Here is a 72,089-nt window from a genome sequence, read left to right as displayed (position 1 = left end):
TTTCTTTTTGTAAGCTTTTTGGTACCTTTCCATTAATTTTCGAAAGTAAAGTAGGTTACATGCTTATGTATGAGAGTTAGGTGGCCTCAACCTGCCAGAGGGAAACCAGATCTATTGGCCACCTAACCATAAAATATTACATCCAAAAGAAAAAAATGATAAGTCTAACAAGCCACTCTACATAAACTTGAGAGTCTTTGTACTCCCTATTTTCTAAAAAAATATAAACCTAATTGTTATTAAGCTTGAAAATTTGGGACTCTATCATGAAAAATTAAAAGCAAGGTTGTGATGTCACTACTCATCATTAGCTGAGTCCATTGGAGCAGGATCCTTCACAGTGGAATTTGGCAACTCCGTGTGGGGTATGCAAGGGAAATGCTACTCAATTCAGCTAAGCTGAACACTTTGCTGTTGTAATTGAAACTAATTTTTTTGCAATTCTTTAGTGTAATCCAAGTGACCGTGAGGAAACTGCATGTCAGGAGGAAACAACTCTAGAGATTTCGCCAAAATTCTCTTCATAATCCAGAATAGATGGAATGCCTACTTGTATTGAGATGATCTACCATGAGTATGGCCTGGGTCTGGGATCATAGTTTTCCACTAATCCATATTAAGTTCAAAATCCTCCTCGGTCTGTCAAATTGTGACATCTATAATAAGTTTATCGACCGAGTTGGAGTTGTTAGTATGGTATGCTAGAGCCATTTCCTGAATTATACAAGAAACTAGACCCACCCTAGCAACCCCACTAGAAGAGCTGGGTTGGATATTTGGTGATGAAGAGGCCTTCCTCTGCTTTCCTCGGCCTTGTCCTCCATGACCATTCTTTCCCTTACGGGTTTCCTAGACCATGATTTTCCTCCTGCCTGATAAAGGCTTCTCTATGTCCAACTCTAGGTACCAACTAGAACAAGGTCGCATCTTGGGTGCCTGACACTGACAAGGGTCACACCAATGCTGCAGACCTATTAAATCAAATTCAAATGAAAGAAACGAAGTAAGTAACCCACTCAAAAATTTACTTTCAGTTGACTGCCAACACAGGATAATGGTGCCACCTTTATCACTCATCTCCCTTTTCCCATTGCGAGGCCTGAATGGACTAGCCATACCATCCAAATTTGGGACCTATGAATTGTCTAGGCATGTCCCATAGTTGATCAAATCTATCAGCTGAGTAGTGTACAAATAATTAAATAGAAAATTGAGCCAACAACTACACTGAGCCTGCAACCCACGAAACTCCTTCTTATGAGACCCCATACAGAGAACCCAGACCACAGAAATCAAACCCTTTTGTGCAGAAGCTAGCCTATGGTGACAGACATTAAGCCATGACTAGCTTCGAAACCAGGATTGAACCCTATCCAAACATGAGTGCCCAACCCGATAGACTTTGTCCAAAAGGACTGGGCTGACCCTGAAATGGTTCACCAAGGCTCTTCTACCTTCACCCCTATTAGAACAAAGGTCATAACTGTTGTTACATACAACCCAAGCTCGACTTTGATATCACCTAAATTCTACATACCCTAGAACCAAACCAAAGTATCCACATACCTAAACCCTTTCTGGCTCATTCATAACCAAGCAAGGGGGACCTCCACTACAAAACCCTTTACCAACCAGAAATTGCAAGAACCCATGTGAGACAACCCAATTCCATACATGAAAAACATCGAGACATACAGAACGATGGAATCCACCACAACCAGAAGCCCAACAAGGCCATGCCTCTGACAATTCCAATTCCCATCCCCCCAAAACATAGACCCATGCATCTCATAGGTCAAAGGTCGAATAGACTGCTCCATACAAATATAAGGTGCTAAATTAAGACCAGAAACATACCAGTGAGTGCCACCAAGACCTAGAGAAGACAACGACCACCAGTTGTCTAGAACCACTTTCTCAAATCAAGTCCATAGGAACATAAGGTCACAGACTAACTTACCCAACAATCCAGAGGGAATTCACACTTTTCCAACTATCCTTATACCGATTCCATGCTCAAGTTGTATCATTAAACTCCACATGTGAACCACCACCTCTCCAAGTGTTGCATGCATGCAGAGGGTGGTCGGAACAATCTACTGGATTTTCATTAAACATTGGGCCAGGATAAGCCCAATGGGGCCAGCTCACACCCTGATCGATGACAATCAATGTATTTTAATTTAAACAATTAATGATATATTTCTATAATTTTATGAACTTTCCTAACTTGTCTATCCAAGTATTTCAATCAATTCCTTATCTTAAGACCTTCAATTGAGAACATTCAAGAAGTAAAATCTTACAAAATAACAATTTAGTTGTCATATTGGCTTGTAGGAAGTGCCTTTTAGTGCACAATGAATGTATGCTAAATTACAATAATTTTAAAATATGTCAAGATGTAAACAATGGATAAAGTTTTATTCAATTTTATTTCTCTTGAGGTTTTCTAAAAAAGCTTAATAGTCATAGCATGATATTTGTTGCACTCTTTTCATTATTTATATCAAATTGACACATGGTATTAACAACATAAAAATATTTCAATGTTATTCATAACCTAGATAGTTGAATTTCCATTTTAAGTAAAATAATACTATATCAACTTGGTTGTTAGATGCTGAAATGGATTTTCTAGAACCCATTATGATGTATATCCAAAATATTTTTTCCATGCTCAACATGAGTACTATACATGACATTTAAAAAAAAAAAATCGAAATTTTTAATTAAATCTAAATCTAAATCACTATTAATTCTAAATTTGTTGGGTGTGGAGCCTGATTATCTTCTGTATTCAAAGGTTTCAGCTAGATGTATACCCCAAGAAGACTGTACACCCCTCCATGTGGGGGGGTAAATCCCCCCGGCTGGGGGTTTCGGGGGCTAGTGGTCCCCCGGCGGGGGTTCGGGGGCAACGGCCCCGAAGCTAAAAATAGATGTAAAATTGCCTTGTAAAAGTCTAGTAATTTCTAGTCAATCTGGGCCGTTCATTAGGTGGATGATCTGATGGTAGAAGTTATGTTTAATTTAGGGTTTTTTTCCCTAGAAGGAAACCATTCACTATATATGACAGAATTGTATTGTGTCTACGGATATCTGTATTCTGAGTGAGGAAGAGAGAGGAGATTGAGAGCGAAGAGGGTGTTATAGAAGATCTACTGTAGGTTGTATCTCTTCAGTTTTCTGGATAATATAATAAAAGAAGGAATGGTTGTTTCTCCGTGGACGTAGCCCAAACTAGGTGAACCACGTATATATGTGTCTCTCTTGTTTTATGCGTTTTTGTGTTTATATTTCTGTGATATTTTATGTGTTCCATTGCTCCGTAATATATAATTTTCTGACAAATGGTATCAGAGCCGAAGGTCTATTTGGCTGATAAACTCACAGGAGAGAAGGGTTCCTGGTTTGAGTGGGAGCAATGGCAGAAGATGGTAGGTTTAGGATCGAAAAATTCAATGGCCAAAACTACTAGCTGTGGAAGATGCAGATGGAAGATTATCTGTATCAGAGAGATCTGTACCTACCATTAAGCAGAAAGACAAAGAAGCCAACGAGTATGACAGACACAGAATGGGATATTCTAGACAGAAAGGCACTTGGAACAATACGGCTGTGCCTAGCGGCGTCGGTAGCATTTAATATTTCAAAGGAAACGACAACACAGGGTTTAATGTCGGCATTAGCCAAACTATATGAAAAACCCTCAGCGTCAAATAAGGTATTTCTTATGAAGTGTTTATTTAATATGAAGATGTCAGAAGGTGGATCTGTTGTAGACCATTTAAATGATTTTAATACAGTTACAAGTCAGTTAAGTTCTGTAGGGGTAAATTTTGATGATGAAGTTAGGGCTCTGTTATTTCTCTGCTCATTGCTAGAAATTTGGAATGGTTTAGTTATGGCCGTTAGTAGCTCTGTCTCTGGATCTAGTACTTTAACGTTTGATGATGTTGTTAGTGCAATCCTTAGCGAGGAAATGCGACAGAAAAGCTCCGGTGAGACATCAGGTAATGCTTTGACTGCAGAGACTAGGGGAAGAAAAATGGAAAGAGGAAAGAGCCTAGGATATTGTAGTAAGTCAAGAAAAGGAAGATCCAAGTCTAGATCGGGGATAGTGTGTTGGAAATGCTGGAAGGAAGGACACCTGAAGAAAGACTGCAAGTCTCAGAAGGGAAAAGAAGGAGACACGCAGCAAGAAGCTAATCATGAAGCGAATGTAACAGGTGATGTGTTGCAAGATGCTTTGATTCTTTCATTAGAAAATATTATTGATGCCTGGGTGGTAGATTCAGGGGCCTCATTCCATGCCACACCTGATAAGAAACATTTTCATGATTATGTTCAAGGAGATTTTGGACAAGTTCGATTGGGTGATGATAAACCCTGTAAAATCGTTGGAATGGGTACAGTTTTCATAAAACAACAAAATGGAAATCAGTGGCTATTGAGGAATGTAAGGCATGTTCCAGATCTAAAGAAAAATCTGATTTCAACAGGGCAGTTGGGAGGTGAAGGTTGTGTAAGTACTTTCACAGATAAAACCTGGAAGGTCACTAAAGGATCCCTGGTAATAGCGAAAGGAGAAAATGTTGGTACAATGTATTTATGCAATGGTATTTCTATTTCTCTTAATGCTTTAACCTCTACAGGAGAAGATACAACATTATGGGATCATAGGCTCGGGCACATGAGTGAGAAGGGGATGCAGATTCTTCACTCAAGAAATTTGTTTCCAGGTTTGAAGCATGTTGATTTAAAATTCTGTGAGAATTGTGTTTATGGAAAACATAATAGAGTCAGGTTCCTTAGAGTTGGGAAAGAAAAGAAGAGCGAAAAATTAGAGCTTGTGCATACAGATGTATGGGGACCTGCTCAGGTGTCATCTCTTGGTGGCTCTCGTTATTATGTTACTTTTATTGATGATGCAACCAGAAAAACCTGGATTTATTGTATTCAAAATAAATCTGATGTATTTGATACTTTCAAGAAATGGAAAGCTTTTGGTTGAAAATGAGACAGGGAAAAGGTTGAAGTGTCTCAGATCAGACAATGGAGGTGAATATTGCAGCAAAGAGTTTGATAGGTATTGTTCAATGAATGGAATTTGTAGAGAGAAGACAATTCCAAGAACACCACAAGAAAATGGTGTGTCAGAAAGGATGAACAGGACAATCATGGAGCGTGCAAGGTGCATGAGATTGCATGCAGGATTGCCTTTATAATTTTGGGCAGATGCTGTAGATACTGCTATTTATCTAATAAACAGAGGGCCTTCAAGTTCCTTGGGTGGTGGTATTCCAGAGGAGGCATGGATAGGTAAAAAGGCAAACTACTCATTTTTAAAGACTTTTGGTTGTGAAGCTTTTGTCCACATTAACAAAGAAAATAGAAAAAAGCTTGAGGCCAAATCAAAGAAATGTACCTTTATTGGATATGGTGTTAATGATTTTGGTTATCACTTATATGATTATGAAAATCACAAAATCATTAGGAGCAGAGATGTAATATTCAATGAAATGGTCTTGTATAAGAATCAGTTGTAGGAAAAGAAACAAGAAAAAGAAAACAGAGAATACACAGTGCTTGACGATATCACAGGAAAAGTGATGGTGCCTGAAAATCATAATGATCAATAGCCAGAGCAACAACCACAACAACAACAAGCACTTCAAACACCTGAAAGTGGTGTTAGAAGATATACCAGGATAAGTAGACCCCCTGAACAATACTCTCCTTCATTATATTATGTATTGTTGACTGATTCTGGTGAACCAAAACGTTATGAAGAAGTAGTGCAGGTAGAAACCAAGAAAAAGTGGGAGCAAGCCATGAAAGAAGAGATGGACTCCTTAGCACATAACCAGACTTGGGACTTAGTCAGGTTGCCTGCAGGTAAAACAACATTGCAGAATAAATGGGTTTACAGGCTGAAAGAAGAAGATGGAGGAAAACAGAGGTACAAAGCTAGACTTGTAGTGAAGGGGTTTTCATAGAAGAAAGGTATTGATTTTGATGAAATATTTTCTCCTGTTGTTAAAATGACTTCAATCAGAGCTATTTTAAGTCTAGTAGCAGTTGAAGATTTTCATCTTGAGCAGTCAGATGTAAAGACAACCTTTCTCCATGGGGATTTGGAGGAAGAGATATATATGCAGCAGCCATAAGGATATGAGGTAAAAGGGAAGGAGAAACTAGTGTGCAGGTTGAAGAAGAGCTTGTATGGCTTAAAACAGGTTCCAAGGCAGTGGTATCTAAAATTTGACAGGTTTATGTCTGAACAAGGTTATACTAGATGTCACTCTGATCATTGTGTTTATCTCAAAAGGAAAAATGATGGTAGCTATATTATATTGTTATTGTATGTAGATGATATGCTTGTTGTAGGTTCTAACATGCAGGAAATAAATGTGCTCAAAAGGAAATTGGCAAACTCATTTGCAATGAAGGATTTGGGTGTTGCAAAACAAATCCTTGGTATGAGAATAACTAGAGATAGGAAGAATCGAAAATTAACATTGTCTCAAAGTGAGTACATAGAAAAGGTGTTGAAAAGGTTTAATATGCAGAATGCAAAATGAGTTAGTATACCTTTGGCTAGCCATTTCAAATTAAGTAAGGAGGCGTGTCCCAAGACTTAGGAAGAAATGGTTCATATGTCTAAAGTTCCATATGCATCAGCAGTTGGAAGCTTAATGTATGCAATGGTCTGCACAAGCCATGATATTGCACATGCAGTGGGAGTTGTAAGCAGGTACATGAACAATCCAAGAAAAGAACATTGGATAGCGGTGAAGTGGATTCTCAGCTATTTGAGAGGTACCACAAATCAAGAATTATGCTTTGGTGGTTCAAACATTGCTCTACAGGGATATGTTGATGCAGATATGGTAGGTGATAGAGATAACAGGAGGAGCACAACAGGGTGTATGTTTACTGTAGGTGGAACAATTGTTAGTTGGGTTTCAAAAATCCAAAGTGATGTTGCACTTTCAACAATAGAAGCAGAGTATGATGCTGCTACAGAGGCTAGTAAAGAAATGATTTGGTTACAAAGTTTTCTGGATGAATTGGGCAAGAAGCAGGAGTTGGGCAGGTTATACATTGACAGCCAGAGTGCCATACATATTGCAAAGAACTCCGCATTTCATTCCAAGACTAAACATATATAGCTGAAGTACCATTTCATATGGTTAGCATTGGAAGATGGACAGTTGAAGCTGGAAAAGATACACACTAGCCAAAATCCTGCAGATATGTTAACAAAAGTTGTAACTAGGGAGAAACTGATAATCTGCCCAGTTTCAATTGGTCTTCAAGTATGATGAAGAAGATGAGAAACAACCAAGTCCAAAGTGGAGTCATTGTATAGCAAATGAAGCAGCGATGGAGTTGCTATAATCAGTCTCCAAGTGGGAGATTGTTGGGTGTGGAGCCTGATTATCTTCTGTATTCAAAGGTTTCAGCCGGATGTATACCCCAGGAAGACTGTACACCCCTCCACGCGGGGGGGACTTTTCCGCCCCGCGAGGGTCCGGGGGCCAGCGGTCCCCCGACAGGGGTTCGGGGGCAATGCCCCTGAAGCTAAAATTAGATGTAAAATTGCCTTGTAAAAGTCTAGTAATTTCTAGTCAGTCTGGGCTGTTCATTAGGCGGATGATCTGACGGTAGAAGTTATGTTTAATTTAGGGTTTTTTGGCCCTAGAAGGAAACCCCTCACTATATATGAGGGAATTGTATTGTGTCTATGGATATCTGTATTCTGAGTGAGGAAGAGAGAGGAGATTGAGAGTGAAGAGGGTGTTACAGCGGATCTATTGTAGGTTGTATCTCTTCAGTTTGCTGGATAATATAATAAAAGAAGGATTGGCTATCTCTCCGTGGACGTAGCCCAAACTAGGTGAACCACATATATCTGTGTCTCTCTTGTTTTATGTGTTTTTGTGTTTATATTTCTGCGATATTTTATGTGTTCCATTACTCTGTAATATATAATTTTCTAACAAAATTTTAATTAAATTTTAGATGTATGGGGTTCAAATAAGGATTTTATCCCAAAAAATAAAACCTCATTGAAATTTGGAAAACTTTAGAAATGTAAGTACCTCAAGAAAACTAAAGCGTATATAACATATATGTATGCCATTATGAATCCATCCTAGACCAGAGGGAAATATTTCTCTATTCAAAATTACAAAATTACAAGAGTATTCAATTGTCACATTTATAAATTACAAAATTCATATGTTGATATCTTATACTAGATTAGCTTACCCTTGACTACTATAAACTCGGCTTCAGGGCTTTCCATTTACATCATCTACTCACTTTTCCAATGGGTCATAGGAATGCATGTCTCCATAATACGTTCATGGATTGATTCTATCATTGTACATCTTCTTGGTTCACCTTTTTTTGTTTTGATTCCTATGAGATTGATCTGAGATGCTATGACTAGATGACTATATTGGAAAGATATATATTCAGGCACAAAATCTCTAAAAATTATGTGATCAACTTGTTTTTTAACCTTTTAAAAAACAATGGCCCATCACAACCATGTCACCAATTTGGTATGTGAATTGTCCATCTTCATACGGTCGCACCAACCTGCTTTTCACCTGCGTGCATCACATCAAACAGTAGGCCACTTTCTCTTCATTTCTTGAGGGGGAAATGAAGAAAAAACATTACCTACAACCAAAATACAAAATATGTATTAGTTAAATACATTCAAGATTTCAATTTATAGATGAAACTATTAATGATAGATGGGCCACATACCTTCCCTTACAAGATCAAAGACTTGATCATGATCAAGTGAAACAATGGCCTCTTCATTGTGCATCTCTTGCCACATCAGAATTGGATGAGGTCCCTTTGGATTAAGAGGGACATATTTCCATCCTTTCATGTACCCATGTTTTTCACAGTGATCAAGTCTACATCCATCAACACCAATGCAAAACTCACAAAAACATGTGAGTTTTCTTGTCTCGATGGCAAATATTTCCCCCATGTATTTTCTCCGCATTGAGTGTAATTCCCTTGTTCCTTATATAGTATTACAATACCAAGGAATGGATCTATTCACATTACCAATTTCAACATTCTAGAAGAACCTACGCACAAACCTAATAGATTTGTGACCTTCATGTCCTAAATGGGATCTGCACTAGTTGACCACCTCTAGTGATGATTTGAGTCGATCTGCATCATGACTCATTTCATACCTACTAAGTGATCACTTCACATAAGCACATGCACCATCATGCTCACCTTTTCCATGTCCCATTTCAAAATAGGTCCAAGTATGCTAAATTTTTTTCTTCTTGTGTAGTTGGCTCAACCAATAAAAACTTTGTGCTGAACAGAACTACCTTGCACAACCATATGACCATATCCAATTATTTCTAAATTATATTTCATTTTTTTTTAATGATTCATAAATCAAGTAAAAGCAATGTTTGACAAAAAATGTGTCATGCTCATGATCATCGTTGATGTAAAAGCGACACTCCTTAATAAAATTTGGTGACTCTCAAGTGTTATCCCTACCACCAACATTCAACTATGCTTTTTTGTACAGAACATGTAAGAATATGGACACTTGGTCTGAGTGATAGTACTCACTGTTGTAAATTTGATAACTTTCTTGATTTGTTGTATTCACAATGCTATTTTTATTACAACATTACCCGAATACATATGGTTTTGTTTTGTAATTAACTATTATGTTTAATTTCTTGAGTTCAAAGGTGAAATTAATATAAAGGTTATTGAAAAAATGGAATTTAAATGTGCAAGGAATATAAATACTATTAGCACATTTATATTAGTAAATATAGTTGTTATATGTGGGTCAACGTTATTTTCATGTACTGATTAGCGTATAAAAAGTGGAAAAGTCTACTGATGGATGTATATCAACCAAATTTACTATTGTGATTGTGCTAATAGACCATAATTGATTATGGTTCATGTTGGCTAAGTATGGTTAAAAATGGTTGTTGAGGGTTGACAATGGTTGAACATGGTAGTTGATGGTTGTGCATGGTTGAAGAGAGTTGATGAGGTTGACTGAGGTTGAAGAGAGATGATTTAGGTTAACCATGGTCGATGAGGTTGATCAAGGTTGAAGAGAGTTGATTAGGGTTGACCGTGGTTGATTGAGGTTGACTAGGGTCAACTATCAATGTAAAAACATATTTATGTTATATTAATATAACAATTTTACATTAATGTTGATGATTGTTACATTGTTACATTCAAGTTACATTTATGTTGGAAATGGTTCATGTTACATTGATGTTATAATAATGGTTGAAAAGGGTTGATGATGTTTACCATGGTTGATCGAGGTAGACCTTGGATGAATGGGGTTGACCTTGGTTGAATTTGGTTGGTTATGGTTGGTTAGGGTTGACCATGATTTACCATGATTTACTTTAATTGACCATGGTAAACCATGGTTCACCATGATTACCATGGTTGACCAAGGATGTAGATGATAGATTATGGTGGACCAAGCATGACCACCGATGACCATGTTGGACATGTTTAAATTGGTGAGCATGTTTAACCATGGTGACCATGGATACCATGGTTGAGCTTGTTTAACAAAGGTTGGTTATGGTTAACTCTGGATGAACATGAAGAAATTGTTGGACAATTGGCACTGCCTAGATGACTAGCGACAATGGGTGTGTTGGCATTGATGACAACAGTCAAGCTAGGATATGTGTTGGAATGTTGGCATGGTCTAATGGCTAGTGGAAACAAGTGTGTTGGCATTGATGTCAACCAGATGAGCATTGAATCTAGTGGCAACAAATGATGGTATTAATGTGCTTGATGTGTCAAGCTCAGGGGGAGTCCCATGGTTATTGTTGTCTCTTGTAGAGAATCATCATAGTAGTAGGCTTATTGGAGAAGCCATAATATGATGACTATGGATGGATGTCCCAAGCATTAGAGGATATTCTGCCTTAGGAATTTAGCTCAGATGATCCTATAGGTGGCATAGTTGGATAGTGCTTAGAAAGATATTTTCAACTGTATGTGAAAGTCTGCAAATGGCCTCTTGGACCAAGATTTATTCCCAGTGAAAGTTGAGGTGCCCCAAAGTTAGATGGCAGAGTTAAATGTGGCATTAAGTCAAAGTGGTGACAAGGTTTGGCATTCAACCAAAGTTTATAGAGTTGCTAGTGGAGTCGCTAAAGGAGAGATATACAGACATGGTTTGACAAAGGAGCAATGGAGAGGCTTACCATCGGCTGCAGGCAGAGCCCACTTGATAGCCTGGCCTGATGGAGGAAGATGATTATATAGCCCTAGCGCAACCTTAATTTGCACACAGTGAATACGCTAGGAGATAGGAATTGGGACACGGTAGCGGTCACCAATGATAAAGGCACCATAAGGTCCTCATAGTGATAGCAAATCCCGCAAAGGTTTACCCAGAGAATTTTAAAGGGTGCATAAAGTGAAACGCCAAGAGATAGGCATCATGCCATGTGACAACATTCTAACGGGCCTTGATATGGAAGCCCTGTCAAGCCCTGAGGAGTCAAAAGGTGGATTCTCGCATAGTTGATAGTGCATATCAACAACATAGAGCTACTTCTCAAGCACTCCTCCTAAAACCATAATCCACTCAGGAGTGGTGTCGAAGCCGATTCTTGAATTTGGTGGTTTTATATTTAACAAATGATATTGGTGCAAAACCAAAGGCCTTGGTGAGACACATGGAAACACTTGATTGGCTCTAAGGAGATAATGGTGGAAGATTACGTCAGGATGACCTAGCTATACAAGGGACATGAGGAAGATAAATTCAGTGTTTTTGGGTGGCCTAATGGGAAAAATCCATGTGACATGTGTCACCACTCATAAGGCGCCACATGGGGATTGATGACATAAGCATGAAATAATCCTGGAAGGGATACCTCAGAAGGTTTATGAAGGCACACAGGTGGAGTCGCAAGGAAAAAAGTGTTGGGTGAACGTGGTAGCTGACTCAACCTAGGTGCATCTTAATTGGTGCGCGGGTGCAACAGTGGTCGAGTCAAAACACATCATCCCGTAAGGGAGGTCCCACAGGTATTGAGCCAAAAATTTTGATACGAACATGCAAAGGGAACGCATCAAGAAATAACCGTTGAGACACACTAGTCAGAGAAATCATCTTGGCGGGGCCTATGATTGGCCAATGAAAGAATGAGCAGACCCCACAGGACAGTGAGGCTGTTGGGTCCCTATAATACTAGTGATTACCCCATTACTATTGTATTTATACCCCTTATTTATATTGTTGTGCCCCTATTACCCACATATTGTTATTTCTGTGCCCCATAGAATCCCTCTATTATTATTTTTGTGGCTTTATATTATTATTGTTAGGTCGGCTGGATTATATTGTGACTCCTTAGACTCCTATATATAGAAAGGAGGTTTTGTCATTTGTATCATCCAAGAATTGTTCATTTATGTAATGTAAAGGAGGTTGCCCCCTCAAAGAGGCTGAATTCTAAGGCGTTGATCTTTCTTTTCTATCTTTTCTTGAGCTGGTTCATAACATTTGGTATCAGAGCTTTGGATTCTAGGGTTTCGCTGCTCCAAACAGGTCATAGTGGCATTTTCGCTATAACTTTTTTTCTGTGACGTTTCAGAAGTCGCAAAAAAACCCATTTGAGAAGAAATTGTGCTGAACCCTGGGTCCGAATTTCAGAGTTTTTTGCGCGATATTTTCGGAGATATGATCTGAGGAAGTTGGTCTTTTTGCAGACTCCTGAATTACACTCAAAACAGGTGACCTGGGGAAAATCGTCATAACTTTCTTTCTGAGCATCGGATTGAAATTTCATAAGAAGTTACAGAAAGAGGATGGACTGTAGTTTTCTTTTATATATTTTTTAGAGTCAAAGGTTGAAACAGTGACACGTGGCACGTCGTACAAGTTCGCTCTACTGAACTAGTCTATAATCAAGTCACTGTGGGAGATTTCGCATAACTCTTCCTTGGAGAATCCAATTTGGGTCAGACTTGTGGCATTGGAAAGAGGACACAGAGGGCTACTACAGGTCACAAATTCAGAACTAGATAATCAAAAAGTACAGAGATACATCAGAGGAAATATCGAGCTCCTACAAAGTGAAAAAAGGTGTGTAGATTTTCTTTAATTTTTGCTTAAGTTTGGTTTGAAAATTTATTTTGAAGGAATTCAAAGGGCATAGTAGAGCATTATTATCGGTAACTGATGCCCCGAGGAAAGAAAATGCAAACACCTAGTAAGGAACCTGAAAGCTCTAGCATGACTCATGAAGAAGAAGAAGAAATGCTACATGATATATCAAAATTACAAGAACAAGTGCAACAAATGTCACTTGCACAAAAAGCAACAGAATCTAAAATGGATGGTTTAAGGAAAGATGTAGAAGCTAAGATGGATGGTTTAAAGAAAGGTGTAGAAGCTAAGATGGATGGCATGGAAGCTAAGGTGAATGGCATGGACGCTAAAATTGATGGCATGGATGATAAGATGGATAAGTTGCTACAAGAAATGGTCACTAAGGGTGAAAGAGTACTAAAGGAAACTCATGATGAGAACAAAAGAAATGTTAATCATGATTCCATAGACTCTAATGTTGGATCGAAGACTCACCATGTTCCAAAAATCGATATGAGGAAGTTTGATGGCAAGGATCCCGCCACATGGATATTACAGATGGAGCAATTCTTCGATCTCAATAATGTGCAAAACACACAAAAGGTACGTATGGCAACTTTATATTTGGAACCAAATCAGTTTGTATGGTATCAATGGCTTTGTTCTCGTAAACAATTTATCACTTGGGCAATTTTTACGGAAGAATTGATAGCACATTATGAGGATACAAAAAGCAACACTTTTTTTAGCCAATTGATAAGTCTCAAACAAAAGGGTTCAATAATGGAGCACATTGAGGAGTTCCAAAAATTGAACATAAGGGTAAAAGATATTCCAGAGGAGCATAGGATTGATGTGTTCATAGGGTCTTTAAAGGATAATATCCAACATGATGTCGCCTTTGGGAACCTGATTCATTAGAGAAGGCATTCAGGTTAGCAAGAAAAATGGAAAGCAAAATTATGGCAACTAGGAAGCATACCATTCACAACTATAAAGACGGAAGTGTTGTTGCCCATAGTCTTCCACAACCTACAAGGTTGACACCACAACAATTGGAAGAAAAAAGAGCAAAAGGGCTTTGTTACAATTGTGATAGCAAATACACAAAGGTCATAAGTGTGCTGAGAAGAAATTATTCTACATAGATTGTGAAGAGGAAGAAGAAAAGGAGCAAGAAAGGTCAAAAGAAGAGGATATATTCCAGGAACAAAGCCTAGATGAAGAACAAATAAATCCGACCATATCTTGTAATGCATTGGCGGGAATTACCACTCCTCAAACCATCAAGATAGAAGGACAAATCAAGAAGAAAAAGGTAATAGTGTTGATTGATTCAGGAAGCACCCACAATTTTATTCATTGTAGGGTAGCAAAAGAATTGAATTGCTTCCTATATCCAGCACCAGAGTGTCAAGTGATGATTGCAAATGGAGGAACAATAAATTGTTCTGGAAAGTGCCATAATATCAAGCTATCCATGGGAGAATATGTATTGACTAGCCCAATGCTTTCCATTCCAATGGGAGGTGCTGATGTTGTACTAGGAGTCCAATGGCTACAATCCTTGGGTACAATAGCTTTTAATTTTCAAGAACTTTTCATGAAATTTTCTGTGGAAGGAAAGGAAGTTGAATTAAGGGGTATTGCAGGGAAACCAGGAAAGATAATCAGCTCTAATGGCATGACAAAGCTTCTAAAAAAGGAGCAAAGAGGTGTAATTGCACAATTATGTTCGCTAGATGTTTCCACATTGGAATCATCTATTTCTCCAGATCTCCAAAAAGTCCTGGACAATCATTCCAAGGTATTTGAGACTCCCAAAGGTCTCCCACCTATGCGTGATCATGATCATGCTATTCATCTGATTCCAGGAAGTGTTCCTCCAAACATCAGGCCGTACAGATATCCCTATGTCCAAAAAAGTGAAATTGAACGTATGGTTGCAGAAATGCTAGAGGCTGGTATAATTCAACCGAGTCAAAGTTCTTTCTCAGCTCCAGTAGTATTGGTGCACAAGAAGGATGGATCATGGCGCATGTGTCCAGATTATAGGGAGCTCAACAAGCTCACTATTAAAGATAAGTTCCCCATTCCTGTCATTGATGAATTACTGGATGAATTGCATGGATCAATTTACTTCACCAAGTTGGATCTTCGTTCGGGATATCATCAAATCAGAATGAAGATTGAAGACATTCCGAAAACGGCATTTAGAACTCATGAGGGTCATTATGAATTTTTGGTCATGCCTTTTGGCCTTACCAATGCACCTTCAACATTTCAAGGTTTGATGAATTCAATTTTCAAACCATTCCTTAGAAAATTTGTGTTAGTATTTTTTGATGATATACTAATCTACAGCAAGTCTTGGAAGGATCATGTTGAACATGTTGACAAGGTGCTACAACTATTGGAGGAGAAACAATTATATGCAAAAAGATCCAAATGTTTCTTTGGAGTCCAGGAGGTGGAATATTTGGGTCATATTGTATCTCATGAAGGAGTTAAGGTAGACCCTAGCAAAATTAAAGCCATTAAGGAATGGAAAATCCCCACATCCATAAAGCATCTGCGAGGATTTCTTGGGTTGACAGGGTATTATCGCAAGTTTGTTAAGAATTATGGGAGAATAGCAGCACCTCTAACAACATTATTGAAGAAAGATTCATTTTCATGGACTCCGGAAGCAACAAAGGCCTTTGAACATCTTAAAGAGGCAATGTGCCAAGCACCGGTCTTAGCTACACCGGACTTCACAAAAACCTTTATTGTGGAATGTGATGCTTCAGGAAATGGAATTGGTGCTGTTCTAATGCAAGATGAAAGACCCATTGCTTTTGAAAGTCGTCCAATCAAGGGAAAGTTTTTAAGCAAAGCTATTTATGAGAAGGAAATGTTGGCAATACTCCATGCACTTAAGAAATGGCGACCCTACCTAATGGGAAGACACTTCAAGGTAAAAACGGATCATGATAGCCTTAAATACTTTTTAGAACAAAGATTATCCTCTGAAGAGCAACAAAAGTGGGTCACAAAGATGTTGGGTTATGACTTTGAAATCATCTACAAAAAAGGGAAGCAAAATGTGGTGGCAGATGCACTCTCAAGAAAGGATGAGGATGTGGAAGCATTGTTGTGTGCCATTTCTATTATCCAACCAGATTGGATAAACGAAGCAAGGGAGGAATGGAAGAATGACGAAGAAGTGTGGGCACTTATTCGAAAGCTACAACAAGATTCCAGTACTTCTGATACATTTAGCTGGAAAAATGATTCGTTATGGTACAAAGATCGCTTATACCTCTGTAAGAATTCCCAGCTAAAACAAAAGATTCTTATGGAATTGCACACTTCTCCCTTAGGAGGGCACTCAGGATTTTTAAAAACTTACCACAGGGTTAAGAAGGAATTTTTTTGGGATGGCCTTAAATCAGATATTCAAAAGTTTGTGGCGGAATGTTTGGTTTGCCAACAAAATAAAGTTGAAACAATTAAGACACCGGGTCTATTACAACCTTTATCCATTCCAAGCCAACGTTGGGAGGAGGTTTCAATGGATTTTATCACAGGTTTACCCAAGTCTGAGGGAAAGAGTGTCATCATGGTGGTAGTTGACAGACTTACCAAGTATGCACACTTTTGTGCATTATCACATCCATTTAAAGCCAGTACAGTTTCTACTGCATTTATGGAAACAGTTCAAAAGCTACATGGAAACCCAAAGATTATTGTAAGTGACAGAGATCCCATTTTCACTGGAAATTTTTGGACAGAATTATTTTCTTGTCTTGGTACTCAGTTAGCTCATAGCTCATCTTATCATCCTCAATCTGATGGGCAAACTGAGATAGTAAACAAATGTTTGGAAGGATATCTTCGTTGCTTTGTATCTGATAAACAGACACAATGGGTCAAATGGTTGCCTCTGGCTGAATGGTGGTATAACACTTCCTTCCATACAGCAACAAAAATGACCCCATTTATGGCACTTTATGGGTATCAACCACCATCCATCACATCATATTTAAGAGAAAATTCTAAGGTTCAGGCAGTGGAACATCACATCGAACATCAACAACAAGTCCTCCAACTCTTAAAGGATAACCTCGTGTTGGCACAAAATAGAATGAAACAACAGGCAGATCAACATCGCAGTGAAAGAAGTTTTGATGTAGGTGATTGGGTATTCCTACGGCTACAACCATATAAGCAAATGTCCCTAAAGCAAGCTAAGAAGGATAATAAATTATCACCAAAGTATTATGGTCCGTACAAGGTGTTGGAAAAGATTGGTACTATGGCATACAAATTGGAGCTTCCTGCAGCTTCTCGATTGCACCCAGTTTTCCATGTTTCATGTTTAAAGAAGGTTATAGGTGACAAGCTCCCAGTTCAAACAATATTGCCAGAACTTGACGAGGAAGGAAAAATTATATTGGAACCGGAAGCAGTCACAGAAACAAGAACTCGACAGCTACGAAATCGATCAATTTCAGAGTATCTTATCAAGTGGAAGAACTTATCCGCTGAAGATTCCACATGGGAGGATGAGAATTTTATGCAGAAGTATCCAGAACTACTCAAGCGTTGAGGACAACACTTTTTTGAAGGAGAGGGGCATGTTGGGTCCCTATAATACTAGTGATTACCCCATTACTATTGTAGTTATACCCCTTATTAATATTGTTGTGCCCCTATTACCCCATATTGTTATTTCTGTGCCCCATAGAATCCCTCTATTGTTATTTTTGTGGCTTTATATTATTATTGTTAGGTCGGCTGGATTATATTGTGACTCCTTAGACTCCTATATATAGAAAGGAGGTTTTTTCATTTGTATCATCCAAGAATTGTTCATTTATGTAATGTAAAGGAGGTTGCCCCCTCGAAGAGGCTGAATTCTAAGGCGTTGATCTTTCTTTTCTATCTTTTCTTGAGCTGGTTTCATAACAGAGGCCTACCAAGAGGAGCCCAAAGGTTTTTAAAGAGAAGGCAAGGAAAAGCACCGAGTCTTAGGAGCTTCGGACTTAGCGCTAGGCATTGGTCATTTCACATAGAAATGAGACCAGTGATGTGGAGCCATTAACAAATGGAATTCATCCTACGAAGTGGGTATAGAAGCTTAACATCCAGAAGCTTATCCAATGATCGCAGAGACCTGGTCCTATGGCATAAAATGGTTAAATGGCCTGAAAGAAAGGGGATATAATAAAAAAGGGCCACAAAGTTATATTTGGCAGCACTTTAGAACCTTGGGCCAAGCTTGTCACTTGTGCCTTATTTAAGGACCTATAAAGGTGATTAGGCAGGCATGGATGAGTCAATAGCTGGATTAATGGCAATTGAAGTGAGCACAAATTTATGGCAGTGAGGACCAAGATTTCAAAAAAATAGCAATGGAATCAATGGTCACTATCGAAGGTAGGAGACTGAGATAGAGAGGACCACGATCAACAGATGTGGTTGCTGAATCCATACCAACTATGCGTGGTTTTCCTTGCACACTTCATGGAATTGAATAAAGGTCAGACCAAGCTTATAGAAGCCATGATGAAGTACATATCGAGCTTTATGAGTAATCAAGAAGCATGGAGAGCCTTTTTGTAGCTTTCAATTTCAGTCAGAATTAATTCTCAGTATGAGAGAAATGCTGAGAAGCCCGTTCCTTGAATTAATTCAGTTGTAGTGGCCAAGTAAGTTTGATGCAATAATATATGATATTGATCAAGTAGAGTTGCCCTATGCAGTATGGGAAGCCATGCTGAGTGTACGCACTTGGAAAGTGTGGATGGAAGCAGATATGGCATTAACCATTATGAAACAATGGAACAAAAATCAGTATTGCAATTGAGCAACTGTGGAATACAACATTGTTGAGAATGATCTCTGGAGAGCTCTCTATGTGAGAGAATTGTTGAGGAGAGGCCAAGTGTGCATGTCTTGTAGGAGAAGTCCAAGAGTAGAAAGCTCTATGTGAGGGCTTCAAAAAATAGGTTGAGTGTGTCTATGTCGCATAGAGGAAAGAGGCTCAGAGTCTGCCAGGGCTACTGTGAGAGGACAAGAGAGCCTATGGAATAGAAGGGGAAGAGTGTTGAGTGTATGTTGTTGATAATACCAGTGGGTTACTATAGAGTGAGAACAGGACACCGAGTGTTTCTTAATCCAAGGGATGAGGATAACAGAGATGAAAACAGGCAAAGAGGCTACCAATTACAGTGAACATTAGTTTCCTTTTGAGTGTGGGTTGGAGTGTGCATATAGGAAGTTGGTTCTTCCATATCTAGTGGGTGTCTGAAGAAAGATTCGGGGTTGGCGCCTCCTGCAAGTTGGTGCTTTAAACAAATCCATGAAATTGGTGCTTCACATGGTGGTTCTGGTTAGTTGATTAGGTGTCTACAAAAGGAAAGAGTTGTTGCTTCCTGCTAGTGGGTGACTCATGTGTTTGCTACTTAGGATGTGTATACTTGTATTGGTTTATATTGCTGATGTTATGGTTTGTTAGTAGTTACTCTCATATAATGGATGCCAATTCTGAATAAGTAAAGATAAATTGGCATAAAAGTTTAAATTAGCCTTAAATTTATTCACCCCCCCCTCTCAATGTTAATATTGTTTCTAACAATTGGTATCAAAGACAAGTTCATTTAGGAATAACTTAACCACTTAAAAATATGTCAAAGGGAAACAATGGCTAATAAAACTTAGCTAACACCAGAGGGAGTTCCATACTTAAATGTATCAAACTATGAACTCTAGAGGATCATAATGGAAACCTACTTAATTACTTTAGATGTTGATATATGGTGCTCCATAGTGAATGGAGAAAAGAGTGAGAAGAATGATGAAGCCAAGGAAATCATCATGAAAGGGTTGTCTAGTTTAGATGTTGAGGAAGGAAGACACTGTGAGACAAAAAAATGAAATGGTAGACATAATGCAATGTTTGTATGGAGAATATTGCAATGTGGCTCAAGATAAGGTCAAATAACCTTGTTGCTCAACAACAAACTTGAATCTGTGAAGGCTTCTCATAACAAAAAGAAGAGAAGGAAGAAGTCAAATAAGGCATACCAAAATAGAGATGCCGAGAAGATTGAAGATATTTCTCTTAATGAAGAAGCTGCCGCTCATCACTCTCAAGAAGATGATGTAGAAGGCCTGAAGTAGAGGCCATGCTGCTTAGGAGGTATGTTATTGTTTTGTGATAAATATAAAGAGATAGGTCATTTAGCCACTAGTTGTACATATTCTTCTTTTGAAGATGAAGACAGTCATACATCTAGTTGTTGTGAAGAGAGACCTAATTTAGTAGCAATAACAAATGAGGGATCTTCGGAAGAAGAAGAGAGTATTTCTTGTGAAGAGAATAGGAGTACTTATGGCAGTGATTAAGATGCGATATATCTCATGCCTGTGGAAGATTCCATGGACACAGAGAGGAATCTATATCTTTGTGGTGGCTCAACTAGAACCTATGATAGTGAAGAAAAAGATCTGAATGAAAGGATCTACTTTAGAAAGAGGTTTTTCTCTACTCTAAAGGATATCAAGGATATATCAAAGGAAAATCTCAAGCAAGAGGAGAAATTGAAAATTTATGAGGTTGAGAATGAACATTCGAGAAAAATGATAGTTGACCTTAATGATCAACAAGAAGAGGCTAGTATATTGAGTGGGAGGTTAACCAATCAGCTAAATGAAAGAGAATCCCTTTGTGAAAGATCACAATTTGAAGTAGTCTCATTGATACAAGATCTTGAAAAGGTAGATAATTTTGTTTCTCAATACCAAAATCTTGAGGAGAGAAAGAAAGCCTTGGATGAGATGCATACTAAGAAAATATCACCACTCATCAAGGATGGTATGGACTTCATAGAAGAATCATGCTCTAGGAAAGAAAAGGATGAAGGGTCAACTTCCTAGGTGAGGGCAGTTGGATATTCCAACAACAATAAAGGAAATGAGTTTGTTGGACAGAATCAACAACAACAAGAGAAGAAGAGGTAGTAGCAGAATGTCAAGCAGTGACAAGAAAGAGCGTAAGGAGGAAATGAAAACTACCATGGAAGGCACATGAGGAACCAACAAAATTCTATTCCCTATCAAGGACAACACCTTCAAATAAAATGTATTTTCAACTATTAGAAGCCTTTTCATGGTTAATGTTTTTCCTGCAATAATTTTGGGCATAAAGCCATAGACTATAGATGGCATGCAAGAAAACGTGATGTGTTGGGTTCTAGAAACCTAAGAATGTGTAAAGAGGCTAGGATAAGGCATGTTGGTAGTAATATAAGTCTTAATAGAGTTCTTTCAAGAATAGTAACTTCTCCTCCCCACTCTTAATCAAATTCTACAACTCAGGTAAATTTTGGCATGAGGAAACATGTTGCAGATATGGGAATAAAACACATACTTCTCAGCATATGCATGTAAATGTAGAAGCTTGGGATTTGAAGACAATAAGAAACAATGGATTAGATGAATACAAGTTCGTATTCAGTGCTCTATGTCAAAAGAGAAATATGAAAATAGGAGGAAGAAATAATAATAAAAACAGGAAGAATGATCCTCCTGCTCTTGTAGTAGACCCCTCTATAAGGAAAAAAGGCAGCAAGAGGACTTGGGTGAAGAAAGAGGAGTTGAAGGAGAATATTCCTCTAACCATGTGTTGCCAAGAGAAATCCCAAACATGGGAAAAGAAGAAGTTGGAGGTAATCCTCCTATCAGGACTCGACCACTGAAGGTTTGGAAGAAGAAGGAAGATGATCTGCTCGGGGGGAGTAGATCCCTTGTTTCTCTTCAGTGAAGGAAGAGAATGTCCTCAAGGGAGGATGAATAAGTAAGATGTAGGAATCTAGAAGGAATAATAGAGAGGCACATCTTATTGTTGAAGGTATGGTCGTGTTCCTTGCTGATTACAAGAATATATTGGTTTATTTTAAATGTATTAGTCTTGAAAAAAGGAGGAGTACAACCATCATGAGTTAAGGGGGAGTACACAACAAAAATTTATGTTGTGAGAAAAGGATGAGATGAAATGGAAGTGTGGAGTGACAAGAAGCTCATAGTCAAGTCGGGTCTACAGGATTAGTCCCCATGCAGAAGCAAAGAAGATGACACAAGAGATCAGAGAGCATTGGCTCAGGGGGAGATTCTTTGGTAAGCAGTAGCAAGCAATAATTTTAAATCTCTAAAAGAAATATTTACGAGTAAATGAAAGGTTTTCATCCTGGGTTAAATACCCTTATTTAATTTAATTAGTGAGTTTAATTTTACGTAGAATTATTGTATTCATAAACACAGTTGGTACAAGATTTACATATACCTTAGTTTCCAATTGGTAGCCTTGGGTTCAGGTGGAGTAGCTTTTCTTGTGAATGACATCCCTTTTTATGTAAGATTCATGGAGGTTTTCTTGATACAATATCCAATTGGCATGAATTTTTTGATGCAATTGGTATTATTTAAGCATCATCCCATATTTGGAAAATGTATGATCTCAGGGGGAGAAGTGATCGAGATGCTCAGGAGAAGTGAGCATAAAGGATGAAGCAACAATAATAATGAATATCGTACCACACATGTCCAGTTCATAGAGAAACAACAACTACAAGAGAGATGAGTTTGGGTGATAGACTTCTAATGCCTTATTAGAGATATAAGTCATTGGAAAGAGAAGTCTATAGAGCAGAATGCACATCTGTAGCCAGACCCTCTGTCATTGACAGTGAGTGATTTCATGTGAGAGAAAAATTATCTTGTATCCCTTTTCCATTGATGTCAAAGGGGGAGAGAAGCCTATTGAAGAAGTTGTGAGGGCCCATGCATAGTAGAGAAATCCATTGGTGGCTCATGTGAGAGAAGTGTGGAAGCAACATGAGTTTTGGCCATAAAATTGAAATATGTGATGAGGTGTTTCCATCAATAAAAAAGTGGGACATTTTTGGACAATTGGCATTGCCTGGATAACTAGAAAAAGTAAGTGTGTTGGCATTGATGACAACATTTAGGATAGGAGATGTGTTGGATTGTTGGCATGGTCTAATGGCTAGTGGCAATAAGTGTGTTGGCGTTGTTGTCAACTAGATGAGAATTGAAGCTAGTGGAAACAAATAATGGTATTAATGTGTTTGATGTGTCAAGCTCAGGGGGAGTCCCATGGTTGTTTTTGTCTCTTGTAGAGAATTATCATAGTAGTAGGATTATTGGAGAAAACTTAATACGATAACTATGGATGGGAGTCCCAAGCTTTGGAGGATATTATGCCTTAGGAATTTAGATCAGATGCTCCTATAAGTGGCATAGTTTTATAGTGCTTGGAAAGAGCTTTCCAACTAATCTGAAAATGGGGCACTTAGGCTTCTTGTCTAACTTACAAGAACCTCTCCCACTTCCAAAGCTTATTTATTCCCAAGTCCTTTGATTAACCAATGTAGAATTAAATATGTGCTTGAAAACAAGGTGTATGATTATGTTTATTTTAACTATTTATGTGCTTTAAAATTCTGTTATTTATGTTGATACAACATATATATACATAACAATAAATAATGCAGCAATGGAACAACACATAGGGCAGAAATTTAATTAGGAGTTCACCTAAAACTCTTGGGCTACGTCTCCGTGAGCTCTAGACAACTCAACTAGGCTCTCTGGGATTATGGCAAAGTCATTTTACAAGCTCTTGGCTCAACTCCATTGTTTTACATAGAAACACTGGTTTTAGACACCATTTTATCCTTGGCTCTTGAAGCTATTGACTTTATTGCTCTCGGTTCTTGGCTTTGGCTCTGGCTCTCAATTTGGCTCTTTAGCTCTATCTTCTTTGGCTCTCTGCAACTCTTTGGCTTTTCACTTGACCTCCAAGTGACTCCCTCGGCTGCTCTCTCGGCTCTGCAACTACTTTCAGAATTCAGCTCCCCCTCAATTAAGCTCTCTGGGCTCCTTTGAGGCATTTTCCCGGCTTTTCGGCTTCCCCAGCCATTTCCCTGTGTTCAATCATTCCCCTGCGAATCTGTGGCTTCTTTGCATTCTTTGTTCAACTAGCCATCTGGCTCTATGGCTATGTGGCTTTCAAACGCCTCATTGTTTGCCAAAACGCCTGCCTGTAGCTTGGAATGATGATTAGGAGCTGTTATAGGAGGAATCAGGGCCGTTTCATAGGCAAAAACCCGAAAACTGAGAAAATTGCCTTACACAGAGATTTCTGGAAAATACACTATTGGACGTGTATTTCCGGACCTAAAAATCCATTAAATCGCCCCTATAACCCTATCGGGTCCACCATTAGGCGTAATATTGCATCGCTTAAGCATATGGGCTAAATTCCAAATACACGAGAAAACCTTCAAAAACCCGACAAAATCCACTTTATCGGACTTCAAAATGTTATCGCAATTGCCCTAAAATCACCTCAGGTCTGCCTTTGGCTGCTGTCGTAATCTCCACTATCGATCTGGGTGTTCTTCGATCCAATGTTCATCATGCAATTTTGGGCGGCTTAGGATTATGGAGGTTACCCGTTCAAAAAGGCGGTTTTCCTCTCTCCTCCGCCAGCCATGTGTCATCATTGTATGGGATCGGGCGAAGCAAGCCCAAAACCATTTTCCGCTTGAGGCCAGCCTGAAATTTGCCTTTACGAAACTCAAATTATATAGATCGTGCCTTTATTTCCCCTTCAGGTCCGGTTTTGTCGCTTTTCGGCGTTTTCCTTTGTATTCTGGTTATATAGCAGAAATGCGTAAATACACAGGAAAATCCATTTTTTCGGATTTCAAATTTTATAAATTGTTCTTATGAAATCCATCGGGTCCAGCAATCATCGATCCAATTTAATCTTGGCCATCCATCCCTCTCACGATCTGATGGCTGAGTTTGCCCATCGTGATCACTATCGCATATCGCGTCACATATAAATAAATTTAAAAGAAATATATATTAATTTTAACCTATTTTCATAATTTATTCCATTAAAATAAGTAAATGAATTAATAATTTAGTAAATAATCGAATAAATAAATATTTATAATATATAAAACAATTCCATTGACTAAATAAATTGGAATTAGGTAACTTACTATAATAATTAAAATAAAATAATTTAACATCCTATGATATAAAAAACCCTTTTTTCATTTATGAATGAGTTAAATTAATAATTTGTTAACTTGGAGAAAGATATTAATATGATAAATCACAAGTAGTTATTTATTCTATTATTTTTATTTATTTTCATCAATCTAGCCGTTTTGGATAGTTGTTGTTGGTCAACCCAGTCAACCTAGCTGTTTGGATGATCTGCTCTTCCTATATAATTGGCAGCTATGATCTGACTCCTCAACTTGTCCTGACGATGAACCACACTAGTTGGTTCGAAACGTGTCGACAAAGGTTCTCTATATGTGATTTACGCCGAAATTCTTCTTAATAACCACATATGTGTCTGCCTTCGGCCCAATATGTTGGGGATCGGAAATCGGGGGTTTCTCCCCTTTCCACTTATGTCCGCTCTTTTTCCCTGGTCCGATGCGATTTCCCTTTATAATGGTTTTTGCCCATTTTAGAGGATTTTTCCTCTTTTTCTAAAGAACATAGGTCATCTTCTTTTGGTGATAACTTCTACATCCTAAGTCCATTTTTGCCCATTCAAGTTGTAGTAGATTCAGAATGAGACGATCTCTGTAATGGGGCTATTTCCAGAAACTTCCTTGGACTTGAATTTTTCCTTTGTGAGGAACACTTAGACTTAGGAGTCTATCCAAAATCCATTTTGGAACATGCCTTCCCACTAAAATAACTTTTGCTCTCGAAAAGGCTACTATACTAATCTAAACAGTAAATGAGAGTAACTCACCCTCTTCTTTCAGCCTCCCTACACTTGCCTTGCATAGTGCCTCTGAACCAAAGTTTTCTGACCACTTCCCTTCTTGGATGGGCTGGTCTTCCTAGGAAGAACTGTCTTCATCCTTGCCTTCCTGCAGAACTTCTGCTAAACTGGTCATAGAAGGTGGTTTGAACTTCTTTGTCTTGATCATTGATCCAAGGTGGCTAAAACAAATTTGAAGTATACCTGCTCCACAAAACTCTCATTTTTACCTGTTTGAAAAGCTGTCAACAACAACTGTTAACAACAACAGAAATACAGACAATAACTAGATGGCCTAAACTCTTGCTTCAACAAAAGAAACATATTTCACAGCTTGTGAAAACCTCCATGTCTTACATCTACATACAAATGATGGACTAGATAACAAGCCCACAAAACATGCCTTTAAACAAATGACTCTTCAATTCAAGCATGTAGAAAAATACCATTAGGACTCTTTTCAAAAGATGAAACACTTCGTTATTATCTCCATCTTGGAGACCAAGTTAACTTCTCCCAAGTCAAGATTGCATCACATGCATGTCAAAGCAATCAACCCTACAAGTTAATTACACATACATGTTCAAATACAAGGAAAACATTAACATCCCTGTGTTCATGCACATCATGCTTATGCATGCATTTCATCCTTCAACTTTCACTTAAGCACACAGTTCTTTCGAAGCTGAAATGAAATATAATGTTGCAGCAACAAAGTGAGTCTCCTACTCAACCTTTTTCCTTTCACCATCTTGGTAGAAACTTGCAACTTGCATCTCATCAACACAGAAATGCAAATAGATGCATCAATAGACATGCAACCTTAATTGGAAAAGAACTCTAAACATTTCTTACCAATCCAGTTCAAAGGTATTTCTTTTGTCTGCACATCAGCATCAACATGTGAATCATTCTGAAGCACATCATTCATGGAAACTTCATTTCCATTTTTGCCATATTCTCTTTCCACTTTCTTCAGCTTTTGTTGGAGCATTGTTGGATTCAGAGTCCAACACCTTTCAGCAAGATGCCCTTGCTTATGGCAATAAGTGCAACACATGTGCATCCTCTTGACAGCATGATTTGCATTGTCCAATGGACCTTTGGCTTTTTGCTTCTTTTCCTTCAAAAGTTTCCTGTATGTGGTCATTCTCTTCCAACATCTAGAAACATGATGGTTATCCAAACCACAAAAAGAACATGCAATTCTTTTCCCATGGTTATGTGGAAATTTGCCATGATTTGCAAAATCAAAAGGAATGTGTTTAGAACCAGATTTATACCTACCTCTTTCACCTTTATTGCCCTCATGAGGAAGTGAAGCAAATGAAGAAGTGGCTCCATTTGGAACACCATCAATATCTTCAAGGCTATTAGAGTTTCCACAATTCCCTGGTTCAAATGTGTGCTTCTGAACACCTAGATCCTACAAGTGATGTTTCAAGCTATTGCATTCCTCCTGAACATAATCTTCACACTCTGCAATGCAACTCCTTCTTCGACCTATTCTAATGGTATTTATGGAAACTTTGGAACTCTCTCCATAAGACTGTCCATAGCCAAGACCCAAATACTTAGGCCTTTCCTCAACCATTATTGGTTCAACAATAACTTGTGCGTGCTTTTCCAAACCCTTTCCTTCATAGCCCATCTTGGACATTAGCTTGGAACCTATGCCTCTAGTATGTTTTTCAAAAGACCCAATATAAGAATTCTCAGAAGAATTTGAAGACAAAATGGAATGGTTTACGTCTTCTTCAAGATGATACTTGACCAAGGCTTCTTTGGCAACAAAGAGTTGTGACTCAAACTCATGCATCCTTTTTAGGTTCATATTTGCAATATGAAGTTGCCTCTCCATTTTCTGCAGTTTTTCGGAAAGCAATTGCTTCTCTTCCTTCATGGAATTCAATTGCTCTCTAAGTATGTTGCTCTTCCTTCCATCCTCATACATTTCTCTCACATTTTCCATCATGATGAACAAGTCTTTCTTCAAGTCTCCATTGTTAGAGCCTAGTTTGACCTCAGGCTAAAGGGAGGCAATTCTAGGATAACCACAAACCACACTTAACCTGGTAGCTAGCCCTACCAAGTTGGGAGAGGGCTCTCTCCTTGTCAATTTCAGTTAAGGTGACTAAATCAAATATGGATTTTAGGCTAGGTATAGTAGCTCTAGGGGTTTTTTTGGATTTTTTGTGCATCGAAACAACAAGAGAAAGGATGATTTGGACTATGGAGTCAATGCTAGTTTCTGCTGGCAAACTTGGGGCAAATTAAGTGCCATGTTCAGCCAGATAAAGATTGCGAATGTGAGAAGAATAGAGAAAATAAATCTATCTACCCTGTAGGTATCAAACAAGGGAGGGATCTGTAGCGGCAACTTCAGATGAAAGAGAATCACGAGATTGCTCAACAGAGCATCTAGTAGAGGACGAATTCCGCTAAGACAACCATTACAACTAACAGCAAAATTATCATGAAAGGAGCATAATTACGGATGAATTCCTAACATATAACTTAGATAATGTTGAAACAAAGTAGAAAAACATAATGTGTAAATGAATTTATCAGAAAAAACATACTGAACATTTAAGCACCGTGATGAATCCCAGGTCCAAAGGGCAGCAAACTGGTTTATTAAAATAATATTCAGGAAAATTTTACATAATGCCAAGCAACCTCTCTACTGCCAAAATCAAACCCTTACACTCTGAAATTCATAAAATATATACATTTTCTCATCCCTGTACTAAGGGAATTGAGCTCAACCATCTTCTTCAAAATAGAATCAGTTACATTAAACTTGGACCGAATTTCTGAAAATAGGTGTTGAATATGAACACATATCCCCTAAACCATAGCACCTGTTACAAAACTAAAAGAGGTTTTTATATATAAGGTCATGTTGGAGAAAAACCTCTCTCAAATCCTGGAAATTCAATTCCAATTTCTCGCACTCTGTGCCACAAAATAATCTCTAAAACATAAATTCATTAAAAATTTAAATCTGTGAAAATGAGCTGTAAAGATCTAGTCACATATCCAAGTTCACGACACCTGTGAATAAATGGAAAGAGGTTATTGTTATATGGATCATGTTTAACAAACACCTCTTTGGGTTTCTCAAAATTACTTTCCATTTGTTGTAAAATGGCACCGTACTAAAATGACTAAAATAGTAAAATAACTGCAAAATTTGTTTTGTTTTAATGTAGGCTTCAAATTTCACTACATATCTCCCACATAGTAATATCTATGTATAAACGGAAGGAGGGTTTTGTTACTTGGTATGTGATGGAGAAAAACCTCTTTCACTTTTGTAAAATTCTTGTCCAAACTGATTTTCTTGTAAACTTGTCCCTGTGTGCAGCAACTGATCTCAAAACATGCATAACCAAGAATCAATCATTCATTTCGATCATATCTTCTAATCCGGGAGTCAGTTATGGGAGTGTGATATACCGTTGAAATTATTTTTCTGAGCTCATTTTTATGAACATACTTAGGATATGATTTGCACTGAAACTCATGTGCAAAACATCTCTGAAAACTAGACATAGTAAGAGCCCATTTTGATCCCTGGTGACAGGCTGTGAAGACTGGAACTAACATTGGCCTTATTGTGAATGGTAGCTCCTTGGAGGTGTCAAGAACACCATAGACCAAGTTCCTCATCCTTTGGGAAATACGGTCAAACAGCTGCAAACCCAAAACAACTTATACCAATCCATAAAACATACACGTACTACATCCTGTACATAAACAAATACCAGAAACTGAAATGTTTCCTTGGGCAACTTATTTATTTACAAATCTACCCTACTCTGACGCAAAATTGATAGATCAAGTAATGCTATAATGCCATACCAACCAATCAAGCAACTGTGACAATGATGTTGTTGGTTGATAGTGTTTGAACCAGAACATAGTTGGAAATCCTACCAGCAATATATACCCATAGTACCTTTGGCTCTGTAAAAGGCAACTTGGTTTTTCTTTCAACTTAAAAATATATTCCATATATGCTGCTATAGGATCATAGAAACTATATTCTATCTGCTTCCCCAACTCATTAACATATTCTCTTAGCTGGAGGTTGTCACATCCTCACTGTAAATCATAACATCCTTCAATCCAACCATCCAAGGGTAGCCTTATCTTTTCTTCTTTGGGAGGAGGGAGAGTTTCCAATAACTGTTTAGGGTCTTGGAATTCATGTAATTTAATTTGAGCATCCAATAATTCAATTTCATTGTCCAATCTTTCAACCACTAAGCCAAGAAAACAATATTTATTCTCAGGTGTGAGTCGGTTGGATTTCAAGCTAAGAAACAATGATGTTAAAAAACTCTGATCAATCTCAAATTTTGCTATCTCATCCCTTAAAATCAATAACATTTCACTAGATAACGGATTTTCCACATACCCTATCATCGGTGATTACCATCAACGTTCGGAAAACTGGATTCTTTGGTAGTGAAGTCGAAGCTCAGTGTCTTGAACATTGGAGTCATCAGGTAGATGATTTCAGCCTTCATATGTGACTGACTGCTGTCCATCATCAGAATTCAGATTTGCAACTTGAATGATCTTTCCCAGAGAAGATATGTCACCTCTTCCCCAGTATGATCACCACTATGTTAGAGCCTAGTTTGACCTCAGGCTAAAGGGAGGCAATTCTAGGATAACCACAAACCACGCTTAACCTGGTAGCTAGCCCTACCAGGTCGGGAGAGGGCTCTCTACTTCTCAATTTCAGTCAAGATGACTGAATTAAATATGGATTTTAGGCTAGGTATAGTAGCTCTAGGGTTTTTTTTTGGATTTGTTGTGGGTCGAAACAGTAAGAGAAAGGATGATTTGGACTATGGAGTCGATGCCAGTTTCTGCTGGCAAACTTGGGGCAAATTAAGTGCCATGTTCAGCCAGATAAAGATTGTGAATGTGAGAAGAATAGAGGAGAGAAAGATGGCTGCCCTGTAGGTATCAAACAAGGGAGGGATCTGCAGCAACAACTTCAGATGAAAGAGAATCACGAAATTGCTCAACAGAGCATCTAGTAGAGGATGAATTCTGCTAAGACAACCAGTACAAATAAAATCAAAATCATCATGAAAGGAGCATCATTATGGGGGAATTCCTAACATATCACTTAGATAATTCTGAAACGAAGTAGAAAAACATAATGTGTAAATGAATTTATGAGAAAAAACATACTAAACATTTAAGCATCGTGATGAATCCCAGGTCCAAAGGGCAGAAAACTGGTTTATTAAAATAATATTCAGGAAAATTTTACATAATGCCAAGCAACCTCTCTGCTACCAAAATCAAACCCTTACACTCTGAAATTCATAAAATATATACATTTTCTCATCCCTGTACTAAGGGAATTGAGCTCAACCATTTTTTTTCAAAATAGAATCAGTTACATTAAACTTGGACCGAATTTCTGAAAATAGGTGTTGAAGATGAACTCGTATCTCCTAAACCATAGCACCTGTTACAAAAATGAAAGAGGTTTTTGTAGATAAGATCATTTTGGAGAAAAACCTCTCTCAAATTTTGGAAATTCGTTTCTAGTTGCTCGCAATCTGTGCCACAAAATCATCTCTAAAACAGAAAATCATTAAAAATTTAAATCTATGAAAATGAGCTGTAAAGATCTAGTCACATATCCAAATTCATGACACTTGTGAATAAACTAAAAGAGGTTTTTGTTATATGGCTCGTGGTTAACAAAAACCTCTTTGGGTTTCTCAAAATTACTTTCCATCTGTTGTAAAATGGCACCGTACTAAAATGACTAAAACAGTAAAATAACTGCAAAATTTGTTTTGTTTTAATGTAGGCTTCAAATATCACTGCATATCTCCCACATAGTAATACCTGTGCATAAACTGAAGGAGATTTTTGTTATTTGGTATGTGATGGACAAAAGCCTCTTTCACTTTTGTAAAATTCCTGTCCAAACTGATTTTGTTGTAAACTTGTCCCTGTGTGCAACAACTGACCTCAAAACATGCATAACCAAGAATCAATCATTCATTTCGATCATATCTTCTAATCCGAGAACTAGTTATGGGAGTGTGATATACCGTTGAAAATATTTTTCCAAGCTCCTTTTGATGAACATACTTAGGATATGATTTGCACTAAAACTCATGTGCAAAACATCTCTGAAAACCAGACATAGTAAGAGCCCATTTTGATCCCTGGTGATAGGCTGCGAAGACTGGAACTAACATTGGCCTTATTGGGGATGGAAGCTCCTTGGAGGTGTCAAGAACACTGTAGACCAAGTGCCTCATACATTGCGCAATATGCTCAAATAGCTGCAAACCCAAAACAACTTATACCAATCCATAAAACATACACATACTGCAACCTGTACATAAACAAATATAGAAAACTAAAATGTTTCCTTTGGCAGCTTATTTATTTACAAATCTACCCTACTCTAATGAAAAATTGATAGATCAAGTAATGTTATAATTCCAAACCAACCAATCAAGCAACTGTGACAATGATGCTGTTGGTTGATAGTGTTTGAACCAGAACATAGTTGGAAATCCTACCAGCAATATATACCCATAGTACCTCTGGCTTTGTAAAAGGCAACCTGGTTTTTCTTTCAACTTAAAAATATATTCCATATATGCTGCTATAGGATCATAGAAACTAGATTCTATCTGCTGCCCCAACTCATTAACATATGCTCTTGGCTGGAGGTTGTCACATCCTTGCTATAAATCATAACATCCTTCAATCCAACCATCCAAGGGCAGTTTTATCTTTTCTTCTTTGGGAGGAGGGAGAGTTTCCAAGAACTGTTTAGGGTCTTGGAATTCATGTGATTTAATTTGAACATCCAATAATTCAATTTCATTTTCCAATATTTCAACCACTAAGCCAAGAAAACAATATTTATTCTCAGGTGTGAGTCGATTGGATTTCAAGCTAAGAAATAATGATGTTAAAAAACTCTGATCAATCTCAAATTTTGCTATCTCATCCCTTAAAATCAATAACATTTCACTAGATAACGAATTTTCCACATACCTTGTCATCGGTGATTACCATCAATGTTCTAAAAACTAGATTCTTTGGCAGTGAAGTCGAAGCTCAGGACCTTGAACATTGGAGTCATCAAGTAGATGGTTTCAGCCTTCATATGTGTCTGACTGTTGTCCACGATCAGCAATCAGATCTGCAACTTGAATGATCTTTCCCAGAGAAAATCTGTCACCTCTTCCCCATTGTGGTCGCCACTATGTTAGAGCCTAGTTTGACCTCAGGCTGAAGGGAGGCAATTCTAGGATAACCACAAACCACGCTTAACCTGGTAGCTAGCCCTACTAGGTCGGGAGAGGGCTCTCTCCTTCTCAATTTCAGTCAAGATGACTGAATCAAATATGGATTTTAGGCTAGGTATAGTAGCTCTAGGGTTTTTTTTTGGATTTGCTGTCGGTCGAAACAACGAGAGAAAGGATGACTTGGACTATGGAGTCAATGCCAGTTTCTGCTAGCAAACTTGGGGCAAATTAAGTGCCATGTTCAGCTAGATAAAGATTGCGAATATGAGAATAATAGAGGAGAGAAAGCCGACTGCCTTGAAGGTATCAAACAAGGGAGAGATCTACAGCAGCAACTTCAGACAAAATAAAATCACGAGATTGCTCAACAGAGCATCTAGCAAAGGATGAATTCTACTAAGACAACCATTACAACTAACAGCAAAATCATCATGAAAGGAGCATCATTACAGATGAATTCCTAACATATCACTTAGATAATGCTAAAACAAAGTAGAAAAACATAATGTGTAAATGAATTTATGAGAAAAAACATACTGAACATTTAAGCAACGTGATGAATCCCAGGTCTAAAGGGTAGAAAACTGGTTTATTAAAATAATATTCAGGAAAATTTTACATAATGCCAAGCAACCTCCCTGCTGCCAAAATAGAACCCTTACACTGAAATTCATAAAATATATACATTTTATCATCCCTGTACTAAGGGAATTGAGCTCAACCATCTTTTTCAAAATAGAATCAGTTACATTAAACTTGGACCGAATTTATGAAATTAGGTGTTGAAGATGAACTCGTATCTCCTAAACCATAGCACTTGTTACAAAACTGAAAGAATTTTTTGTAGATAAGGTCATGTTGGAGAACAACCTCTCTCAAATTTTTTGCAATTCGTTTCCAGGTGCTCGCAATCTGTGTCACAAAATCATCTCTAAAACAGAAAATCATTAAAAAATTAAATATGTGAAAATGAGCTGTAAAGATCTAGTCACATATCCAAATTCATGACACTTGTGAATAAACGGAAAGACGTTTTGGTTATATGTCTCGTGGTTAACAAAAACCTCTTTGGGTTTCTCAAAATTACTTTCCATATGTTGTACAATGGCACCATACTAAAATGACTAAAACAGTAAAATAACTGCAAAATTTGTTTTGTTTTAATGTAGGCTTCAAATTTCACTGCATATCTCTCACATAGTAATACCTATGCATAAGCTGAAGGAGGTTTTTGTTATTTGGTATGTGGTGGACAAAATCCTCTTTCACTTTTGTAAAATTCTTGTCCAAACTGATTTTGTTGTAAACTTGTCCCTGTGTTTAGCAACTGACCTCAAAACATGCATAACCAAGAATCGATCATTCATTTTGATCATATCTTCTAATCCGGGAGTCGGTTACGGGAGTGTGATATACCGTTGAAAATATTTTTCTGAGCTCCTTTTGATGAATATACTTAGGATATGATTTTCACTGAAACTTATGTGCAAAACATCTCTGAAAACTAGACATAGTAAGAGCCCATTTGATCCGTGGTGACAGGCTGCGAAGACTGGAACTAACATCCATCACAGAGTCTTGTGATGAAGGAGGAATTTGAGGATGCACTTGTAGAAGTTGTCATTATACCAATGAATAAAAGAACTTCAAATAAGATTAATAAAGGGATTTATTAAGTAACCTTTTGCAACAAACCTCTTGTGCTTCAAGGATTGCTTTGAGGTGCTTTGGAATAGAAGAATGCCTTAAGCCCTTCTTCCTTCTTGTCCTTCCTAGATTGAGCTATCAGTAGCTTTCCCTTCACCTCTGCAAACTCAAACAACAATCAATCTGCAAACAAGCATACATCAATCAGATAATCAATCCTTGACTGCCCAAACACCTTTCAGACAAGCAATCTTTGCTCTGTCAATCAAGCACTCTGATATAACCTTCTTTGAAGGTGAGGTTAATCAATCTCAGGCTCCGATACCACCTGATCTGAAAATGGGGCACTCACGCTTCTTGTCTAACTTACAAGAACCTCTCCCACTTCCAAAGCTTATTTCTTCGCAAGCCCTTTTGATTAACCAATGCGGAATTAAATATGTGCTTGAAAACAAGATGTATGCTTATGTTTATTTTAACTGTTTATGTCCTTTAAAATTTTGTTATTTATGTTGATACAACATATATATATAATAATAAACAATGCAGTAATGGAACAACACATAAGACAACAATTTAATTAGGAGTTCACCCAAAACTCTTGGGCTACGTCTTCTTGAGCTCTAGTCAACTCAACTAGGCTCTCTAGGATTATGGCAAAGTCCTTTTACAAGCTCTTGGCTCATGTCCATTGTTTTACATAGAAACAATGGGTTTAGACACCATTTTATCCCTAGCTCTTAAAGCTCTCGACTTTCTTGCTCTCAGTGCTCGACTCTGCTCTAGCTCTTGGCTCTGCCTCTGGCTCTTCGGCTCTGGCTTCTTTGGCTCTCTGTAGCTCTCTGGCTTTCCACTTGACCTCCAAGTGACTCCCTCGGCTGCTCTCTTGGTTCTACAACTGCTTGTAGCATTCAGCTCCCCCTCAATTGAGCTCTTTGGGCTCCTTTGAGGCATTTTCTCGGCTTTCCAGCTTCCCCAGTTGTTTCCCTGCGTTCAATCATTCCCCTATGGCTCTGTGGCTTCTCTGCGATGTCTGTTCAACTGGCCATCTGGCTCTGCAGCTCTATGGATTTCAAATGCCTCATCGTCTACCAAAACGCTAGCTTGTAGCTTGGAATGATGATTCAGAGTTGTTACAGGAGGAATCAAGGCCATTTCATAGGCAAAAGCCCGAAAACTGAGAAAATTGCCTTACACAGAGATTTTCGGTAAATACACTATCGGACATGTATTTCCGGACCTGAAAATCTATTAAATCACCCCTATAACCCTATCGGGTCTGCCATTAGGCGTAATATCGTATTGCTTAAGAATATAGGCTAAATTCCAAATTCATGGGAAAACCTTCAAAAACCCGACAAAATCCACTTTATCGAACTTCAAAATGTTATCACAATCACCCTAAAATTGCCTCAAGTCCGCCTTTGGCTACTGTTGCAATCTCCACCATCGATTTGGGTGTTCTTTGATGCAACGGTCATCATGCAATTTCAGGTGGCTTAGGAGTACAGAGGTTACCCGCCTGAAAAGGCGGTTTTCCTCTCTCCTATGCTAGCCACGTGTCATTCATTGTATGGGATCGAACGGAGCAAGCCCAAAACCATTTTCCGCTTGAGGCCTGCCCCAAATCCGCCTTTACGGAACTCAAATTATATAGATTGCACCTTTATTTCCCCTTCGAGTCTGGTTTTATCGCTTTTGGGAATTTTCCTTTGTATTCTGGTTATATAGCGGAAATGCGTAAATACACAGGAAAATCCCTTTTTCCGTATTTCAAATTTTATAAACTGCGCTTATGAAATCCATCAGGTTCGGCAATTGCCGATCCGATTTAATCATGGCCATCCATCCCTCTCGTGATCCAATGGCTGAGATTTCCCATTGTGATCGCTATTGCATATTGCGTCGCATACGGCCCAGGGGTTCTATACATCGCCGATGTCGATTCGAATATCCGATCATCGGCGATCGGCGTATCGCATGATCGCAATCGCCAGATCTAGGGTCTTGATATCGTATATGTGTCTGCCTCCGGCCTGATATGTCAGGGATCGATGATCGGGGGTTTCTCCCCTTTCCGCTTATGTCCGCTCTTTTGCCCTGGTCCGATGCGATTTCCCTTTATAAAGGTTTTTTCCCATTTTAGATGATTTTTCCTCTTTTTCTAAAGAACATAGGGCATCTTCTTTTGGTGATAAATTCTGCATCCTAAGTCCATTTTTGCCCATTCAAGTTGCAGTAGATTCAGAATGAGATGATCTCTGCAATGGGGTTATTTCCAGGAACTTCCTTGGACTTTCACTTTTCCTCTGTGAGGAACACTTAGACTTAGGAGTCTATCCAAAATCCATTTTTGATCACCAACTATACGTGGAAGTCTACAAATGGCCTCCTACATGAGGAGTTATTTCAAGTCAAAGTTGAGGTGCCCCAAAGTTAGATGGAAGAGTTAAATATGGCCTTGGGTCGAAGTGGTGACGAAGTTTGGTAGTCACCTAGAGTTGACAAAGTTGCTAGCAGATCCAGTAAAGGAGAGCCAAGTGGACGTGGTTTGACATTGGAGCAATAGAGAGGATTCCCATTAGAAGCAGGTGGATCCCACTTAACATCCTGACCTGGTGAAGGAATCCTGACGACATAACCCCGAAACAAATTTAATGCACACCTAGTGAATGTGACGAGAGACAGGCATCGGGACACGATGGCAGTAAAGTTGGCAATGAAAACCAATGATGAAGGCGTTGGGAGTTCCCCATAATTAGAAGAAAGCTTGAGGATGATTTCCTGAAGGATTGAAAAGGGTGCACAAAGTTAAGTGTTAGGAGATAGGCACTAGGCCACTCGGCAACATTCCGACGAGCCTTGATATGGAATCCCTGCCATACTTCGAGGAGATGAAAGGTGTTTTCCCCCACATTTGATCATGCATATGAAAAAAAAGAGCTACTCTAAGGGAATTCATCCCAAAACTAAAATCTTCTCAGGAGTGGTGTCAAAGCTGGTTCTTGAATTTGGTGGTTTTATGTTTAATAAAGAAAATTGGTGCAAAACCAAAGGCCTCGGGGACTCTTCTCTCTCCTTTCTGACAATGGGACACATCGAAGAATTTGATTGGATCTAAGGAGATAATGGTGGCCAATGACATCAACATGATGTTTTTGCACATGATCCATAAACTGCCATGGACATTCTAGTGGATAGTTCATCACAACATATTTGATAATAATATATTAAAATACCATATTTTTATACTATTACACTTTTATTGAAATTCTGTATCTATAGATTTTATTGTAATTAGTGCATGCATGTGAATGTAAATTATGAAGAAAAGTAAAGAATGAAAAAATAATCTCACACACAAATAAGACACAAGATATGCTCTTTGGGAAACCCTTTCGGGAGAAAACCAAGCTGGAAGGTGAGGTCACTTCTCTCTCTTTCTCTGTCTGGAAATATCACTGCAGGTACAAAGAAGCAATGCTTGTACCCCGTGGGCTACTAAATTGCACAAATCCTCTCTGTGTGCTCTACCTCCTATCTATCCTAGCTATCTTTGCTCAGTTGTGGAACAAAACGCTCTCGAAAAAATGGAATGCTTCTTCCTCTTAGTGGCCCAATTATAACACAACTCGATAGCCTAGTAGTGGTTAATTTTGACTACATCAACTCTTAATTAGAGTTACAATACAAACTCTTATAGAGTCATTTACATCAAAAATATGTGGCTAACCCCTTTTCCATGACTAATGGTGTTGACGTGGTATCCTCCCGATCTATAGGTGTGAAAACAGGAAGGTCAACTTCTGAGTAGTATAAATTTCATACAGACTCTCATTTATGTGCTTCTTGCACCATTGGAAATATCTTTGTGTGTTGAATAGCATGAAAAGGAGTGGTGCTAAAGTGACAAAGCTTTACCCCCAAAAAACATCATTTGAGGCCTCAAAACACTCTTGAATGGTTTTAGACCCTGTTTTTCCAAATTGGGTCTCATTGGTAAAAACGGTCCCGCGAGTTTATTCCTCCAATTTTTCCACTCCAAATGCAACAAGATGGATGCCAAACAATATAATCATACATTCTGGATCAATGTGGGGTACACGTGGCAGAAAAATTTCATGTTTTTGGGTGGCCTAATGGGCCAAATCTGGGTGTCATGTGTAAGCACTCAGAAGGTGCCACGTGGGGATTGATGACATAAGCACGACATCATCCCGGAAGGACTACCCGAGAAGGTTTAGAAAGGTTCACAAGAAGAGTTTTTGAGAAAGAAGTGTAGGGTGAATGTGATAACTGACTCCACTCGATTGCATTTTAATTGGTGCGTAGGTGCAATAGTGGTCCCACTGGGACACATCATCCTGTAAGGGAGATCCTGAAGGTATTGAGCCTGAAAGTTAAATATAAATGCACAAAGGGAATGCATCGAGAAATAATTGTTGGGACACGTCATTCAGACACCTCATCTTGGTGAGGCATTTGATTGGCTAGTGAAAGCATAGGCAGACCCGATAGGACATCTAAGCCCACCAAGAGGAGCTCGAAGGTTTTTAAAGAGAAGGCATGGAAAAGAGTTGAGTCTTGGGAGGTCTAGCCTTGGTCATTTCGCGTAGAAATGATACCAATGGCATGGAGCCATTAAGCAAAGGGAATTTAGCCCACAAAAGGCGTAGAGCGACTTAACGTCCAAAGACCTAGCTAATGGTCATAGAGACCTGGTCCTATGGTAGAAAATGGTTAAAGGGATTGAACAAAAGGGGCTATAATAAAAAAGTGTCGTAGAGTTATATTTGGTAGTGCTTTAGCACCTTGGGCCAAGCTTGGCACTTGTGCCATATTTGGAGGACCTCTACAGGTTATTATACAAGCATGGATGAGTTGGAAGCTGGAGTAATGGAAAGTACATAGAGCACTAAGTCAAGGCAGCGAGGACTATGATTGCACAGATGTTTCAATGGACTCAATGGTCATTATCGAAGGTAGGAAACTGAGATAGAGAGGACCATGATCTGCAGAGGTGGTAGTTGACTCCAGAACAACTATGCTTGGTCTTCCTTGCACGCTTCATGGAATTGAATAAAGATCAGACCAAGCTTAGAGAAGCCATATTGAAGTATATTTCGAGATCTGTGAGAAATCAAGAAGCATGGAGAGCCGTGTTGTAGCTTGAAATTTTATGAGAATTAATTCTCAATATGAGAGAAAGATTAGAAGCCCATTCTGTGAATTAATTTAGCTGCAGTGGCTAAGTAATTTTGATGCAACAACAAATGATATTGATCAAGAAGACTTGTCCTATGAGTTTAATTTTATATCTTAATTTGTTTGTTGGCCTTGTATGGGGTCTTTTTCCACCTTTAAAAACTTCAAACAATGTTTCTTCCACTTGGGTCTCAATCTCTGCCTCTTTGCCTTTAAAAATTTCTTGGTTATCTGTGTCTGTAGGGGAGGCTTCAATAGGTGGACTCACAACCTGGGTAGGGACGATATCAACAGGTACGTTTACAAGAGATGCAAAGTCTGGTTCACTGAGCATGGTACTTTTTATCTACTGGAATTTAGGGATTTTAGGGCCAGAGGATGTAGATGGGACCTCTGTTTTTTTCTAGCTGGGAGTTGGCTCAATAGGGGCTTTTCCTTGGGTCTTTTTCCCCATTTTAGAAGTCTTTGGTATTCATCTTTTCCTTTTAAGGGGTTGAGGTTGAAAACCTCCCAAAAAAAAGAAGTGGCTCCAAGTCCTCCCTGCCATGGCTAGCTAGTGTTCAATTAGGAGTTTGATAAGGTCTTTGTGATATATGAAATGAGAGGGGGGGTTTGTTCGATCCTTGAACCTAGCTTCCATATCCCCAATACTTTCTAGTAGATAAAAACAAGGATTAATTCTAATTTGACTAGCTATATGTGCAAGGAAGTAGAAGTGATATAGGTTTACCTGATTGAATCTCCCTTCGCAAGTGAAATATTATTGACAAAGGAAAAGAGGAATGTGTCATTTATCCTGTAACCATTCCTCCTAAACTCCGGCCCTCCATTTCTGACTGTTGAAATCCTCTTTGAAAAAGAAAGGGATATCAATCCCCGCAAATATGTGACTGTGAAAAATCATTTCTCCATCTGTTGGTGAGGTTGTGGCCTCAACAATTGACTTCTTTGAAACTATAAAAGATAGATACCAAAGCTCCATGAAATTTCCATCAAACCCATGAGCAAAATACCGAGCCACTTCATCATGGTAGTTGGTGCAGCAATGGAAAAGTCACTCTAACTAGCTTGTTGAAACTATTGCTAGATATCGAGATATATGCCCAACAAATCTGGTGCCTTGGGTTCAGAATGATTACCTCCTTTTCCCATCATGCTATGTGGTCTTCCTGGGATTTGATCTTGAATCCCTATGAGTAAACAGGTTCTCTGCCAAGTGTGATTAACTCCAAACTGAAAATAAAATTTACACAAAATATTACAGCTATGTGGGTGAACGATTACAAATTTAAGGCGATAATTACAAATGAGGTTTATATCATATGGTAAAATCATTACAATGACATTCACTCATAGGGGCGGAGAAAACTTATTAACCAGTAATGTTTACCCCTTCGAACTAGATAGAGACATGTTTTTAATGATATTGCTGATGTTGTCGTGGTTAGGGTAATCACTTTTTTTTTTGGTGTTGACAGTTGTCATGTCATTCAAAATGGAGTAGCTGATGAGTTGGAAAATTTCTTCATTAGACTATATATCAAATCAATAAAACCTTAATAGCCCCGCTATTAGTAATTTCCTCGTTTATTACATTTAAAAGCGCTGACACTGAAAGTGTGAGCTTTTTCTGAAAAAACCTTTAAAAGATAAGGTTTATTGTGATAACAAATTGAACAAAGAAAATAACTTGTGCCACCATGGTTGAAAATGGTTGACTATGGTTGACCTAGTAAACCTAGTATACATAAATCAACTTAGTAAACCTAGGTAAACCTTAAACTTGATTCAAACTAGTAAACCTAATAAATGTAATGTTAATGTAGTCAACCAAATGAACCTAGGTCAACCTAGTAAATATAGTAAACCTAACAAAGTTAGGTCAACCTAGTAAACTTAGTAAAATTAGGTCAACATAGCAAATTGATGTTAGCCTAGTAAACCTAAGTTGACCTAATAAACCTAATTCAACCTTGTAAATCTAGCAAAACTATTTGACCTGCTAAGTATTGTAAACATAGTCAACCTAGGTCAAAATAACGCACCTAGGTCAACCTAGTAAATCTAGTAAACCTAGCAAATCTATTAAACCTGGGTAAACCTAGTAAAACCATTAAACATGTGTAAATCAAATTCAACCTACAACAATTTAGTAAACCTATCTCAACTTGGTAAACTCGGTAAACTTAGATCAAGCTAGTAAGCCAAGTAAACCATGGTTAATATAATAATCTCAAGTCAACCTAGTAAATCTAGCAAACCTAGTAAATGTAGGTCAACCTAATAAACATAGGTCAACCTAGTAAATTGAGTAAACTTAGGTTAACCGAGTAAAGCCAGTAAACCTAGTAAACTTATGTCAAAGTAGGTCAACCTATGTCAACCTAGTAATCCTAGTAAACAATGGTTATGCAAGTAAACCTAGCCCAACCTAGTAAATGAAGGTCAACCTAGTAAATTTTGGGCATCTCAATGATAATACATAGTTTTCTAGTAGAAGTTCACATCAACATAACTATGATTGTGAAAACCTACATACTAAAAAACTTAGGTCGAGTTGGTAAACCTAGTAAACATAAGTCAACCTAGTCAATCTAGTAAACCATGGTTAAGTTAGTAAACCTAGGGTGATGTAGTAAACCTATGTCGACCTAATAAAGTTAGACACCCACTCTGAAAATCTGATAGGGGCAATAATCCCTACTTCATACATGCATTTAATTTCCTTTTCAATTAGTGGTAATAATACAGGGTTGATTCTTCTGAGCTTTTGTTTGAAGGGCTTTTGATTTTCTTTCAGAGGTATGGTATGCTGAATAATGGAGCTGTCATAGGACTTCAAATCCTCATAACCCCAAGCAAAGACATCCTGTAATTCTCTCATAAGTTCAACATATTTTAATTTCTGATCAAGAGGTAAGGACTTTGATAGTTTTATCATCTTTGGATTGTTCTCTGTTCCTAAATTGTATTCTTCAATATCTGCTTTTAGTGGTTCCATTTTAGGTTTCTTGGGAATGTCATTGAAATCAAATAGATCTTCTAGAGGAGTTAATCCTTTAGGCAGATGATTGTCTTTTAAGTTAATAACATCTGTTTCTTCTTCAATTATCTCATCAAGGTCCATATGTTTAAGGTCTTGAACTTCTTTTTGTGTGAATTTTGTGGGGTGAAGCATATTTACTGAACTTTATTCCAAAATGTTTGTTTCTACTTCATCTATCTGATTTGAATTAACATCTATGTAACTATTAATAAACTCTTGATCTAAAGTTAAAAATTTATTAATCTACTCATCACTATCAAAAACCTACCAATTCTTTAGATTGTCAGGTATGGCTGGTTTGTGCCTAATTTCAGCAGTAAACTGATGATTAGGTTCGAAAGGTAATTTGTAGGTGCTGGCAAACATTGCCAGGCTGTGGGCTTGCAAGTTATGTTTTCTAGGGATTGTAGCAAGCTGAGTTTCTAGAAAAGTATTGAGAATCTCTATGACTGTTCCTCTATAATATCCTAATCTAGGATCCCTAGTTAAATATTTCCCTTTGATCTGTTTAATGATTAATTCAGAATCTCCTATGACAGATACTCTAATTGCCCCTAATATTTTAACAAGTTTTAGACCTAGCAAGAGAGCCTCATACTCTGCCATATTATTGGTGAATTTAAAATTTAATCTATAGGCATGGCCTTCATCATGGTCATTTTCTAAATTATACACCCAAACTCCTGCTCCTGCCCCTAGTTTATTGACTGAGCCATCAAATTCTAAATGCCAAATAATTTCATGCTCATAATTGGTGTTTGGGGTGGTAGGAATTTGTTTAATAGTGGGATCTGGTTTTTCATTTTCATATGGTTTTTCTTTGGTATCTGATATTTCCTGGAGCTGGGCACTTGAATCTTCTTTTTTAATTTCTTTTGGTTCTACTGCTAAAACTTCTAAGATATTGGGAGGATTGGTTTCTGCATTATAAAGAATGAATGAATCCATATCAGAGTGTACTGAGTAGATGGGGAAATTTTGTGGTTTTTCCTGACTACTTACTACATATTTCACCAATGTTTCTCTGTATAGTTTCTTAGCTTGGCCAAAAACTGAGATAGTAGCATAGGAAATGTCCAATTGAAGAGATCCCTGAAGCTTAGAACCCTAGGATCTAGACAATAACATACCATATTTTGGTGGTATATCTACTACCACTATATCCATAAAAATTGTTTTTGCAGGGTATTGAACCAATGAGACACACAAGTCTTTTATCAATCCTAAACATCTCACTTGGCTAGAATCAAAAGAAAAGAGATCTTTGTATGGTCTAGTGATGTCTAGGTCTAGTTTTTCCATTACAGACTTGGGCATAAGGTTATGAGATGCCCCAGAATCAAACATGGCATTGTGAAGGATTTTATCATGTATGTTTAAGCTCACATAGAAGGGAGGAATTCCTCCTTCTAATGGTTTTCCATTCACTTCTGGGCCAAAGATTAATTCAGGCTGGTCATCAAAAACATTAACTGAGTCTTCAGTTCCAGTAATTTTTAGTGATCTGTTGATTTGACTTTGGTAGGTTTCATGTTTAGCTAATTCAGATAATGGAACAACAATTTTCAACTTACCTACTTCAGTTTCTAGATTAAAGGGTTTTTCTGTTTGGGCTTTTGGGTTTTGAACAGTAGTATTCTCTCTATTTTCTAGGTTTTCTGTGTTTTTCTCCTTTTCAGGAGTGGAGTTATAATTAGCAGGTTCTCTTGAATCAACTTCTGGTGGTTCTTCCACATTTCCTTTAGAAGGAAGAGAAGTGGAGGGTTGTTTATTGTTTGGTTGATTATCAGAGACATCTTCAATTATTGGGTTAGAATGATTAGGGTCTGATCTAGAAAGAATATGTATAGGTGTAGTGATTGTCTTACCTTTTATAGGTTGTTTCAGAGCCTTTTTCTTGTTTGTTTCAGGGATATCAATTCTCCTACTCCTTAGGTTGTATTGCTTATGCACCTCATAGATGGTTGTGTCATATCCTTCCCTAAAGTCGAATGATTCACCTAACTAAGATTGAAACTGTTTAAGGATGTGGGCCTCTTGATCCTCTTGGGTCAAGAAAACTTCTCTTTCATTACTGAGTCCCATCAGATTTATTTGAGTGTCCTCTTCAGGTTCTTCAGTGTTTGAGCCTTCTGCATAATTTTCCTGGAAAGGGGGTCTAATGTTTTGGTATAGACCAGTCTTCCCAGTGTTTTGGTTTTGATTTTTTCTGAAATTAGGATTCCTCCCTGTGTTGGTTGGCTGACCATCCCAGGGAGCTTTCCTTTCAATTGTTTCCTCTCTATTTCCTAGCCTATCCATCCCTTTAATTATGGCATCTAACTTCTGTTCAAAGGGTGAGGCTTCTTCTTTTAATGGTATTCTCCTTTCACTCCTAGACTTGGCTCTTTTAGACATTAAATTGGCTTCCACACTGACAGTTATGCTCTGCATATCTTCCAAAGTATGAGGAGCTCGTTATCTAAGATGGAAGGCCATGTCAGAATCAAATCTATCAGGGAATTTGATTAAGGCTAAATCAGGTGGGGGTCTAAGATTTTGAGGGATGGCATTATAAACATTGTTGAATCTAGTGCAGTAATCTTGTACAGTTTCTAGTGTTCCTCTCTTTAGGTTTTCATACTCAGATAGAATATGAAGGGGATCTTTCTTTTTCTCCCATCGGTTTAGGAATTGTTTATAGAGAGTTGCTAGGCTGTCTATGCTATTTGCTGGTAAAGCTCTGAACTAGGTTCTAACTTCCCTAGTTAAACTCTGAACAAATATTCTCATTTGAACATTAGCAACATCTATCTCATAAATTTCAAAATAATCAGTCATCTTTTTGGTGTGTTGTTGGGCTGTATAGGTACCAGTACCATCAAATTGAGTGATCTTACTTTGGTAATCCTGGGGCATGGCACCCAGGTTTGCTGGTAGTACTAGGGGGGCATATCTATTTTCCATTGGTGTAGTCAATGATGGAACAACCACTGGGGTTGGGATAACAATGGATGTTTGGGTTGTAGATGGAGGGGTAAAAGGGGTGGTCTGATGTGGAGTGGTTTGAGGTTGAGATGTATGAGGAAATGGTGATGAGCTTGCAAAGGCAGTAGTGATTACAGAGAGATTGGGTGTTCCTTCAGAGGTAAGATCAGATTGTAGTGAGTTCTACAAATGTCCATCAATTGACAAATTGATGGCTTCAAGATGTAAGTCTTCGATGAACACTACGTCTGGGACTAAGTCAATTAATTCAGAATCGGATGAAGTCCTCAACAAAGAGGTCTCAAATTATTCGTCAAATGGTTTGTCTTCAAGATAAATCCACCTAACAGGATAGGATCTTGATCTGTAGGTCGGCCGAGAAATAACATAACTTTCTTGACTTTCTTGTCTCCTAAGAATTCTGGGAATCAGATTTGGGTTCTCAAACAATTCTGGTGGATTGGGATCAAGATTAGCTCTAGTGTAATGAGTCCTTTCTGAAACCAGGCTTTTAGGTTTTGTTTTTGGTTTTTCTTAATTGATATCAACAAACAACTTCTATGATTTCTTTAAGAGGCTTTAGATTTATGGTTTAAATTTTCTTAAAGATTTTATGACTGAGGACTTGGTTTCCCCAGTGGAGTCGCCACTATGTTATCACTCAGATTTTCCTAGAAGTTGTCAGAAGTAGGAAAGGGGTCCGAGGTAACCACAAACCAACTTTTAAGTACAGAATCTAGCCAATCTATACTCAGAGAGGGCTCTCTCTTTAAGATTTAGCTTTGTTTGTTAACGTATTAGGCTAGTTATGGAAGCTTGGGGTTTTGATTTTGATTGGGTGGTGGAATTCAGAAGCAGATGGGTAAAACAGAGTATTTCAGGCCATTGGGCTATGGAGTCAACTTAAGATGGCTTAACTAGATTGGGTTGATTCAGCAAAGGAGGGCTTCAAAGGGCAAGATAGCAAAACAAGAGGCAAATGGTAACTTGAAAGGGTGAAATGATCTCAAAAGGGAAGAAAGGCAGTTAAGAATCCTTCAACAAATTTCAAGGAGAGGGAAAGTGGGTGATCACTAATAAAAAGAAGTTAAGAATTTCCTACTAAATGACCACAATGAAAAACTAAGAAACGAGGAGCAACTAAGAATTCCTTGTTTATAATAGTTTTGAAGAAAACATTAAGAAAGATAAACCTTTTAAAACAGATTGCAATAAAGCACTTTCTGAGATATCATTATTTCGTTTATCATTCAGATTTCATGAAAACACATGTGATTATTAATAAACAGAGTGAAAACAATAATAAACAAGAGATATATAATACTTATTTGACCAATGTTTTGCACATGAATCCTGTGAAAGTCCTTTGCTTTATTCAATGCTTCCAGCCAGCCATACAAGAGTTGTTCCAATAGCACTTCCTTTCCAAAATAATAAGTATACAGAAATGTCTAAGAATCCACACACATTACTCTGAATGAGGGAGTATTTATACAAAATTTACAATAAAATATCTCATAACTGAGAGAGATATAATCTAGGAAAGCTAACTATATGTTACATAAAAGTAGAGACAGATGGTCTCGAAGATAGAAGCTAAGAATGAACTGATGGCTTGCTGTCCCTGTTTTTTGTGCATGAGATGGAGGCAGGCCCTATGATTGAGCATCTTGCTGTCTAGCTCGTAATTTTGTGCTGGCTGTTGGTTTCTCATCTTCTTACTGATACTCTTTGACCTGTTCTGATACTCTTTACCTGTTTGATCATTATTCACCTTATTTACCAAAATTGACTGTGGTAAATACTGAAAAAATTCCTTTTTTACCAAGGTAAATTACAAAATGTCTGTCATAGATGTCCACCAATATTCCTTTGGTATCCTGGTCCTTTGAAGCTTCCTGAAGATTTCATCAACTTCTATATATTTAACAAAATTAGGCTGCACTGGAAACAAATGTTTTAACTCATGTTCAACATAGAAAAGGTTCTCTAGACTGTCATAGAGAACTCTGCCTGTAGGTAGTCCTTTAAGTGTAGATGCACCAGCTGATGAACTAGCTTGATTGTTTGCATACAGAGCTAATTTATCAACATAGTCTTTGTGCTTCATCAATTTATCATTAGTAACTAAAGGACTGGGAAGTCCTTTGCTCTGTAAAATGCCAAACTTTCCCATAAAATCATCAATGTCCTCTTGCATGTTCTGGCATTTTCTTTCTAGGTTCTGCATTAGACCTCTTTTAGTCAATACCTTTTTGACTTCTAGGATAGTCCCAGTTCTATCCTCTATATTTAGCTCCTCTAGCTGGTACTTATTTCTGCTGTTCAAAAAATTTATTAGCCTGATAGCTTCCTCAGGCTTTCCACCTAATTCTTCCTTAGTTCTTTGAATCTCTTAGAGAGCAACTTGCACCAATTCAATCTGTTCAAAAATTATTTGTATGGATGGCCAAGCATCATTTATTGACTGAGTGATGTTGGTCCAAAGAATTTTCCTAATGTTTGTTAAGGGTTTTTCAAAGGTGAGGTCCTTCTCTAGTGTTTTCACCTACTGTGCTAAGCCTTTATTCTTTCTCACCTCTTCAGCAAAATTAATCTTGGAAACATCATATTTCTGTTCTAAAGTGACAAATTTTTCTTTTACCTTTTGGAGTTCAGAAACTTGAAGTTTCATCTCCTCCATTGACCTGATTAACTCCTCTGTACTTAAACCTGAAGTTCCTGCCTGTGCTGTTCCTGTGCTTGTACCTGTAATTGTCTCTATTGTGACCAAGGGGACATTGGATGCCAGAGTTGTTGCTAGTGTTGAGGGGATTGCTGTGGAAACTACTGGTATCACATTTTGATGTTGAGAGGTCGACTCTCCATGCCTGCTTTTCAATGATTTTTCCAATTCTTGCTCAGTTTCCTTCAATTGTTCATTAAGCTTGAGTACCAGGTCCATAAGCTCTTCTTCATATTTCTTTTGAACAACTTCAGCAGTTTGTGGATGCCTTGATGGTGGCAACTTCAACTGCTTTCTCAAAGCAACTATGTCTTCATCTTTTTTCTTTATCGAGGCCTCTATAGCCTTCACATCCTTTGGGTTATGACCCAATCCAATAACTAACTCCTCCAATGATTTAATTCTATTGTCCTTAGCCTATGAGGAGGCTCTTTCTAGCTGCAACTGAGCAGTGGTATTATTCAATGAATTTTCCAGTCTGTGTGCCATCATGGCCTTAGTTGTCAAAGTTGAATATACCATCTCCCCTGTTTGCTTATGTAATTCAATCTGGTATAAGGGGTGGATGTCCTTGGCCATGACCTCAAAATTAGTTTTGAGGTAATCTGCTATTGATTGAGGCTACTGTACTTTGGGCTTGAAGAAGCTCATCTGGATTTTTCTTTCCTTGATGTCATAGGCTAACATCAACCTATTCTGATTGGTGGGAGCCATCTTTAAAAACTGATTGTAGACCTGGATTCTTAGTGGTTCATTTCTGGCTTTTATTTCTTTGAATTTCTGTTTAATGTCTAGGTTCTGATTACCAGAAGGCCTGAAGGATGATACTTCAACACTTTGTTGTCTCTCCAGCTCCTGTCTCTGTGAGCTAGAAGGTGTCCCACCTGCTGGGAAAGTCTGCTGACTGTCTGCACCTTCTTTCCTCTGGCTTTCTGTAGTTTCCTCAAAGAATTCCTCTTCTGAGTGAGGATTTAGCCTGTGCCTCTTAGCACCAGGTTGGTCCAAAGGACCACTGGCAGGGGTAGCTACTTCCCTGTCTCTCTTTTTGTTCTTTTCCTCATTCAGAGGAGTCTGTAAAATTGGGGGCTCTCCCATGTTGACTTGAGTTGGGGGGACCTGTGTTTGAACCTATTCCTGAGAAGTTTCAGGCTGCTTTGACATGGTTGATTGTTCTGTTGCTTGAGTGCTGGTCTCTTTTTCTCTTCCCTGTGATGTCTCTGCAAGTGGTGTACTAGTCTCTTGTGAATGCTTCTGAGAGGTATCAGCTGTTGAGGCACTAGTCCCTGATGCTGACTTGTGAGAAGTCTCAAATTGCACCTGTCCAAAAGAATCCAGGTCAAGTGTCTTTTCCAGATCTTTCATTACATTCTCTACATTGACCTGATCACTATCCATTTCTACAAGGGTCCCTTCCCTCCATTCATCCATGTTAGCATATTGTTCAATCTCTGGAATTCTGTGATGAAAATATGGTGATAGTCTATTTTTCATTCTTCTATCACAGATGAAACTGTGGGGATCATATGGAGTCCAACTAAAAATTTTATTTAATTTCATGTGGTCTTTTAGGATTCGTTTTGCTTCTCTCCATGCTTCACTATTATTGCAGACAAATGGGCCTAGATGATCTTTGATTCTAAGTTGTGCTTTCTTCTTGGCCTTAGTAAAATGAATTAGATCTGAGTATATCATCTGTCTATAATACTCCAGTGCAAACAGTCTCATTGGAACATATTTAGGTAGCTTGAATGGGGGAAGCTCACACCCATATACCCTGATCTCTGTGTGATTCTGGTACAAGTACCAGTCACCTACTCTGTACTATTTGGATAGCTGAAGGATCCTTTTGATTTCATCATTGATCCTTGGGGGAGGATTTCTTGTTAGCAAGGTAGTTGCTGGGTGGACAAACTGGTCAATGAACTCATTATATGAATAAGGACAAGAAAAAGATTCATGGAAGATAGAAGACCAAAAGATGACAGACCTTGGATTACCCTTTGTATCAAGTTTCTTGACAAAAAATGGGAACTTGTCAGACTGATGGTAGAGGATGAGGTGATATATGAAGGTGGAATACTTGAAGACCTTCTCATTCTCCAGTCTCATGAACTGGTCATGGATTTTGTCAGCTATAAATGAGGCATAATCATACTTGACAGTAGGGGGCTGACCAGGGGTAAAGATAGACATCAACACTAGGGTCAATTCATCTACATATTCACTGGTGTTGAATCCCATGACTACAGCTATCATCTCAACTATAGTTTTACCTATCTCAGTGAAGAAAACTGACAGGTAAGGAGGGGGATCTTTAGGTTGATGCTCTTTTACTATGAAAGTTTGGCAAAGGCGACTGAGCTCAGCTTGGGATAATTTAGTTGATTTCTCAAGAAAATTTCCTAAGGAAATGGGGGTGAGGGATTGATTATGATGAAATTGTAGAATCTCATTGATTGAATCAACAATTATTGTGAAGAGGACTGTCTGATTGGGAGACATCATGGCTCTGCGGTTGGGGTCATAATTTGCATGGCATTGATGGATTATGTCAGGGAAAGCATGCACTGAGGGGAGAAAATACATTGGGAGATTGGATTCCCACAGTCCTATGGCAACATAGCCATTCAAATGGTTATCTCGGCATTGGAAAAAAACTGTCAGATGGTCTTTATCAGTGATTAGGTCTTTTATTTGGAAATCCTTATTTTCCAAAGGCAGATAGTCTAAATCATGGTGAGGAGTGGTAATGGGTGCAATGTTTAGGGATACCGGAGTTTCCATACTGGTTCTTGTGGATTTTAGGAGGGAAAATGAGGTTTCTTAGGTGAAAATGATGAAATAGCAAGTTCGGGAACTTGAATTACAAATGCAGTAGCAGAATTATGGTGAATTTTGGACTTTTTCAATTATTTATAGGGAAAAACAAGTATTTGTAGGGTTTTCTTGACGGGAATTGGTAAATACCTATTTGATGGATGGGAGACGGTAAGCAGGCATAGTGGGTGCGAATGGAGGTCTTTGATTGGTGTTGTCTGCAAATTTTGAAGCAGGCTGGCATCTAGGAGCACGAGCTAGTTGACCTCATCGTTATATTTTCATGGATGTACAGGTTCGCAGAATAGAATGATAAAATGATTTGTTTTATTTTTTATACAAAGTCAAGATTTTGGCAGGTTTTGGGATTTAGACAGGTGGCGAAAACGGGAAAATGACGTGATGTTTTGTCATTTGTGGGAGGCGATAAGCGGTTTTTATCGAACCGCTTATGGAGGGGGCGGCGGTATTTGGGCTTGAGCGAGTGATTCCATAGGATGGGCGACACGTGGCATGGGTACTGTTCACAAAACTACTTCGCGATCGCACGCTAACGTTTGGTCGCAGAGGGTCGTGCGATATACACAACAGTCGTTGGATCTCGAAGGCTTGATCGGACGGCTATCGGGAAGGCAAGGTGATGGGGGTTTAATGAGGGCGGGCCGGATGTAATTAAAGACTTTTTAATCATATCGGGAGTAACGGGATTCATCGGGAAGATTATTAATTAACCGTGAGGGTTAATTAACCCCTTTTTAATGTGGCGGGGGGACGGGGTTCTTAATTAGATACTGATTAACTAATTAATCCACATTTATTAATGTATTATGGTTATATTTTAACCAAAGGGGCGGGATATTAATATTTTAGGGTTTTTACATAGTTATAATATTACGGGAATGGGTAGATCTTTATAGGGGATTTATATAATATAGGTTAGTAGTAAATATGACATAATGAAATGAAAAGCGCTAAGTATAAAACATTTTGATGTGTGTATTTAAACCTAGGTGTTGATGCCTCGAAAATCGCTACATCAACATCGGGGATAACCACCCGGTCCGGACCTTAAAGGCAGCTCCTTTTCTGTTTGGTGTGGTGGCTCTGACTGGATATAATGGGACCAGTTTCCCAATGATTGGTAAATAGGATGGATAAATGATTGATTCTCTAATATCTAATGATAATGGATGAATGATCTAATCTAAAAATAAAATTATAAACAACTATCCTATCCTGGGAAATTGCTACTTTTAGTGTAATTTTGGATGGTCTTCATTCACAAACAGGCATATAGATGACTCTTGTTGGTAAGCAAAGATGTTTATTCATATGATAATTACTAAGCCCAAATAGTTGAACAAAGCAATCAAGCAAACATTATTACACTATTCCTCATATATATCATAGACATAGATATGATTGAAAGAATAACAGTCCTTAGACATTCAATAGTGAAAAGTACAAGGATTGCTGTTAAAACACATACGTATATTCAATGATAGCAAAATTTAAACGAATGCCGATTCACATAAAAATGACACAAGAGCATAGATAATAGTACCATATGTTTATTTGAGTCACTCCCAATATCAACCGCATTCAAATTCCTTTTTCCAACTTAGAAACACTTCCACAAAAGGAAATAGTGCACATATCATTAAAGCCTTCTTCGTCAAAATTCAGAATACTGGCCCAGTCTTTATAAAAAATAGATCAGAAGCACAATAGTGTGACTTCCTGATTTGAGTTTATACAAAAACTGAGGACCCTTTCCAAATGCATGAAAGGGTATATAAATACTAATTAAGCTAACTAATTACAAAATAAAAGTGCTATTTAATTAGTACAACTATGCTATGAATATCTCCTCAAAATCAGCTTGTCCTCAGTCGGCAACATGATTCATTGTTTCGGATGATCTCCCTTCGATTTGAGCTGGCAGATATCTAGCATCGATTGAACTTTGGAGGGCGACTTAGGCGAGAATTCAGTTGAGTTGAATATGTGGCATCTTGGATCTCGGGGATCATGCAACTGATGGCATCAGTTAAACATTTGAGTGCATCCCTTTAACTGTATGGCTTGATTAAGAAAAACCAAAAGGTATCCCAAGTTAAACTTTGGATGCCAGTGATTAGTCTTCCTTTCTTTTCCAATTCCTGATTGCATGTTTGTTCTAAGGCTTTGGCCGATGTCAATTTTCCTGGATTACACTGTGAAATCATATTAGACAGATAAAGAGTGTCGTTGACAAATTCAATTAAATTGCTAGTGGATAATGGACATCTTGAGGTTTCTCTTTCTGTCTTCATTAGTTGTGTTTGCCATTCTAGGAACAGGATGTCTTTGTCTGACTCTAGAATTTTGGGCAGATCCGAAGCTTGTCCTTCAAGGGAGTCTTGCCAAGCAAGAAAACTGGTTAAGGTCTCATCGGCTTGTTCTAAATCCTGTCTAGCTTCAACTGATTTATCTACTATCGATGTAGTAATCTCACAAAGAGGTTCAACCAGAGAAATGTTATGACATAGCAGTTTCAGCTGTGTAATCAATGCCTTATTGATTTGTAGAGCTTCTGTTCTGAACTCTGCTACTTGAGGAAGGCTCCTGAACTTTTCTACTTCTTGTGACAGTTGAGCGATTTGCTCATCCTTAGTCTTGCTCATTTGTTCATTCATCGCCTTTAATCTGGTCACTGCTTCAGACAATTCCTTCTGTTTCTGCACTACACTCGAATCTATCCTCTGTTTCTCTTTGAGCAATTGCTCATTTAATTGGCTGTTTGTCTGCAGCTGTGTTGATAGTTGTTGTTCCAATTGTTCTATTTTTTGCTGTGCTTCAGACACTTCCGACTACAATGAATCAATCATTTGATCTTTTTCCTTAAGGAGACTGCTCACTTCCGAGGCTTTATCCATGGTGGCTGCCGAATATGCTCCGGCATACTGGGAGAGTTTTGTAAGGTCATCGGAAGGGTTCAATTCCTCCTTCCACACCACATTAGCCATCTTTGTTTGATCTGGAAAAAGGGAAGATTGATCAAGTCTCCTCCTTTTCCTCTGTCTTTTTACCATAGCCCTGTGTTTAGGACTGTAAAAGACATCTAATGGTGGTATGTCTTCTATCTGTAAAACAATCTGATCGGATGGGTCTGTGGGAATTATTTTCGCATCTCTGCTACTGGGTAGGCCGCTGGTTCCTTCACTTGGAACCATAGTTGTGGTTGTTTCTTAACTGACTATCACTTGGGGTGTGCCGAATCCTTGAGAAGTCTCGGGATTGTTTATAATAGAGTCAAATTGTTGCCACTCTTGGAGGAGTTTGGGATCAATTTGAGTCTCTAAATCAATAACTTCATTGTCCTGCTTCTTTTCTTTCTCCTACTCTATTTCCTTCTCTTTACCTTTTTCTGACTCTTTTCCCTTTTCGGGAATTTTATCTGTAGTAGGAGGCTTGTCAATACTCTTCTGCCCAGGCTCGCTTGACTTAGTTGTTGGTGTAGTAACCAATAAATCCAGAGGCAGAGTTTGCAACCTCTGTTCTCTGAGCCTATTGAATTCTACCAATCCTTCATCATTATATTTCATCCTGGCCAATGTTTTAACCTGAGACAATGATTCTGCTGAAGAAAATAAATCATCAAATTCATCTTTTTCATGGTCAAACTTAGTAAGTTTGGCCTGTTCAAGCACATTATAGGCAACCTTCCGGGGATCGAATTGCCTGTTAGGGATGGTCGCAATATTGAGCATATTTATTTTTCCTGCCTCCTTCTCAGCATGTTTCCAATCAAGTATGGTATAAACACTGCATCTCAAAGGGAATATGGGCCATAGCTGCTTTTTGGAAGTCCTAAGAGTTTTGGATGTTCCAGTGGTTGTTATTTGGTAAGATAATTCTCGTGCCAACAGTTTATCCGGTACATAAAATGGGAGGACATGGGGTCTTGTGGCGCTACCAAACACCCTTATATATGTGAATTTATCTTCCCCGAACCAATTTCCCATAGCAGTCAAGTCAATTTCTGCCTCCTCGGAAATCCTTGGGGCAGGCTTATCAAAAATAGCATAATAGATAGGCAACATGAAACCATTACATATTTGATACAAGTGGTCTTTATAATGTGCCTTCCATAACATCTGATGGTAGATGTGAATTGGCTTAGGGTCCTGTGGCGTCCACCTCCACCCAAGTATCGGGTATTCGGAATTAAAGCAAAGCATATCCATAACATAAGCACTGTAATAGAAGGGGGGAATAGTCTTGGTGGTTTTGCGTGAATTGAATCTAAAATCAATTGCAGAGGCTAACTTATCAGACAATATATTCACCCAATCCATGACATAACTACTAGTTTCCGCTTCCATTAAAGGAACCATTTCGATATCAAATTTTGCTGAATCATGCATTCCCCATATCCTACACATCATTGCCCCAGCGTAACAGTAAGGAGATGCTAAGGAATCCACGGAGTACTTACCCGATGATTCATGTTTGTGCTTTATGGGATTCTGTCTCCACTGTCTAATCGGGGCTGATTCCGTCTCATTCTCCTTTGCGAATTTCTCTAGAAAAGCTTTGTTGTATTTCTCTTCAGGTTTGGGCAAATGGTACATTTTCCTCAAGTCGTCAGGCTGAAATGAACTGAAAAATCTTCCATCAACTGTACAAAAGGTCCTATTAGAAACAGGAATTTGTTCGACCACCGATCTGACCACATCAGTGTAAGGGAGAATTTTCTCCTGAGCTGCTATCCTCTGTAAAAATGAGTCACCCAAATCTTTCAGCGAGGCTTCTGATTTATTAGTTGAGCCTACAGTAGCTTCTTCCGACACTTCCTCCGGTTCTTCTGCCTCAATTAAATTATAGATGCTTTTCCAGCTTGTATTTCCAAGGCCGAGACATGTAGTGTTCGAAATTAGGCCCTTTTTGCTTGGTCCTGGGTCACTGGTGGGCTGGACTGTTACTGCAGGGGCCGCTGCCGCAGCGGATCTCTTAGATTTCTTTCCCATTTGCTTTAAACTTGATTCTTCGATAGAATTTTGCACAAGGAAGGAAACCAGTGTGATACAAAGAAATGGATAACAAGATCCAATATGAAAGAGTTATATCTTTTAACGAATAATCAAAGATCATAGTGAAATTGCCGCAGATAGAATCTAAGTGGGAAATCTCAGCATAATTGCTTCATTAATTGGCCGCTTCACCTGTCAATCATGATAAGGGAGCTTTTAAATATCCATCATAACATCTATATGGTGAATCATTGATTCAAGCGTGGCTTAGATATTTGGCGGCTAATCGCATTTGATGATTGGCGACGTGAAAGGGAGGGTTTACATAATAGTCCAAAATATCGTTCAATCACCAAAGGTGATATAATGCATGCCAATCTTTAATATGCTTAGAAACACGCGCCCTGATTTAATGCATCGCAATTGGGATAGGGCTCGGGTTACTTTACTTATGCCATTGTGAAATCGCCGATCGTAGATAGCGATACGCCTTATCGCATCAAAGGATTTGAAGGTGTCATAGTTAATGCGTTGATTACCACAGCCGATTGCCGATAGCGATACCTTTTATCACATCGGAGGAATGGGGGATGACTTATAAATGATGCGCTTTGCCTTTCCCCGATATCCGATAGCGATTTCCATTTTTGGATCAAAGTAATTCAATGGGCCTTTATTTATGTTTCTCTTATTATTGCGATATGCGATCTTGTGATCGCTTTATCGTAGTAATAAAAAGCTTTATGATTTGTTTAAAAGACCTATTTTATCATTGTTTAAAAGGGATATCATATTTCAGTCGGACCTTTTGATGAGGGTTTTTCTAATAATAAGTTAATTCTAATTTATTTACACATCTATGTTTAAAAGGGACCCATTTCATATTATGATTTTTAAAGAAAATTTTTATGAAATGGGGGGTTGTTGTACAGCACAACAATTGGCGATTCACTGGGAGAAACAGTTATCTCTGGGAAAAGTTAAGATATTTAAACTTTTTAATCTGAAAATCTTATCCGAGCGAAAAATCTAATATAACTAGGCAAACATAAATTCTGAATGTAATGATAACTATTTCTGCTATTCTCTTCTCATGTTACAATTAAATACATTCTATGTTTCAAATTAGCCTTAATTGGTTGTTAATGATAAAACAAAAACTTTTCCAACTTAGCTTTATAATGACTCCTTTGCCATAGGTAGAGCCTCTACTGCCAGCAAACGTCTATAGTCTCGACAGGGATACCTTTTAACCATTTGATCGTTCATTATCCCATCCATTTCAGAGTATAATTAAAAAGAATGAATCCAGAAATATGTTTTCATATTTTTGTATCATTTTTTCTTTTTCTTTATTTTGTAAGATAAAAAGCCATTGTCCTGGTTTGGTAGCCAGCTATTTGACAATGCCACTCACTGGTTGTAATTTAACTGAACAAGCTGGCTCGTGATGAGACCCCTTGTCTTATAATTATAAGTCATTACCCTGTTTTGATATGCAGTATTGGTAATGTCAGTTGAACTATTTCCCTATGATCATGGTAAGCAAGCTTGTGATAAGACCTCTTATCTTTTACCTCAAATATATTTTAGAATTACACTCTGAGTAATTATAACCCTTGATGAATGGGATGAGCAATTTTCTCCTTAAGAGAAGATGGATGACAAGATAAGAGTTGAAGATGCTAAGATTGAATCAGTATCTGTTTTGTATTGATAACCGTTTTCAGGCTGCTTAAAAACATTAAAATGGTTTACAGTATTTCTAATCCTTGAGAAGAGTTTACAAAAATAAAATGGGGTTTCAGAATCTAAATATACCTAATTTCCTAGAGACCTTTCTTTCGTTTAAGGTTTCCACTTTAAAAGCAAATATCATAACTATTTCTTTTGAGAAACTTTTTCAATATAGTAAAGACCAATGGAAGGCTAACTTTATTTTTCCAAAATCCTAAAAATCTAAGCTATGTACTAAAATTTAGCTGAAAATTGAATATTTACAAAGGGAGAAGGGGTTACCTCCTCAATTGAAGAGTTTTTTCAAGATAAGGCCGTTAACAGGAAGAGAGTCTCTCTTTCCTAATAGATCTTGCAGAATGAAAGTAGAAGGGCCTATCTTCTCATTGATTTGAAATGGTCCGAGCCACATTTTCTGGAACTTTGTGTGTTTTTCTTTATCCTCATGGGCTTTGTCCCATTTCAAAACTAGATCACCAACTTGTAATTGTTTTGAACTGGTTGAAGTTGTATCAAAAGATGACTTGATAATTTGCTGATGTTTTGCATGTATAATTTTGGCTTTTTCCCTTTCTTCTTCTAGTTTCAAAATTTGATTGTGTCTTAGTTGAATAGAAGATGAGGGACTTTCTTCAATAAACTGCACTAAAGCTAAGGATGGAAGCACTAAGTTAGCTGGTATGACAGCTTCCTTTCCATACACTAGATTGAATGGAGAAGTGCCTATAGAAGCTTTTTGAGTTATTCTATCAGCCCATAGTGCAAATATCAAAGATTTATGCCAGTTTTTATGATTCTATTCAATAGTTCGCTTAATAATTCTAATAAGGTTTTTATTGGTGGATTCTGCCAAACCATTGCCCTGAGGGTAGTAATTTGCAGAATACCTCAATTTAAATCCCCTTTTGATAGCAAACTCAAACATAGAATTTCCAGAGAAATAAGATGCATTATAAAAAACAAGAGCATTCGGGACACCAAACCTGGTAATAATGAATTGATCTATGAATTCCATAATTGCCTCAGAGTTTGTTGTCTTCAAAGGAATTGCTTCAACCCACTTAGTAAAGTAATCAGTGGCAGTAAGGATATACTTATGCTGTTTGGATGAATGTGGAGTGATTTCTCCAATGATGTCCAATCCCCATTGCTCAAAAGGTTGCTCAATGTTGACTGGTTGCAAAGGGAAAGCTGGCTTTCTTTGTCTTCCACTGGATGTTTGATAGCTTTGGCATTTCCTTACATATTCATGAGTATCTCTGAACAAGGTGGGCCAATAATACCCAGCATGAATGATTTTGTGAGCTATGGTGTCAGCTCCAAAATGTCCTCCTGCTGGTCCATCATGAAGTTCCTGCAAAACTTTTTGAGCTTCAGGTTTTTCTAAGCATCTTAATAAAATTGAATCATAATTTTGCCTAAACAATACATCATCTATAATTGTGAAGTTTTTTGCTTTCAATCTAATGGCACGTTTGTTTTTATAGGAGAGATTGGAAGGAGCGTACCCATTTTTTAAATAGAAAATCAGATCTGTATATTGTGATTCAGAACCTGTGGTACTTATCTGATTGATTTCTTCAGTATCTTCTGTACTTTCAGGTTCTTGAATGTTGGATGCTCCTACTAACAACTTGAAAAAACCTTCGCCTTTGAAAATCTTTGCTGGCTTGATTTCCAAGTCATATTCTTGTAATGCTGGGACCCAATTTGCTCTCTTTTCCCCTAATTCCCTTTGAACTAGTAATTGTCTTATTGCTGAAAAAGGAACTATAACTTTTGTGTGAGCTTTTAAGAGGAAGGGCCTGTAGTGTTTTATGGCTTTGTACATAGCAAAGGCTTGTTTTTCAACTTCCGAATAATTTAGTTCAGCACCTTGAAGATTTGAGCTGTAAAACGAAATTGGTGCTTCCAAGTTTTGATCATTAATTTGAGTCAACACTGCTGCATATGACGAAGCGGATGCGAGGGTATATAGTATGAAATGATTAGAAAAATTGGGAGTGCTTAAAGCAGGGGAATTAATTATTGATTGTTTAATGGAATCAAATGCCTCCTTTTCTACAGATCCCCATTTAAACACCGAATTTTTCTTAATCATCATTTGCAATGGTAAAATAATCTGGGAAAAATCTGGAACAAAACGTTTAACAAAGTTAATTTGACCCAAAAATGACTGCATGGATTTTTTATTATGAGGGAATGGAATTTCAGAAATCTCTTTAATTCTGTCTGGATCAATAAAGATACCATCTTTTGAAACAATGAAGCCTAAAAGTTTTCCTTGGTTAAGGGAAAAAAAGGACTTCTTTGGATTAAGAGAGATACCATAATTTCTACAATGTTCAAAGATTTGTTTTAAATCATGTAAATGATTAGACCTTTTCTTAGAAAATACAGTAATATCATCTAAATAGACAACTACTGATTTATTAAGCAATCCTTTGAACGCTATGTCCATGGCTCTCTGAAATGTAGCTCCTGCATTGATGAGTCCAAAAGGCATCTTTTGGTAGGCATAAGTTCCCCACTTAGTTCTGAAGGTAGTTTTAAGCCTGTCATCAGGATGAACCAGAATTTGGTTATATCCTGAAAAACCGTCTAAAAAGGACATTAGTTCTGAACTAGCTACCGAATGTAATGTCTGCTCCATAGTAGGTAAAGGGAAGTTATCCTTTTGGCTTGCCTTATTAAGATTTCTGAAATCGATGCAAATCCTGATATCGCCATTTTTCTTTCTAACAGGCACCATATTGGAAACCCAGTTTGAATGTCTCACTGGAAAAATTATCTTAGCCTTCAAGAGTTTATTTAATTCAGACTTTATTTGACTCTCTAGGTTAGGATGAATCTTTCTTAACTTCTGTTGCACTCGTTTTTGTTCAGAAAGCATTGGAATAGTATGTTGAATGATTGATGCATCGTATGTTTTCAAGTCATCATATTTCCAAGCGAAGACATATTTGTTTTTTGTTAATAGCCTAATGAATACTGTTCTTTCTTCTAAAGAAAGTCCTAGTCCCAAATTGATGTTTTGAGGGTTTTCCTCAGTACCTAGTTTTATCAATTCAAATCTTAAAGTGGAACTCTAGAGTTTTGAATTGGTCACCCGTTTAAACCTGTCTTTAATATCATAAAGATCTTCAAGCTTGACCACTGGTTTTGGTATTGAGTTTTTCTCTTGCTTTTCTTTCATCTGAAGGTCATGATCACTTTCATCAATAATTTGATCATCGTAGGACTTGTTAGAAGTCAAGAAGTTTAAAATGTCTTCATCATGATTGAACACTCTCCAATTGGTGACATTATCGGGAATTGATGGTCTAAAAATTAACTCTATTGAAAATCTATCTGGGCTGTAATCTTCGGATGGTAGGAGTCTGGAAGCAACATTAGCTAGCAGGTCTGCTGCTGCATTCTGGGACCTAGGGATGGGAGAAATATTGAATGCTAAAAATTGTGAGATGAGTTCCTGAACCAGAGACTGATAGTGTTTGAGATGACCAGAAAGGCAATGAATTGAATTTCTAACCTGTTTAATAACAATTTCTGAATCACCAAACACTTTCAGATATTGAACCTTGAGGCCAATTGCTTTGTAGAGTCCTTGAACTAGGGCCTCATATTCAACTGTATTGTTTGTGCATTCAAATTCGAGTCTGCATGATAACATAGTTTTTTCTCCCTGAGGACTAACTAAAATACATCCTGCTCCTGAACCTTCACTAGATTTAGACCTGTCAAAATATAGTGACCAAAATAAAGAATTATCAACAATTTTATTTACAGTTTCCTCAGTAACATTAACACATCTTGAGCTATCTGTTTGTGAAAAGTTTTCGATCTGAGATGTGAGATTATTAACTGGGAAAGGGGATGGTTGGGCAGTGAAATTTCCAAAGAATGATTCAGATGAATAATTCCCCAAAATATTGTTATTGAATGCTATTGGCTGGTTTTCCTGTTCAAACTCGGTAACTGTATGGGTCATGTGTTTCTCCCGATCAATCTTGATCTGATTTGGTTTTCCTTTATAAGGTAACCACATATGAGACCAATCGGTGGAAATATAACCATGGAGTTTTTCAGACCAATCTCTACTTAAAATCAACCCATAGAATTCAGGTATATCAGCGATCAAAATATCAATTCTTTGAACCACTCTAGGATCAGCTGATAACCTGATAGTTACTGAGTTGATTTCCCCTAAAACCTGGACCTTAGTTCTATCCAACTGTACAATATGAATTGCAGACTTTTGGGGTTCAATGTTCAGTTTCGAACAAACTGAAGCTGGCATTATGTTAGAGGAAGCCCCTGAGTCAATCAAACAATTGTGTAGATTTCTATTATAGATCTCATAGGTTAAGAGGAAAGGAGGAGTATGAGAATTTGATCTATCCCCAATTAAGACCGCATCAGTAGCTTCCACTCTACCAGAAGGTGGTTGGCCTGAATCATTAGCAGCTTTGGACAATACAACATTAGGAAGAGGTGAAGAAGGAACGACATTTAACTCCTTAAGAAGTAATTTCTGCTGATGTTTGAGTTTGCTAAGTTCAAACATAGTAATATTCGCCTTAGTCTTCTTCATATCTTCAATAATATTGTAGTCCATAGAATCTGATACTACCAATGTCTTAGATGTTGAAGGTAGATTCGAAGATGATGGTTGATTTTGGGATGGTATCGCTGAAGCTTTCTTTGTAGGAATCTTTTCTTTAGTAGTAGTGGAACTTGCATTCCTTTTCTTCGAAGTTGTCTGGACAGGTTCAGGAGTACCTTTACTCCTGGTAGTCACAGGGAAAGCTTCTTGTTCATTTTCTGTATCGGAGGTGGGTAAAATAAAATCCCACATCCCATGGCATTCAACAGTCTCCTCTTCTTCGGGTTCCTCAGATGGCAAGACTGTTTCATCTTCTTCTTCTTCTTCAGGATCTGAATCTGCATTGGATATAACATTTGGTGGTTTTGATTCAGGTTTCTTAAAATTTCTAAATGGTCTTTCTGTTGAGGTTTCAGCTACTTGCTTCTTGATTTCGACCATTTCATTTGACATAGTCTTGAGGACTTTTTGTAAACCTTCCATATCATATGGATCTTTAGGGGTTTTCTTCTTTGAATCATCCTTGAAAGAAACTTTTTTGGATTTTCTATCTTCAAGAGCAGCTTTCTTTTCTAAAGCATTAATACGTTTCTCTACAGCAAGCGCCTCTTTCATGTTTTCAGCTAAAGTTGGTTTTGCAGCCCTGTCTACAAAAATAACTATATTTGAGGGTAGGGAAGTTATATACCATTCGCTTCTAATTTGCTCACTTGGTTTGGAGGCGGTTGGAATCTTATTCAAGATTTTATTAAATCGTGAGTTGAATTCCTTAATAGGTTCTTTGGGCTCTATCCTAAGATTGGAGAGATCATTGATTAATGTGGCTAAAGATCTATCATCGCTGTACTTAGTAAGAAACTGTTCTTGGAAAATGTTCCAACTGGTAATGGATCCAGAGGGCAGGGAAAAATACCAAGACCCAGCTGATCCTTGCAAAGTATAAGGGAAAAGTCTAACAACAACATCTTCCTCTATCATTCCTTTCAAATTAACTGATAACATGAAGTTATTAATATGCTCTTCGGCTTGTGTTCTAGCATCTGGATTAAACTTGGGTAACCGTTTTTCAGGAAAATCAGGCAATGGGTGTAATGCTGCAGGCATGTTGACCACACCAGGACTATTCCATGGATTCGCCATTGAAACACCAGTAGTGTATGATATTGCTGACGAAATTCCAGATGTTTGGGAAGGAGTTGACATTGAGGATTGATTAGGTTGGGATGTTGAAGTTCCTGATCCCTGTTGAACAACAATATGTAATGGAGGAGTGGATGGCTGACTTCGCACTGGAGAAGATGAGATGGTGTCACACGGAATCTGTCAAGGGTGCGGACACGACTGACCTTCCTAGAAGTCTAAGACATTCTAATGACAAACAAGACAAAATGGAGTGATCTTTCTCTAAATACACCTTTTACAACATGAAAACTACAAGTGTTTAGGCTTACCTGATTCCAAAACGCTGTTGTTGAAGTCCGTTCTTGACGATCCGGATGAGCTCCTCCTTCAAGTCAATTCCTGCAACCACAAACAATCAAACAATTACCAAGCACTTGCATTTCATATAATAAAACATATATTCAACATGCAGACCAAGGAACACATGAAATAACTCATTAACACAAGCTATTGAGAAAAATAAACCAGTTTGTATTAATAACGAAACCAAGAAACTCTTACAACCTGGCCTTGGTGTTGTGCAAGTTCCTCCCAGGGTCCATCAAGGGTTTTCCTCTACTTTGACAAAGCTCACCCTCTCCCAAGTAGAATCAAGTGAAGACAATCTCTCCTCACAAAGGCTCTAATGGAAGACCTAAATCCTGCAGCATTTACCCAAAGAAAATGTATAGCTCCAACCTCCTCTCCTTCTGGCTCAATGCCTTTATTTATAGTGCTGTAAAGAGGTTATTCAGGTCCACTATCAATGGGATCATCCCCCTCTTTGGGTGGGATAGCTCCCTTATTGATGGGATAAGTTCCCCCTTAATAGAGATACATGAACCAACTGGAGGCGCATCCATTTCATCAAACCGACCTCTAGAATGTTCTAGAAGTAACCACAAGTAACTTTTTCAAGATAAAACTCGCGCATTTTGCCTTTTACAGAGGGACGCACCTGTCCCTTAACATACAGAGCGTCCATGGACGCAGATTTTGTGAACATGGTCAGCGTCCCCGCAGGTAAGGCTAGAGAGAACCTGCGACCCCAGAGATAAACATAGTTTTTACAAGACTTTCTCTCTTCTTTGAGTTTGAGATGGATAACAGAGGCATGAGACTTGCCTAAGAGGGTAGCATGACTGTTGATTTGAGCCATACTAACTGTAAGTAGTCAAGGTGACATTTTTTAGTGTAACAGATTGCCCCCTAAAGTGCGAAGCCTGGAATAGAATAGGGTTTTGTAATTCTAGGAAGGGTGAAGCGCTTTATCATTTCAAGGATTGTCTTGTGGATGGCCTGGTTGGAACCTGCAATTTTCAACACAAAATACATGGATAAGATTATATCATCACTGAGGTAGGCATTCCCATACTCAGATTCAAAACTTTAACTAATGGACTAACTATTCTGATACAGGAATGATCTTGCAGTACATCATTTTTATAGACTTTTGTAGACACAGTATGGACGCAGCCATCTGTTTATGATTAGTCTACATAGATAATGAATACAAAACTCCTCGCAGCCTGGATGGTAGAAACTAGATCCAGGGTCTTCACTTCTACTTCCCGAATTGGTACGATTCTAGCCATGTGATTAAATGATTCGATGTCGAACATGTTAGAAACCACTTGATTACCAGTCGATGATGTAAACTGTTAACAAGCGTGAGAGAGACCACCAGTAATGTCAATGGTTCTCAAAGTACCAAGCACAACCCGTGAAATGTGAATAGATGTTTTGATGTCGAACACTTCACGGAATCCTTTGATCGAAAGTCAATGATGTAAACTGACGTCAAAGGCGAGAAACCTGCCATTGATGCATGCAGACTTCAAGGTACTGTCGATTCCTAAGTCATCTTTCTAGATAATGTGTCGATGTCGATAGAAAGCGACCCGTTGCAGGCAAGCCCGCAACACGAAATCATTGTTCAAGTTGAAGAAATGTTGCTGTAAGGACTGACTCAGGGATGGTCAAATGGATGACAAGTATTTTGCAGATGAAAGTTTTGCTTGCAGACCTCTTGAACACATAACGACACAACAGATGGCTTGGTGACGAATAACTCAAAGTTAATCCCCGAAACCCGGTTAAAGACTTTCAAAGTGATTTGGTCAACTGTGAGGTAAAAGATTTCCCAACCCAGGTGAATGAAAAGTGTCGTGTTCAAGAGTGGTAATAAAGTTTCTTCTGAGACAAAAGGTGACAAACAGGTTCATTCTTCTCTCTTTTCCCCCACCATTTCTGGCAAGTACCTCTTTATTTTTAACAAGCTTGAGGAGGATAACATATGCTTGATTATAAGCTCATCCTTCGGACGAGTCCAACCTAGTTTAAATTCGAACCCTAGGAAGGAGTGGTTCGTTCCTGTTTGTAATTGAACAGGTCCTCTACTGTAAAAGTTTAACGAGCCCAGTATAGGAGAAACTCGGCGTTTTTCAATTTTAGAGAGTCTGAAAAAACTAAAGGAGACTCCACGTTGAACTTTTTCGTATATTTGTGTCCCTCAAGCCCGAAAAAGTATAAAATAATACCTGGGGGAACCGCTTGATCTTGCGACCAAGGAGTACTTTCATAATAGTGTCGTTGACCTGAAAAGTAAAAAGCGATCAAGGACACGTCGTTTTATTTCCTTATCGAGTTCGAAACGACAAAAACCCGGCAATCTTTTCCTGATTTTGCGGTCAGAAAAGAGCTAAAAGGGGACCGTCTTTTAATTCCGTTTTAACGAGTGAAAAAGAAACACTCGGCGATCTTTTCATGTTTTAGGAGTCAGAAAAGGGCTTAAAAGATGACTCTGATATTTTTGTTTGTGAAAAATTACAATTTCCCTCGAAATCCCTTTGTCCTGCACAAAAGCAACACATTACTCATACCTGTTTAAAATAGGCAAAAATACATTCAAAAACATCTTTTCATGGTAAAAAATGAACTAATTCATCCAAAAAACCTATAAAAAGACCTTTTACCATGTCATTTTTACCGTTTCACTGTTGAGGTTGAAAAAGGAGCTTTTGACAAGAAACTTCCCGTGGTCGCTGCGGAAAATCTGACCGTCGGAATCGAACGCCGTCTCATCCAGGTATTTTACACATCCTACTCTGCATTTCTATCCGTTTAGAATCAATTTTTAGGTTTTAGTTTCATTTTTTGGGGGGGTTTTGGTTTTGGAATGCGCCTCTCGGCGGACGCAGGTGCCCTTCGGGTGACCTGCGTCCCCCGACTTTTTCTCATACGGGAAAACGGTCGGAAGACGCAGCCCGCCTTCAGGCCAGCTGCGTCCGGGCGCCCTGTGCTACAAAGCCGGGGTGCGTCCTCCGAGAAACGCGCATTTCAAAACCCCAACTCTCTCAAAAAACCACCAAAAATTCCCAAATCAATTTCTAATTGCTATTTTTGATATGCAGGGCATTAATCATGTTAGACTGGAGAGAAAGAGAGCATGTAGAGGAAGATGAAGCTGCAATAAATCATCAACCTTCCCTGGATGCCCTAAGAGCATGCGGATTATACAAATATTGGACCATACCGGGCATGAGGGGCCAGGTAAGATTCTTGGAATGGCTGGTTGAGCGATGGAACGTACAAGAACAATGCTTTTACATAGGAGGGCACCAGCTCGAGATAGAGCCCTCGGATGTATACTTTCTCACTGGCTTGCCAAACAGAGGTGAGCAACTCAGTCTTGCGGGGACTAGGCCGGGTGGCCAATCCCTTGATAGTCTCCGCGAGGATTGGTGCACACCTGGGGCTCACCATTCAAAAGGCATAGAGATAAAACACATCACTCTACCGGAACTCAAAGTCATAGCGTTCACGGTTACCAGAATTTGCGGCGCGGCCGCTTTACACATTGCTTCCGGATCCCAAATGCGGATGGCAATTGACTGTTACCAAGGCACCATTTTCAACTGGTGTGAAGCTGTGTCGGCTCATATGAAGAGCCAACTGACCAAGGCAAAGAACGGACGACTAAAGACTTTTGGATATGGGCCTATAGTCGTGAGCTTTGCCTTGGAGAGAATTCCAATGCTGATCCCTCAGCAACTCACTGTTGATATCTTGGGTCCTCGGCAGCCAAAGCTGATACGATGGGTTGCGGTGATGGCCCGGCATCCTGACGAGGGCGCGACAGTAGTTCGATTCTCAGATAGTTATTTTGACTGGTTAGAGGGCCAGCTTTTTGTGATACAGGACTTTCCGTATGCCGGAATGGATTTCAGAGGTGATCCGGACATGGTTCTTCCACAGGGAGAACAATGGGACGACAGAGGTACTTTTTATTTTCACAAGTTTTCTAATTATGTATTTTTTGTATTTTTTATATATATCGTCTCAAAACTAATAGTAAATCTTTCAAAATGCAGATGTTGGTCCACAGCGTCCAGCCAACCTCCGGCCTTATGATAGACTACATCCAGCTGCACCGGTACCGGCCCCACAGGACGCGACAGCAGAAGTACTAGCTGAGTTGGAGCATGATCTAGAGCGTCTCACGGCAGATATACCTGAGACTACTATGGACGACATTCCTATCAGGCTTCAGCGCTTCGTAGTCGCGGTCCCTGGACCGTTTAGGAGATTTTTGCGTAAGGTAGCCCGCGCAGTGGTGTCGTACAGAGAGCACCACCAGTGATTGACTAGTCACTTTTGTAGTCACATGTGACATTTTTGACTTTTTGTACTATCATTTTGCCGATCATAAGGTGTTTTAAACCTATGATCGAAGACGATGTATATATTTTTTGACACACTTCTATCTATATATATCACTATTACCGGCTTATCTTGTTTAACATATGTGATGAAATGTTTTTAAATTTACTTGCATGATTATCGTAAATGTCTGTCCAACATTCGAGAAGCAATTGCATCTGCTAATGTATTCAAAGACCTTGGAATATGTTGATATTCAATGTAATCAAATTCACGTTCCAAGAGACGCACTCTCAAAAACAACCTTAATAACACAGGATTTCTAATGGCATAAACTCTATTAAGCTGTAATACAACAAGTTCAGAATCTAACCTCACTATCAAACGTCGAATTCCAAATGAAATAGATTCGGATAATAATTCAACCACTGCACTGTATTCTGCAATGTTATTCGTTGTTTGACCGAGGCTTACCCCATGCATAGAAACTAACTCGTCAGAGGGCGAATAGATAACCCAAGCTGCGGAAGAGATATTCCGTGTATTACGACAAGCACCATCAGCAAATCCAATGTATGTTTGGAGAGGCGTCGACATCTACAATATCAAGAGTAAAACCAAGATAAGCCAGAATAATGACGAAAAACCACACTCGCTAAGCTAAGCACACTGACTAAACTAACACACTTGCTAGCTAGAAAGGAAATCTAACCTATCTAAAAATTTCTCCATACCCATCATTTTAAGCATAATACCTCTTTAGGTAAAGTCCATTTCTGGGTTTACCCAAAGAGTCCCCATCAAAATCAACTAACTCATAAGCCCCTTTTGCTAGCTTTCGCTTTACAATGTAGGGCCCATGCCACATGGGAACGAATTTTCCGGCACCTAGCTTATCGTTAGCTTGATCATATAATAGTACTAGGTCTCCTTCCGAAAAACTTCGAGGGGTTACATTTTTATCGTACTGAGCTTTCATTCGTTTCGCGTGAGTCTCGATAGCTAAAGTAGCGTCACGTCGAGTCTCATCTAATTTAGCCAAGTATAATAACCGTTTCTCCTCTTCGGAAGTAGCTGGAAGTAATTCGACAGCCATTTGAAGTGATGGGATTTCGCATTCAATAGGTAACACAGCTTCTAAGCCATAAACTAGCTGGAAAGGGGTGAAACCTGTTGAATTTTTCACTGAAGTTCGATATGCCCATAGCGCCGAAAATAACATGTTATGCCAATTCGTTCGATGGATACCAATGATCCGTCGAATCATGATGACTAGAACTTTGTTGATTGACTCAACCAAACCGTTGGCTTGCGGATAATAAGGAGTAGAGCTATCGTGGCGCAAACCAAGCTGGCTTGTAAGCTCAGTCATCATGACGTTTCGAAAATGGCTCCCATGGTCAGTAATGATTGCTTGTGGGACACCAAACCTAGTTATGATATGATTGAATACGAAAACTGCAGCTGTCTTGCCGCTTGCGTCGAATGTAGGCATCGCCTCGGCCCATTTTGTAAAATAATCAACCGCGAGGATGATATACGCATGCCCCCCGGCCGAGTGAGGGTTACAAGTAATAAAGTCAATGCCCCATTTGGCGAATGGACCAGCGGCAATTATAGGGTGGAGAGGAGCAGGTGGAGCGCGCATCTTTCGATCAAACACTTGACAGTTGTGGCATGTTCTGACAGCAAGGATACAATCTTTAAACATAGACGGCCAGAAATAGCCAGCGCGCAACACCTTCTGAGCTGTGGCATACCCAGACATATGACCGCCACATGCTCCAGAGTGACAATCATTCAAAACTCTCTCAGCCTCTTCGTGAGTTAAACAACGTCGAAAAACTAAGTCTGCCCCCCGGCGATAAAGTGTATCTCCAATAATTCTGTATTGCTGGGATCGAAACCGAATTTTTCGACGGTCTTCCTTGGAAGCTTCAGGCCGAAAGGTTTGGGTTTGGAGATAGATGATTATATCCCCATACCACGGATCTAAAGTGCTAATAAGAAACAAAGATTCGTCCGCAATGGACTCCTCTGCCACAGTCTCTGTGTCAGCACTCGGGAAATCACACATCAATTCCGCAAAAACTAAAGATTTCTTAGACTTGGACTTCTCGAACTCCAAGTCGAACTCTTGCAGGATAACAATCCATTTAGAGTACTTGCCCCCTAGCAGTTGTTTTGTCAAAATATAAATCATAGGGTTGCAATCCGAAATAACTGTAGTCTTGCGGAGAAGAATGTAGTGACGAAAACGCTGGACAGCTTGAACGGCTGCCAGGGCCAATTTCTCCACATGCGAATATTTTAACTCAGTGGGATTTAAGGTTCTACTAAGATAATATATCACATGCTCTGCTTTGAATTCATCTTCTTGAACTAACACCATTCCAATGGTGGAATGCGAAGCTGCGAGGTATAAGAAGTAGTCCTGGTTGTAGTTGGGAGGATGCAATAACGGTGCATGGGTCAACGCGTGTTTTAATGCATCAAAAGATTGTTGGGCAATCTCGTCCCAAAAGAATTGTGCGTTCTGTTTCAACAACCGTGTAAAACCTTTAGTGACCTCGGCGTAGTTTGGGATGAATCGGCGTAAAAAGTTCGCTTTCCCTTGCAAACTTTGGAGTTGGCGCAAACTCGAAGGAGGAGGCAATTTGATGATAGCCTCGACTTTCGAGGGATCGACGCGAATGCCGGCTTTTGAAACAACAAATCCCAGCAATCGACCTGTTTCTATACAGAAAACACACTTGTGGGGATTCAACCGAATTCGATAATGCCTACACCTCATAAAGATTGCTCGTAGGTGGACAAGGTGATCAGCTCGATGTAAAGAATGAGCAGGCAAATCATCGAGATAGGGTTGCACAATGTGCTTGATGTCATGAAATGCATAAGACATCGCCCGTTGAAAAGTAGCCCCGGCATTCTTAAGCCCAAAAGGTAATTTGCAATAAGCAAATGTCCCCCATGGACAAATGAATGCCGTTTTTGGTTGATCGGCAGGTAGAATATTGATTTGATTATAGCCTGAGAAACCATCCATGAAGGAAAACATCTCACTTCCGGCACAATCATCAATAATTTGATCGATATAAGGCGTAGGATAGTTGTCTTTTGGACAAGCTCGATTGATA

The sequence above is a fragment of the Pinus tabuliformis genome, chromosome 1_1 (genome assembly GCF_031772625.1).
Source record: "Pinus tabuliformis cultivar Carrire ecotype Pingquan chromosome 1_1, CPIR1, whole genome shotgun sequence".
In the NCBI taxonomy this organism is placed as follows: domain Eukaryota; kingdom Viridiplantae; phylum Streptophyta; class Pinopsida; order Pinales; family Pinaceae; genus Pinus; species Pinus tabuliformis.
Note: the sequence above shows the minus strand (reverse complement) of the source record.